This window comes from Pipistrellus hanaki (assembly GCF_964339955.1).
Source record: "Pipistrellus hanaki genome assembly, chromosome: X".
Classification (NCBI taxonomy): Eukaryota; Metazoa; Chordata; class Mammalia; order Chiroptera; family Vespertilionidae; genus Pipistrellus; species Pipistrellus hanaki.
Window position 1 is genome coordinate 68525786 of NC_140524.1, and position 71670 is coordinate 68597455.

The 71670-nt window shown below is 46.9% G+C and overlaps 1 protein-coding gene across 1 annotated transcript; it reads left to right on the forward strand.

The window, feature by feature from the left end:
• Positions 1-23014: 23014 nt before the first annotated feature.
• Positions 23015-35920, forward strand: EFNB1 (ephrin B1). The gene is made up of 5 exons (XM_084870324.1): positions 23015-23907; positions 32438-32715; positions 33428-33520; positions 33727-33855; positions 34013-35920. Exons 1-5 carry the CDS (start codon positions 23780-23782, stop codon positions 34423-34425), a joined length of 1041 nt encoding a protein of 346 aa, XP_084726450.1. The 5' UTR covers positions 23015-23779; the 3' UTR covers positions 34426-35920.
• Positions 35921-71670: the final 35750 nt, after the last annotated feature.

Genomic DNA, 71670 nt, shown 5'->3' on the forward strand with positions numbered 1-71670 from the left:
TCCACTGAGCCAAACCAGCTAGGGCACTCTTATTTTTTATTTGCACATTAAGTATGGTTTAAAGAGATATATATGGGTACTGAGTTGGAAAAGGGTGGACTTATGATAGCTAATTTGTGATAGCACATTAGCTATCACAAATTGGATGGGCCATAGGGTGCCTGGATACTTGGTTAAATATTATTCTGGGAGTATCTATGTGGGTGTTTTTCAATGAGATTAATATTTAAATTGGTAGACTGAGTAAAGCATATTTCCCTCCATAATGTAAGCAGGCCTCATTCAATCAATTTAAGTCAAAGTAGAATAAAAGGCTTATCCTCCAATCTTACCTGATATTAACCCAAGTAAGAGAGAAATTTCTTTCCTGACAGCCTTCAAACTAGAACATCAGTTATTCTTGCCTTAAGTCCTATCAACTGGGACATCGGCTTTTCCTGGTTCTACAGCAACCTCCCAACCTCCAGACTTGAACAGGAATATCGTCTCTGTAGACTTTTGACTTTCCAGCCCCAAGATTGCATAGGCCAAAAAGCTAATTCATATGTATACTATTGGTTCTGTTTTTCTGGAGAGCCCTGACTAATACAAGGAGGGAATACTTTTCAACTTTATGGAGTAAATATTACTATGATACCAAAACTAGACAAAGACATCATAAGAAAAGAAAACTAAAAATCAAACCATATCTAGTAACATATGAATAAAAAGGATTAAGCATTATGAACAAGTGGGGTTTATCCCTGGAATATGAGGCTTGTTTAACATCCAATGAAGAACAAAAGATACATGATCTTTTCAATAGATTCAAAAGAAGAATTTGATAAAATCTACCATCCTTTAATGACAAATAATCCCCCAAACTCAACAAAGGAGGATGAGAAAGAAATTTCCTCAATCAGATAAAAAGCATCTATTGAACCCCCCACAGCTAATATCTTACTTAATGATGAAAGAGTGAGGTTTTTGTTCTCTAAGTTCAGGAACAAGACAAGAATGTCTGCACTTACCCCCTCTATTCAGCATTTTACTGGAGGCTCTAGCCAGAGCAACAAGGCAAGAAAAAGAAATAAAAGGCATACATATAACAAAAGAAGAAGTAAATATATCTACTTGTAGATGATATAATCTTATGTATGGAGAAGCCTGATAAATATGCTAAAAACCTATTAAAAGTAACAAACAAATTAAGAAAAATTTTGAGATATAAGATCAATGTACAAAAAGCATATTTCTATACTAGCAGTGAGCAATTTAAAATGAAATTAAGGGAGAAGATCCAAGATGGCAGTGTAGGTAAATGTACTCACCACCTCCCACGACCACATCAAAATTACAACTAAAATACAGAATAAACATCAATAAGAACCACATGAAATATGGCTGAATGAAAGTCCCACAACTAGAAAAGTAAAGAAGAAAGCACATTGAGACTGGTAGGAGGGGTAGAGGTGCAAAATGTGTTGGTTTGACACACTCACATGTGCCATTTTTTAAATTGGGAGGGAGTTTGTCTCTGCAGAGGTCACCCATGAGGAGCAGGGGGTCCCAGCCTCATACCAGCCCCCCAGCCCAGGGTTTCAGAGCTGGGAAGAGAAGACCATGAACTATGGATTGTAAAAATAGCAGGGATTGTGGCTGAGTAGCACAGAGGCTTCTGGAGACCCAAGTGTTCCATTTAGAGGACCGGCCCATGATCTTATTCCAACTTCCAGCACTAGCCAGCTTTGAGGGAAACAGACATACATGGGGAGAAACTGGATTGTCCTGAGTGGTTTTCTTCTAGATGGGGGTGCTGGCAGGGGTCATTGTTCCTGTGCTGGGACCTCTCCTGTTGCAAGGATGACACACCATATCTGAGTCTCCATCATCCTGGAGCACACTGTTTGCTCCACCCTGGGGAATTTACTGATACCTCACCCCATCCAATTTGCAGCCCTACCCAAGCTGTTTGCAACAGCTTTTCCATATGAATGGACTGTCCTGGCTCAGGTTTCAGACTTTGTTAAAATCTCTAAAATAAGTTTCAGGTGGAGACAACATGCCCCAAACCCATTAATAAAAGACTCAAGACCTGGCACTAGCACTAGCCCTCTTTGCTTCACACTGAGGCTCAGATGAGCACCTCCAAGCCCAATACAAATAGCAAACAGAAATCTGAAGACCTGTAGTGCCTGTTGTGTGGCCCTAGACAGTGGCTGACTTAGCACCTGCTTAGAGACCTCAGAGCCAGTGCACCTGGTGGACAGTTTCAGACCTTAACAGATTATAACCCTACACATCCATAAGCAACACACTCAAGAGACAGACTCAGTGAGCACCAAAGCCCCACTGAAGCAAGTCTTGCTCCATAGGGGCATCTCTTGCAGAGCAGCTCTCCTACTGTAGTTTCACCTGGTCCTTAAAGCTAATTGGCCTGGAGGTCAACTTCTCCAGTGATCCCAACAGCAATCAAGACTCAACTACAAGAGAAGAAGGAAGATGGCTGCCAATGGGAAGGCAGACTGCAAGATAGTGTGTAAGTGAAAGAACAAGGAAGAGTGTGTGTTAGCACTGGGAGTGTTTGTGAGTTGAGGGACAGCTATACTCCAGGGGACAACAGAGGATTGCCAGACAGGGTTCCCCTGACCAGGCAGCCTCCATTGCTACTGGGATCCCTCCCAGAGCTACCAGCTCTGACATGGAGACTGTGCCATCTTGAAGGGAAGAGTGGGTGTTATCAGAAGCCTGAAAATCCCAGGAATTTGCAACAACTGCACCCAGAGAACAGCTGTGAACCCAGGAACACAGGTTCCCCAAGAGGCGCGAGCATGCAGATTCGGAGGAGCTCTGCACCTCTCACAGAAAGGTCAGATTTCGCCTGGGATAAGGTGAGGTCTGTGGTCCAGGCAAGAGGGAGAAACATGCACGTGGGAGCTGGAGGATCCGGGGAAGTGTCTGCCCAGAATAGTCCATGGCCTTTGGGGCTGGCATGATCCACAAATGTGGAAGGGGATCCACAGGACTGTTGACAGAAGGTAACTCTAAAAAGTGAGCCATAGCTTAACTGGGTGCAAAAGGGCAGCCTAAAAAATTTAAGAGTGTGCGGCTTCTTAGACCCAAGAGGAAAAAAGACTGCACAGACTTGCACCGTAGTGCCAGAATTCACACACGTATTCTGGGTCTTTTTTCTTTCACTCTTTTCTTTTTTCCTCTTTAAATCCTTGTTTTTGATCACTAAGCCCAATACATATGATCACCAAATTGGGGACACTCTAAGACACTGGAGGGGAAAGTTGTTTTGTGGAACCTGGGGATCAGAGGGGGAAATAACGATCAGAGAACCAGCTCTGAAGTAGCCCATTCCCCCAAATGGGTATTAAGAGCCACAGGGAAAACAAAATCTAACAACTAGCTAGAGAGGACCGATAGACCAGGAGGTCAATCCAGAAACACTACCACCCAAGGGTTAAATCGCAAATTGATACAGATAACAAAGGAGAAAACACAAATAAAGGAGTATAAGAAACAACTAAATACTGCCTGCTTGAAAATCAGGACTGTGGCCTACAGCACCAAGGAGCAGTGGAATGCAGGGATCTTCAATACTGTCCTGACTAGGAAATAGGTGTACCAAACAGAACAGTAGAGGAAATGAATGATGTTAACTACTGCACATTTTTATTTTATTTTTCATCTTTTACTTAAGAAACTATTTTTTTTCTTTTTTCCTCACTTGATTTTACCTTTTTTAATTATTACCTTTTTTAATTTTTATTTTTTAATTTAATTTTATTTTTTAAATAAATCTTTATTGTTCATATTATTACAAATGTTCCTCTTCCCCCTCCCCCCCGCCAATTGCTCCCCTCCACCAGGTTCCCACCCCACCCTCTGCCCTTTCCCCACCCCCCATTGTTCTCATCCATAGATGCACAGTTTTTGTTCAGGCTCTTCCCGCACCCCCCACTCCCCTTTTCCCCAAGAATAGTCAGTACACTCCCTTTCCATACCTCTGATTCTATTATATTCACCAGTTAACATTGTTCATCAGATTTTTTAATTCCCTTGGTTTTTAGATTCACTTGTTGATAGTTACGTATTTGTTGTTCATAATTTTAATTTTTATTTTCTTCCTCTTCCTAAAGAACCCCCTTCAGCAATTCATGTAATTCTGGTTTGGCAGTGATGAACTCATTTAACTTTCTTTTATTTGTGAAGCTCTTTATCTGGCCTTCGATTCTGAGTGATAGCTTTGCTGGGTAGAGTATTTTTGGCTGTAGGTTCTTGCTATTTATCACCTTGAATATTTCTTGCCATTCCCGTCTGGCCTGCATGGTTTCTGTTGAAAAATCAGCTGACAATCATATGGGTGCTTCTTTATAGGTAACTACCTGCTTTGCTCTTGCTGCTTTTAATATTCTCTCTTTGTCTTTCGCTCTTGGCATTTTAATTATGATGTGTCTTGGTGTGGTCCTCTTTGGATTCCTTTTGTTTGGGGTTCTGTGCGCTTCCTGGACTTGTAAGTATATTTCTTTCCCCAGGTGGGGGAAGTTTTCTGTCACTATTTCTTCCAGTATTCTTTCGGTATCTTGCTCTCTCTCTTCTTCTGGGACCCCCATAATTCTGATGTTGGTTCGTTTGAAATTGTCCCAGAGGTTTCTTACATTATCTTCAACTTTCTGGATTCTCTTATCTTCTTGCTTCTGCAGAGGAGTGTCCTCTGACTCTTTGTGTTCCAGATCTTTGACTTGATTCTTGTGATCTTCCATTCTGTTATTAGAACTCTGTATAATATTTTTTATTTCAGACAATGTATTCTTTATTTCTAGTTGATTCCTTTTCATATCCTCATAGGTCCATTTATTTTATCTGCCTTTTTCTAGGAAATTCTTGAAAAACCTTATAAGCGTGGTTTTGAACTCTATATCCAGTCACTTCTTGTCCTCCATTTCTTTTGTTTGTAGTCTGTTTCCTTGTCTCGGCATTTTCACAGCTTCTCTGAGTTGGTAGGGTGTCTTTGTGTGCTAAGGTGTCCTATATGGTTACCTGAGGTGGACAGTCTTGGTGTAGCCCTTTGTGGGCTGTGTGTGCAGTCTTGTTGTTAAGCCTTGCTTGTTGTTGGTATCACTGGGAAGCGTTGCTCTCCAAGCCAGTTGGCTATGAGGATCATAAGTGTTTCATCTAGGAGGGTATCTGTATTCTGCTTGGATGGGGCGGAGTCTGGGGTGGCACAGACAAGCTTTAGTGAATCCCGCAAGATTGGTTGCAGGCACGCGCACCTCTTTGGTATAGGGGCAGACAAGCTTTGGATTCCTGTCTGTCCCTCCCTAGGAGAGTCCTATTTGTGGTGAATGAGAAAGCTAGCCACTGGAAGGGCTTCTGTGCTCCGCTTGGATGGGGCAGAGTCTTGGGGTGGTGCAGACAAGCTTTGGTCATCCCCTCCCTACTAGGGTCTGGTTTGTTTTTTTCTTTTAATATTTTTTTATTGATTTTTTTTACAGGGAGGAAGAGAGAGGGATAGAGAGTTAGAAACATCGATGAGAGAGAATCTCGATCAGCTGCCTCTTGCACACCTGCTACTGGGGATGTGCCCACAGCCAAGGTACATGCCCTTGACCAGAATCGAACCTGGGACCTTTCAGTTCTCAGGCCGACGCTCTATCCACTGTGCCAAACTGGTTTTGGCAAGGGTCTGGTTTCTGAGTCCTGCAGTAATGGCCGCTGGCTTCACATACCTCCGAGAGATCTCAGCCCACTACCCGACAGTCTGGCCTCTCCCTGTCTGGGGCCGTCTATCAGAGCAATAGGGTAGTTCTGTTTTCCTCCTGAACAAGAAAGCCAGCTGCGCATTAGCTGTCAGCCCTCTCCTTGCACAGGGAATAAGCCAGTAGGGAATTCGGCCTGCCCTCTCCATGCCCCTGGAGTAAGCCAGCAGCGAAGTCAGCTGGCCTCCTTTTCGCGCGCGCAGTTCACCGCACCTTCACAGTTCCTGAGGTTCAGCATGACTTCTCTCTCCTTCCCAGATGGTAGAGCCTCCTCTCAGCTAGCCGTCCGGCGCTTCAGGGCAATGTTTCCCCTGTTTCCCAGTTCCAAATTCAAATTTGTTGTGGTAGGCTGCATTCAGGTGTCTATCCTATGCTGCCATCTTGGTTTCTCCCCCATTATTTTTATTTTTAATCAGTATTATTACTACTTGCTATCAAGACTACATTATTTTACCTTTTTTAAGTGTCATTTTATTTTCTCTTTCTTTTATTTTGCAATAAGTGTTCTACATTCTATTTTCATCTTTCCTTTAGCATCATTTTAATCTATCTCAAATTTAACTTTATGCCAGCACTCTCTTCTACACGTTTCCCCTTTTGTTGTCCTGTTTCTTTCCCTCTATCCCTGTTTTAGATTTTCCTTATTCCTTCTTTTCACCCCCTGTTAAAATTTCACCCTACGTATATACTTAATTTCCAATCCCCTGCTCTGAGTCCATACTCACCTTTCTCTTCTCCTTCTTCGTTATCCAAAATTTTTCTCTCTGTGTCCTTTTATTGTTGTTTGCTTGATTGTTGATTATATTGGTTTTTATATGCTTATGTGTGAGATTGATTTGCATTTTCTTTGTGTTTTTTTGCTTCTGTTTTCCCTCGCCTTACTTGATATTAGTTGTTTGTAGTTTGCATTCATCTTTAGGTAATTGTTGCTGGCAATGGTTGGGATTAGCAGCTGTTCTATTGGAGTTTTCTCCCCAAAGAAATATTTCCCCCCTCTTTTATTCTCTTTCACTTCTCTTATTTTTTTCCCCCCAATTTCTTTTTTGTGCTCTTTTTTCCCCCTTATTCTTTCTTTCTTATCCCCTAATTCTCTTTTCTCTGATGGTCAACTTTATTTGGGATTATTAGTATCATGAACACATTTGTGTTCAATGTGTTGTATGTTTGTCTTGTTGTGTTGTATTTTGTGCCTTTAAATCAATGCAGGACAGAGAGAACTACATAATCAGACACTAGGAGTAGAGAGATCATGGGAAGACAAAGAAACAACCCACATATGAAAGAAAAGCAGGCATCACCAGAAAATGAAGTAAATGAAATGGGGGCAAGCAACCTGTCAGAGAAAGAATTCAGAGAAAGGGTCATAAGGTAGCTGAAAATAATGGAAGACAAATTCAACAATATGTGTAATAACCAAGAGGAAATGAAGAAGAACCAAGAAGAAATGAAAAAATGACATCGCTGCTGTAAAAAACTCAATGGAAAGCATCAACAGTAGACTAGAAGAAGCAGAAGACCACATCAATGAGCTAGAAGACAAGGTAGGCAAAAATATCCAATCAGAGCAACTTCTAAAAATAAATAAATAAATAAATAAATAAATAAATAAATAAATAAATAAAAACTTAAAAAGCAGGAGGAGAGCCTAAGAGAACTTTGGGAGAACACAAAAAAGAAACATCCACATAATAAGGATACCAGAAGGAGAGGATTTTGAGAAAGGAATAGAAAACCTATTTGAAGAAATAATGACAGGAAACTTCCCTGATATAGGGAAGAAAAAACTCACACATATCCAAGAAGCTCACAGATTCACAAGCAAAATGAACCCTGAAAGACCAACACCAAGGCACATTATAATTATATTGGCAAACATCAATGACAAAGTAAGAATCTTTTTAAAAAATATATATTTTATTGATTTTTTACAGAGAGGAAGGGAGAGAGATAGAGAGCTAGAAACGTCGATGAGAAACATTGACCACCTGCTTCTTGCACACCCCGGTAGGGATGTGCCTGCAACCAACATACATGCCCATGACCAGAATCGAACCTGGGATCTTTCGGTCTGCAGACTGATGCTCTATCGCTGAGCCAAACTGGTTTCGGCATAAAGTAAGAATCTAAAAAGCAGCCAGAGAGAGACAGAAAGTTACCTACAAAGGATTCCCCATCAACTAGCGATTGATCTCTCAACAGAAACATATCAGGCCAGAAGGGAATGGAATGAAATATACAAAGTCATGCAAATGAAGGGTCTAAATCTAAGAATACTGTACCCAGAAAGGCTATCAATCAAAATTGAGGGTGAATTCAGAAGCTTCACAGAAAAAAGGGACTAAGGAAGTTTATTACCACCAAACCAGCAATGCAAGAAATGCTAAAGGGACTTCTGTAAAAAGAAGAAATATGAAGAGAAGAAGGAACACAGGAGTAAAGAATAAAAATGGTGACAAACAAGTACCAATCCATAATAACTTTAAATGTAAATGGTTTAAATGCCCCAATCAAAATACATAGGTAACTGAATGGGTAAGAAAACATGACCCATATATCTGCTGTCTACAGGAAACCCACCTCAGAGAAAAAGACACACACAGACTGATGATGAAGGAATGGATAAATGTCTTTCAGGCAAATGGGAATGAAAAAGTAATCTGGGGTAGCAAGACTTATATCTGACAAATTAGATCTCAAAGTGAAGGACATAAGGAAGGCAACTTCATAATTCTAAAGGGAGCAATACTACAAGAAGAAATAACTCTGATAAACATATACACACCCAATACAGGAGCACCCAAATACATAAAAAACTTCTGGAGGATATCAAGGGAGAGATTGACATCAATACAATCATAGTAGGGGACTTTAATACCCCACTATCACCATTGGACAAATCCTCTAAACAAAAAATTAGCAAAGAGACATCAATCCTAAATTACTCACTAGATCAGATGGAATAAATTGACATCTTCAGAAGATTTCACCCCAAAGCCACAGAAAAAATATTCTTCTCAAGTGCACATGGGTCATTTTCAAAATAGATCATATATTGGGTCACAGGCAAAGTCTATTCAAATTCCAGAAGATAGAAATCATATCAAGCATCTTCCCAGATCACAATGGCATAAAACTGGAAATCAACAACAATAAAAACAATCCAAAAAAATCAAACACATGGAGACTAAACACATGGAGACTGGGTCATTAGAGAAATCAAAGAAGAAATAAAAACATTATGGTAACAAATGACAATGAAAACACAACAATCCAAAACCTATGGGACACAGTGAAAGCAGTGTTGAGAGGGAAGTTCAAAGCTCTACAAGCCTACTGCAATAAACAAGAAACAATGGTAATAAATTACCTAACCCTAAAACTCAAAGAGAGAGAGAGCAACAAGAAAAGCCCACTGTAAGCAGAAAGAAGTAAGTAATAAATCTCAGAGCAGAATTAAATGAAATAGAGACAAAAAACACACAAAAACACAAAAAACAATACAAAGATAAACAAAACTAAGAGCTGGTTCTTTGAAAGAATAAGCAAGATTGATGAACCTTTAGCCAGGCTCACCAAGAAGCAAAGAGAGAGGACCTAAATAAACAAAATCAGAAATGAAAGGAGAAAAATAACAAAAGAACTCACAAAAATACAAAGAAAAAATTCCATATATGAGTGTAAGCATATGCTACTTGTCTTTCTCTAACTGGCTTATTTCACTTAGCATAATGTTCTCCAGGTTCATCCATATTTTAGCAAAGGTTAACATTTTCTTCTTTAGATTTTTTGTTTTGTTTTTTGTTTTTTGTCAACAAAGGTGTTAGAATACCTGGATATCCACATGCAAAATAATCAACTAACTAACTAACTAACTAACTAACTAAATAAATAAATAAATAAATAAGTAAAGTTGGTTGCCTACCACATAACATACCACACTAAAATTAACTCTAAATGGATCAAAGATATAAATGTAACAGCTAAAACTATAACCTTCTTAGAAGGAATATAGGAGTACATCTTTGAGGCCTTGCGTTAGGCAGTGGTTTCTTAGATGTAACATCAAAAGTATGAGTAAGAAAAGAAAAAAATATATACGTAAGACTTCATCAAAATACAGAATAATCTGTGCTTTGAAGAACACTATCTAAAAAGTAAAATTAGGGGATCAGGTCTCACTTGTGCTAAAGGGTCCAAATGGGTCTGCTGCCAAATCATCTGGCTGTAACTTCTAGCCAGATTGGGTGCTAAATGGATGGTACAGGGGGACCCCAGATGTCAGGAAATAGACTCAGTGCCTTTTGAGGATGTGACTGTAAACTTCACCCTCGTGGAGTGAACTTTATTGGGTCCTTTTCAGAAGAAATTGCAAAGATGTGATGTGAGAAAACTTTAAGAACATAGCCTCAATAGAATTCACATGGTGGAGAGACTGCATGAAAGGGAAAAGGATAGTTAATGTGCAGTAAGTGTTAGTCTTATTCCAAATGTCAATGTGAGAAGAAGAAAAAAAAACCCTTCTTGCAGTAAAGCCATGGGAATAGAGTGTGTGAAAAAAAATTTTTATATCCATCATTCATCCCATAATAAGAACACCAGCTGTCTGAGTTTCAGAAATATGGAGAGAAGCCATCCTATAGAATGAAAACTTAATAAGCTAAGTGTCCAACTGTTAACCATTTGACCAGTTGCTATGATGTACACTAATCACTAGGGGCAGATGCTCCAATAGATATGTTAGCTTGCTGCTGGGTTCCAGCTGATCGGGACTGGGCAAGACTAGCCGGATATATTCTGGACCCTTCCCGCAGTTGTGCCTGGCCTGCGCCTCTCACAATCTGGGACCCCTCTAGTATAAATATAATTATTGTGGGAGAGCCTTCAGTTTATTTTCAGTGATTTGACAAACATGAAGGAAATAACAATGGAGAGAAAATCTGTAAATATGAGAAATGTGGGGAAATCTGCATGTGACTCCCAAACCTTCAGAGAGATGATAATGCATAGTGTAGGTCTTTATAAATGTAATGTGTGTGGGAAAACCTTTAGTTATTCAAACTCTCTTCAAATATGTGAAATAATCCACACAGGAGAGAAGGCCTATCAATGTGAAAAATGCAGCAAAGCATTCAGGTATCTCAGTAGTCTTTAAAGACATGAAAGGACTCACAATACTGAAACACACCCTATGAATATAAACAATGTAAGATAGTTACTTATAAATACAAGAAAGAACTAACACTGGAGAAAAAGCCAGTGTGAGGAACATAGAAAAGTCTTCCTTTGTAACCATTTTTTTTAAATCACAAAATGTGAGTACATACTATAGAGAGGCTATGTAAATGTGAAGAAAGTGGGAAAACTTTCAGTCATTCATATTTCTTGCTAAGATATTAAAGGTCTCACTAGATCAAACCTCTTGAATGTAAATAGTGTGAGAAAGACTTTAATTGACCTGTGTCTTTACATGTAAAATTCCCACCAAAAGGAAATAAAAATGTAAATAACATATAACATTTCAGAAAACTTTCAACATTAAAAAGTTATTAAAACTATAAATAAGTTATGTTTAAGAAGCTTTTCTTATTTTAATTATTTTTAAAATATATATTTTATTGATTTCAGAGAGGTAGGGAGAGGAAAAGAGAGAAACTTCAACAATGAGAGAGAATCATTGATCAGCTTCCTCCTGCACACCCCACACTGAGGATCAAGCCTGTAACCTGGGCATGTGCCCTGACCGGGAATTGAACCATGCCCTCTTGGTTCATATGTTGGTGCTCAACCACTGAGCCACAATGGCTGGGCCAAGCCTCTTTCTTTAAATGCCTCATTGGACACTAGATTTCTACTATAGTAGACTTTAAATGTGGTGGACAGATTATTCCAGCTTTATCCAGTTCCAAACAGAGATTGTTCCCCATATATCTACTCAGAGATTGTCTGATTCACCTTTCCCCTGTGCGCACGTGTGCCAGTTCCCAGAACAGGCCCTTGCTCTTCCATATCTTGAGTGTGTCATGCCTCAGTACCCCTATCCATCCTGCCACACTATCCTATATAATAAAAGCCCAGCAGCTGAAATGGTGGAATGATCAGAACAACCAGAGTCCAGAGCGACTGTGGCTCCTTGCCAGCCTGGCCCCACCTGCCTGATCAGGAGCAGGGTTGGCTTTTGAACCACCCATGACCTCTCACCCCAGCTTGCTCTGCCCCCCAACTGGGACCCCCCACCCTGATCATGGGCTGAACCTTTAAATGTAACACCTGGGTTGCCAGCAGCCTCTGTGTTACTCAGCCACAATCCCCACTGCAAACCGTCCATAGCCTCTCGCCCCAGCTAGCCCCACCACCACTGGGGACCCCCACCCAGATCCAGGGCCCCCATTAGGCAGGCCGGCCAGCTCCCACCCAGGCATCAGGCCTCTTTCCTATATAATAAAATGATAATATGCAAATTGACCCTAATGATGGAATGGGAAGAACAACTACTCAACCAGTCACTGTGAGGTGCACTGACTAGCTCTTGGTTCCTTTCCCAGGCTGGCAGGCTCTGATCGCCTGATGGTGAATGGGGAACTGGGAGTGGGTGGTAGGGGATTCGGGTGGCACCAGGCCAAGGCTGCCACCCCATCAATCACCTCACGCACAGAGGGAAACCTGTGGTGGGGACAGGGCTGGCAAGCAGATGGGAATGGCTGACCTCTTGGTTCCTCTTCCTGTCTGGCAGGCTCTGATCACATGATGCAAGTAGGAAACTGGGGATGGGGAGTGGTAAGGGGCGGGGTCAGCTGTGGGCAATGGGGAAGATGGCCCTGATCACAGGCCAGACCTAGGGGCTGTACCCATGCATGAATTTCATGCATTGGGCCTCTAGTCCTATATAATAAAAGCCTAATATGCTAAGTGTCTTGTTGTCCAATCTCTCGTTCAACCAATCAAAATGTAATATGCTAATGATATGCTAAGGATGTTCAATGCTTGCTATGACGTGCACTAACCACCAGGGGACAGATGCTCTGACCAATGGGTTAGCTGGCTGCTGGGGTCTGGCCAATCAGGACTGAGCAAGACAGGCCAGACATGCCCTGGAGCCCTCCTGCAGTCCCTCTCTGACTGACCAACCTCCAGCATCTCTACCCTGCTCAATCATGCACCAGTGGGGTCCTTTGGCCTGCCCTGTGCTCTCTCACAATCTGGGACCCATCAGGGAATGTTGGAGAGTCAGTTTCAGCCTGATCCTGCAGGACAGACTGAGGGACCCCACTGGTTCACGAATTCATGCACTGGGTTTTTAGCATTCTATATGTCTTTAGCACCTGCCAACTGTCACACAAAATACACTCTGTTAATTGCCAAAACAGAAAGTAAAATTATAACCCAAGGGAGAAAATATTTGCAAATCATGCACCTGGTAAGGGATGTAAATCCGTAACATATAAAATATACTTAGAACTCAATGATAAAAAGAAAAATGACCAATTAAATATGAATAAAGTATATGAATAGATATTTCTCCAACTAAGATGTACAAATGACCAATAAGTACAGGAAGTTCTCAACCTCACTACTTATCTGTGAAATGCACATCAAAACTATAATAAAGCCGAAACCGGTTTGGCTCAGTGGATAGAGCATCGGCCTGCGGACTGAAGGGTCACAGGTTCGATTCCAGTCAAGGGCATGTGCCTTGGTTGAGGGGAACGTCCCCAATAGGGGTGTCCAAGAGGCAGCTGATTGATGATTTTCTCACATCGATGTTTCTAATTCTATCCCTCTCTCTTCCTCTCTGTAAAAAAATCAATAAAATATTTTTTAAAAACTATAATAAAATATCATTTTACACCCACTAGGAAAACTATAATAAAAAGAAAGAAAATAAGTGTTGAGGAGGATGTAGAGAAACTGAAATTCTCATACATTGCTGGTGAGAATGTAAACTGGCACAACACTTTGGAAAACAATACGGAAGTTCCTTAAGAAGTTAAACATAGACTTACCATTTGACCCAGCAACTCTACTCATAGGTATGTGTAACCAAGAGAAATGTAAACATATGCCCTCACAAAAATTTCTACATGTTCATAGCAGAATTATTCATAATATCCAAAAAGTGGAAACAACCCAAAGGCCCATCACTAATGAACATAAAAATATTCTGGCCGAAGCCGGTTTGGCTCAGTGGTAGAGCGTCGGTCTGCTGACTGAAAGGTCCCAGGTTCGATTCCGGTCAAGGGCATGTACATTGGTTGCGGGCACACCCCCCTGGTAGGGGGTGTGCGGGAGGCAGCTGGTCGATGTTTCTCTCTCATCGACATTTCTAGCTCTCTATCTCTCTTCCTTCCTCTCTGTAAAATATCAATAAAATATATTTTAAAAAATATTCTGTGCTATACCCATGAAATGGCATATTATGTGGCAATAAAAAGGAACAAACTACTCACATAGTTGCAACATGGATGCACTCCAAAACATTACGCCAAGTGAGAGAAGCCAGTCATAACAGACCACATACTGAATGATACCATTTATAGGAAATGTCCAAAAGGCAAATCCACTGAGAAAGAGATTAGTAGTTTTCAGAGCTTGGGGGAGAGAGAAATAATGAATGGGGGTGGTTGCTAGAGAATATGGCATTTTGGGGGTGATAAAATTTTCTGAAATGAAATAATTTGCATAAATATATTAAATATATTAAAATTTACTGATTTGTTTACTTTAAGTGGGTGAATTATACAGCATATAAATTGTATATCAATAAAGCTGTTATATGTTAAACAGTTCCTTATGTGTACATGTCAGCAATGACATTTCAGTTCTGGATGGTGAGCAAATGGTGGTAATGCAGGTCTAATCCTCTCTGGTTTGGTCCTGGGCAACCTGCAGTGATACAAGGGAGGGTGGGGATAAAAGAGAGATATCAACCAAAGGACTTATGTGCACACATATGAGCCTAAGCAGTGGTCAAGGACAATAGGAGGGTGGGGGCATGAATGAGGTGGGGTGGGGGATTGGAATGGAGGGTTGAGGACAAATATGTGATACCTTAATCAATAAAGAAATTAATTATAAAAAATAAAGCTGTTATAAGGAGTTATCTGAAAAGCAATAGCATAATACAAATAATTTGGGCTCCAAATCCAAGACAGAACTAATATTGTTAATAGATCATTTGTTCTTACATGTTTATGAGAAAAAAACACACAAAGGTAAAGGAGATGAATATGCAAAGCCAAGAAGGCATACAGATTGGCTAATGAATATTTAAAGAAGGAAAAAACATACTCCAGCTTATAAGGGCTAACACATACATGGCACATGCTATATAAGTGCTTCATGTGTATTAACTCATTGAATCCTGGAAACCACCCTATGAAGTAGGCTCCCAGTCCTACACAGTGAATGCCATGGACTACGCAGGACTGTGTAACACCTCCATCCCATTCATGGTTGTCTTCTGACTTGTATGGGGTATGAGCACCACTCACCCTAGTGGCCTGACTTCAACTCAGGGACCACTGAAAGTGTCAGGAGAGCTTTCTACTGGAGTCATTATTTCTGGAAGTACAAGTTTGCTATGTGCTATGTAGCAATAGGTGAGCCCAGCTACCCTAATAAGCCCCTGGAGTGCCAATATTCTGTGTGGTGGGCACATGCACATCCATCAGCCTTAGCAATCAGCTAGGCTTTGAGTGAGGCTGTCAGTTGCTGATGAAAGGCGGGTTTCCAACAAAGACACACATGCCCAATAGAGGAAGACTACTGTGCTTTGGCCCAGCAGTGTGCCCTGGGAGGGCCAAGATTTCCTGCAGGAAACAGTTATGTTATGCACCAATATGAGGGAAAATGAGTAATCAGAGTCACAGAAGCCTGTGACTTATTGCCTGGCCCTGGTTATTTCAGTCTGGACATTTTTTAAAAGCAGGTGTTACCAATCATCCACTTCAGCCATAAAAATCCTTTAAAAATGCCCATGGAAAATCTGGTCTGAAACCTGTAAGCTCTGCTCCTGGAAGAATGTGCCTGGGAAACTGAATAGGCTGTCTGCTTTCCATGACAGTCAACTCCAAGCCAGGGCCTTGTTAGACCCCTAGTGGTGGGAGCAGGTAAGGGAAACTTTGAAACCCCCTGGACTTTCACAAGGAGCTTTTCCTTTCCTTTCGCACAAAGGGCTGCAAAGAACAGAGTGACTGAATCTCAGGTGAGTGGCTTACTTGGGGGGAGGAAAGAGGGCAAAAGTGAGATGCCTGTTTTCTCAAAGGTGAATAGTCTGGAGAAAGGCAAAATGGCTCAGGGAAACCACAGACAAGAGTAAGGCTCAGGTGGATGGGCCCTCTACTCATTAGTGCTTGCTGGCCAGGGACTGTTTACTAATGGAGCATGACATGGAGTGAAGGGAACTAACTCAGGCATCTCTCATCTCTCTGAATTTCATATTCCTGCACCTGCCAGGATCCCAGTGGAGGCCCAGTAGTGTTTATGAATTGAATTGACCCATGTTGTTTTCTGGGAGACTCTGGGAATTCTAGTGGTATCAGTCTCTAATGGACTCTCCCTCTGTGGTCCTGGACTCTTGAATTTTCAGGTGCCCATTGTCCATAAGAGTTACCTAGTGGACCATAGCCTCCTTGTGTGATGGGACCTGGGGGCCTGAACATCTGGACTAGGCAATCTGTCCTTCTGTCAAATGAGCAAACAAGGGGGGAATTATTCTGAGATGAGGAGGAAAGATGCAGAGCTAGTCCCTCTACACTTCATGGAGCACATGCTCTTTTGTGTCACCCACACCATGCCATGTTGTCAGGGACTGAGTCATAATTATCCTTGTATCCCTTCCAGGGGTAAAGGCTGTATCTTACACACAATACATGAGGGTGCTTGTACCTTGTAGCCGCAGAGACCTGTCTCAAACCTTGGACTTACTTAGGACATTTGACTTCTGACAATGCCAGTCATCTGTATGTAAAATAACTTTTGAGTGAGAGAATGTATACAAAGTGCCTGGAATGTAGAACATGCTCAATAGATGGTAGCTGTCACCCAATCACCATCATCATTATATTCATTATCGCCATCATCATTAGCATTTATTTTGCACACCCCTGTATGTCCATCCCTATGCTTGGCCTTGATTTGAAAGATAAAGGAGAATCAGTCAGTGGTGTCTGCCCCAGATGAGTATGTAATAGGAAATCTAAGATGTACACAAATAATGAAAATCCAAATGATAATCCTGAGTAGTACTGTCAGTATATGAAGCTCAGAGGAGGGAACAGGCCAATGGCCAGGGCCTTCTAGAAAGGCTGCTCAGAGGAGGCAGGTATTAAGGTAGGCCTGGATATATTGGATTTCTAATACTTGGAGGGAGAGTAGAGAGGATAAGGGAGGATGTTCCTGATTTAGCTCAGCTCAGGCCAGCACTTAAAGCTGGCATTATCCCCCATGTCCCATTGGATTGTTGGGGGCCAGGCTCAATGCTGGGTTGGCTTTTGGAATGCAAATACCAAGCTGGCCACTGGGGGTCGACAGAGATTAAGGAATAGGGAGGCTAAGAGGGCTAGAAGATTCATTGAGGACTCTATACCCCTTTGATTCATCAACCTACAGAATGCCTCATTTATTCACCTCTAAAATCCTACCTCCATCCTGCTCTGTCTTTAGAGCCTTAATCCCCTAATTCAAAAGCCCCTGGAGCTTTCTGCCTTTCCCACGAACCAATCTAAGGAGGAAAATTCCCTCCCTCTCCACACCTCTTCCCCCCACCCCTCATGGCTGAAGCTGGGGCTGCCAGAGGCTCTGCTTTGTGTCCTGGAGAGGGCATGTGAGGGAAAAACAAGCCAGACCAGGAAGAGTTCTGTTCTTCTAAGGGGGTTGGCTTCCTCTTGAGGAAGATGCGGGGGTGGGGGATTGTCAATTGAGGGACCCCAACCCTGACTTGGGCAGCCATGGAGAGATTGAGATATGGTGGGGGTAGGGTGTGGAAGTTTGGTGGGAAGACTAAAAGAAAGCCTTAGAAAGAAACTGGACCCTCATTAGGAGGTACACCAAGTTCACGCACTGGGGGTTTCCTTACCACAGGTAAGAAGGAGTCTCTAAACCAAGCTGGACTAAGTTGTAATTGGTGAGGGGAGGTTTCTATGTCAGAGATCCTGGCTGGGATAGTTCAGGGGCAGCTTGAGGTGGGCCTGAGTGCCATATATGTGCCATAGTTATCTGGCCAGCTGGATCCAGTCCCCAGTAGGCCCGGGTTTATCAGTGGAGAAAGCCAAGAGCCTGGTTCTTTAGCTTTCCTGGTAGGGTAGCAGGTAGGAAGCTAACTCATATGCTAGTGAGGGTCAGAGCTAGCAGGGATGGAAAGAAGAGGAAGCAACTGCCCTTTCCCTCAACTCATTGGGTTGTCCAAAGGTTTGCCATGCTTGGGGTGTTTCTCCAGGGGAACTTTATTCCTTGTGTTTATGGGGCCTGACATATCCAGAATGTTCACTAAGGAGCCAGGAGCAGGACTAGGCAAAGAAGCAATTTCTCTAGCCAGTATCATCCTTCCCTAGGCCTACTGACCCTGTGAGATAGGGCACTAGGATGGGGTCAGTGACAGGTGGGCACAGCTGCTGCTCTCCTCCCCTGAATTCCTGAGCCCCTGACAGTGATGGATGGCCCAGCCCCTATTTGCACAGTCCCCAGGTAACTGGAGTGTGGAGACAACAGGTGGGCTGTGCTGGAGTGCTGCAAGATTTCCCCCAGCAGGCTGCCCTATGCTGGGCTAGAGAACAGAGGACAGGAGGAACTGTTATAGGAAGCTAAGCCCAGACAAGTGACATTCAGGAGGGTATGGATCTTAAAGATAAGGCTTCTAAGGAGCCCAAGGTCCCAGCTATGGTTCAGAGCCTGTGCCAACTACTATGCCTCACTGAGCCATGCTCTGGCTCTCAGATGCCCTGTCCCAGACTTGTTTTAGGGGCATAGGGCAGGCCATTTGCCTGTATGGGGCCCAGAGGATTGGGACAGATTTTGTTGAGTCCAGAGTAGGGTAAAGTAATATAAGGAGGGGATAAAAATAGAGGAAGGGAGGGGCAAGCCCATCTCAGAAAGAGAGGCACTCCTCCTATTCCTGGTCTCTTTCTGCCAACAGCCTGAGCAGAGACAGGCTGACACCTGGAAGAGCAAAATGATTTCAGTGCAAATACCCACAAACCAGGCATGAAGCTGGGGCAGGGACCAGAGAGGGCCTAGGGGTTGAGTGTCCAGGTGAGTTTTAAGCCTTTGGGATGACTCCTTGCTCCTTCAGCCATTAGGACTTGTCCTGGATGCAATAAAACTAGACTTGCAGGGAAAACTCACCTGGAGATGGATTTGACCTAGCCCTGGGGTGTGGCACAGCTACTATATGGCAGAAGGAAGAGTGGGAGGGCCTGGGCCTGACCCAGGGAGATAGTGACTTGGGAAAAGCAAGTTACTTGTAGGGGAGAGAGTGACAACCTAAGTCAACAAAGACTCCAGCTGGTCTCAGCTACGGGGAGGTGAGTGCATGGGTAAGAACAGGAGAGAATGAGGTGTTAGAAATAAGCAGCTGGGCAAAGGTGGGCTTTACAGGCTGAGGCTGGCAGTGTAGAGGATGCAGCTAGATTGAGTCTGGAACCTGTTTCTCATCTCTAAAATAGGCCTATTAATACCGACCTCAGGGATAGTGTGAGAATTAAATAGAGTGCACCAAAGATATAGCATCCAACTACAATGCCTAGCACACAGTAGGTGTTCAAGTAATGAAACCTTCGCTTTATCCATGGATTGGTGTGTGTACCAGTGAGGAGGGTGCAGGCAGAGGTGATGGTTCTTTGAGGGGACAGACAGGAGGCCTAGGGTAGGGCAGAGATGAATGTAGCTAGGAGAGAGGACTGCTAGCTTTTCAGTTTGTGCTTTCTGTTCTCTGACCCTTTGGAGTGCCAGGCCCACCCCTTGGTGCACACATCTTTCCAAGGCCTTGGGAATATCAGCATAGAATCGTGAGTAGAAGCTCGTGTTCTGTAGCCAAATGGCCCAGGTTTGAATCCTGAATTTCCCACTTCCTGGCCGTGTAGTCTTAGGTGAGTTAGTTCACTTTTCTTGTCAGAGTGCAAGGTAGGCAAGGAGAGGTCAAGAACAAGGACCCCAGAAATCCAGGGTGTGTGTATGTTCATGCATGTGTGTGTGTGACCATGAGATGATAAAATGTGGGGGCTAGACTCTACATTCCATGATGGCAGGAACCAGGTCATGAGTGGGTAGGAGAGAAAGAATAAGAATTCATGTATGAATATGTATGTATGTGAGAACACCAAAGAGCTGAAAAATGTGTGTATGGCACATAAAGCAGGTGTGAGTGGGTGAGAACATGTGTGACCGGGAATGAGGATGTCTCTGTGGGAGGCTCTGTGGAGGAATAATAGTTTCCATTTAGTAAGTGCTTTGGTGGGCCAGGCATGATGCTATGCCTTTTATATGCATTATCTCATTCACCCCTCACCTCTGTGAAGGAGGCATGATCTCCAGATTACAAGCGAGTTAACTGAAGCACACAGAGATGAAGTGACTTGCTCAAGGAGACAGAGCTGATAAGCAGTGAAATCTGTGGCTCAGAAGTTTATACCCCCTGCCATTCATGGGGCTGGGAATCTGAGTTCATAATGTTATGCCTGAGGCCTTCTGAATCCCTGGGCTCAAGAGGTCCCCACATACTGATTTTAGTCTGCTTGGAGCTTCTCCAAGGCAAGGCTCAGCAGGGTTCTTCTGTTGGTCGCTGGGGTAGACCTAGCTCAAAGTCTAGCATAGAATCGGTGCTCAGGAAACTTGAAACTTGAGGGGGTGTGGATTTGGATAAGAGAGGGCCCACCTCATCCACATCCTGACTTCCTCTCAGGCTCCCTTGGGGAGTAATTTTTCCTTACCTCAGGGGCCTGAATCACTACTTCTGAGGCCCTGCTGGGGTGGGACAGAAGGTGGGGGCCCAGAGTCACCAGCCTCGGCTGAGATAGGGAGTAATCCCGGCCCTGCTCCTGAGAAGGAAATTGTGTGCTATGACTAAGAGTGAGTAGCGTGTGGAGTGCTCCTCGATATAAAGATGTCTCTCCTCTTTCCTCTACTGTCTTCCCCACCCAGGATTAGGTGTTGGCACACTCAGGAATTGCTTCTTAATTCCCAGGTTTTCACAGCATAACAGAGAAGCCTCATCTCCGTCATCCCACACCTGATCTTGGGTTTGCCTCCCTCCCAAGGGGCACTCAGAAGGTGGAAAGTGGAATCCAATACTTGTTCTGGGTTTAGTTGGGCCTTTGGAGATGGGACACTTCCTAAGCCTAGTAACCTCTTGGAAGACTGTGAGTGAAGATTAGGGTTCTGGCCATCCTGAAGGCTGCTGCTTTCCAGGCATGAACCAGCTTTTAACTGTGAACGAATTAAGCAAAAATGTAAGCCGGAGGGGGCTGAAAATGTGTCAAATCACATTAAAGGGAAATGAACATGGGCTTTGGAGATAGATAACTCTCTGGTCAAATCCTGCTTATACTACTGAGTAGCTAGGTGACCTCAGATGAGTCACTTCTCCTCCCTGAGCCTTAGTTTCCCATTTATGTAAAATGGGGATAATGAAACTCATTTAAAATGATTACAAAAGGAAATGCATCTACCACAGTTATTGGCACAGAATAGGTACCCAGTACATCCTCAGGTTTTGATGTTCTGCCATGCACTTGGGGGGATCTTTGTCTCCAAGCTTGAATTTGGGGTACCTTTGCATCTTGTTCTCATCTCTCCTTGCTCACACCCCAATAAGGGGCCAAGCTGGGCTCTGAGAGACTTTAGATAGTTCCGTCTCCTCTCTGTCTACCCAGATCCCCCTCATTCCCTGAGAGCAGGTGGGGTCCCGCTTCTTTTTATTCCCCCCTCAAATAGAGGCCCGCTTTTCAGCCAAAGAGATAATAAGAGAATCCAGTGAGAAACTCCATAGTTCAGCCTCCTACTTACATGAGATAAAGGCATGAAACTCTATAAATGGTAGAGAACTTTTGGTGCCTCAAATGGTTCCTCCATAAAGAAACAGCAAGGGGACTTCATATCCTTGGCAATCCCAAATCCACATATTTTTACTCTGCTTTCTCTTATACCTTACACTGGGTCATGGTTTTTGACAAGGTAACGACATCTGTTCCAGGTCTGTGTTTAAGCGCTTGTGCCAAGCTTGTGTGTGCCACGCTCCAGTTCAGCGAGAGCATGTTTCAGGTGCCCGCAGTACTATGAAAGACCAGTAGGGGGAGATATTAGCACGTGGGTGTGTCTGTTGGGATCGGACCAGGGCCAGCGGGTTGGACCGGGAGGGCCAAGCTGTGGGATGGAGCCAAAGTTATAAGCTAGGAAGCGAGGAGGGGCGGGGAGAATGGGGTAGGGCTGGAGACAAAGACTCAGATGGTCAGGCCAGGAGAGGCTGGAGTCGGTGTCTGCGAGTTCTGAACAACGCTTTTGCTTTTTGAAAAGGGGCCTGCCGCATGCCTTTCCTCTTTGCCTTAGAGGTATCTTTCTTTAGGAAGGTGCCCTCCTGTCCCTGCTGGCCTATTCTGCCCCTTCTGACAGAACCGAATTCTAAATCTGTGCTCTTGTCGCTCTCCTCCAAAATCTGAAATTTCAAAGGCCTAGTACCTAATGGTGAAAAACTCACCCCCACCCCGGGAATCCCGTACTTAACCCGTCTGAATCTCCACTACCCACCGCTATCCGTTTGTATGTTCAGGTCTCCGGGTCAATGTGCAAGCAGACACTTCATTGAAAGGGTGGAAGGAGGAATGGCCACCAGAGTTATACGGGATGCTGGTCCTGGAGCAAACAGGCTATCCTTACCACAGAGCAGGACTTCGGGGCTCCTGTGTGTATGTAAAAGAGAATGAAAGTACTTTCTTGGGGTGCTTGTGACAGAGCCTGTGTGGTTCAGGACAGTGGGTCGGAGTGTTGACCAGGTACGCAGGGAGGAGAGGAAGCCGACAGCTATAGAGGAGCGCCAACTTCCCACGGGTAAGCGCTCTGGGAACTGGACTAGGCGGGACCCACCCTTAACCGCAGGAGCCACACACTCAGATTGGTGCCATGGAAAGCGCGGCGTCCTTAAGAGCTCCCTGAAGCCCCGCCCCTTCCTGTTCGGGGGCGTGGTGAGGGGGCAAGGACCCTGAAATGGAGCTTACTATTGGCTAAGAGCAGTAGGGTTGGCCTTGCTTTCGTGGGAGCAAGGGAGTAGACAGTTTAGCAGCAGAGGAGGGAGTCTATGTGCGCTGGATCGCAGTGCGAGGTGTGTGAGGCTCACATTGGCCGAAGACCCTCGGGCGCAATCGCAGGGGAGCTAGGACTCGCGACTTGGCTGCCGGGCCTTCCTGCGAGGCTTCAGAGGCACAAACTGAAGGGACTAGCTCGTTCAGCCGCATCTCACCTCTCTTTTAAGTGCACCGAGCGGGGCCCGCGTTGAAGCAGAAGCTGTCGGGGGGGGCGCGGAGCCCGGAGTCCCAGTGTGGCCTGGCGGAACGGAACTTGTGTCAGGGCGAGCCAGGTGGGAACTCCCGGACCGCGCTTGGGTATTAAGGAGAAGCCCACATCTTCTGAGGGGTGCCGATACCGAGATAATCAAGGAGTCGGGGCGGCCACTGAATCCCCAGAGGGGAGACCCTGTTGGGGAAAGGGTACGCAGTCCCAAACAATCTCGGAAAGCAGAGCGGAATCAGGCGGGTACACCCGGGGGCGCAGAGCCCCCGTCGCTTCTGGTGCAGCAGAGAGGTGAGGGAAAGGAGCCCTTGGAGGCCCCAGCCTGTGCTCAGGTTGGGGGCGGCTGCCCAGTGAGTTCTCCTGGCTCTCCAGGAGAAGAACGGCACCAAAGCCTGCGGGAAGGGAGCATTTCAAGGCCCGTGGACCATGAGGATGGGAGCCTGAGCGCTTCAGAGCACAGCGCAGCACGGCGGCAAGACGAGGCGAGCTTTGCTGAGGAGGCGCCAGGGGATCCGGAACTGCAGCCTGCCCCCGGGAAGATGGCCCGGCCAGGGCAGCGTTGGCTTGGCAAGTGGCTTGTGGCGATGGTCTTGTTGGCGCTGTGCCGGCTTGCCACGCCACTGGCCAAGAACCTGGAGCCCGTGTCCTGGAGTTCCCTCAACCCCAAGTGAGTAACTTAATCTGCTCTAGTCCCTGGGGGTGGGAGGCACTCCCTGGGGGTGAGGCCGAGCGCCCCTAAGTGCAAGTGGGGAAGTGTTTGGGAGAAGATCTGCGCCCCATTTTGTCTCTGGCTTTTTCGAGTGTGTTTTCCTGCGGACGGGCGGGGCAGGGTGCAGCGAATTGAGGTGGGGGCACTTGTCTGGGTTGTGACCCTGAAGCTTATGGGCCCTCTCCTCCATACCCCCCAGATCAAGTCGAGGTGGTCACTCCAGGGGGATCTGGGAGTGCAGGCGCTCAGCGGCGCACTACAGAACTGGGTGGTGGGGGGAGAAGTCAGCCCTTTCTGGGGCCCCTGAGAACGTGGCGGTTTTCGTCCAGAGCCTGGGGGTGGGGGCGACTTTGACCTGGGCCAGGGATGAGGCCGAAACATTGGTTCCTCGTTTGTTTAGCTGTGAAGGGACCTAGGCGCGGGACTCCCGCTTGGGGTGGTTGGCAGCGCCCATATACCAATTACAGCTTCTCCCATTTTCATTTCTCTTTCTTCCCTGGTTTGCCTCCCTAGCTTTATGCTTTGCTGTTTCTTCTAGCCCCCCTTTTCTCCCTGCCGGGGCCTTGGAAGGGCGGGCGCTGCTTCCAGGCGCACAAAGGCGGCGGGTGGAGAGGGGCGGAGTGGAAGAGCCGTTTAGGGGAGGGGGGGTTTCAACCGAGCGCCCGTGTGTGGGGGGTTCCCACTGGATCCTGTGGCAGAGATTCGAGGACACCCAGGAGAAGGGGGGGTCAGCCTGGGAGGGAAGTGGGTGGGGAGTTAAGGATTTGAAAGATTCCTGCCCAGGCAGTCCCTTGGCCTCCACCCTATGTCCCTCAGACTGGGAAGCTGTGCTCAGCTTTCCCCCAAGGGGTTGGGGAGGCAGCTATGTAGAGGAGATCCTTTCTTCCCCCCCCTCCTCCTTTCCCTTTATAACCCCCCACCGCCACACACACACACACACACCCTGCCCAGCAACACACACCTTTCAGGGCGGTGGCTCACTGGTTTCTGGGCTGTTAATAGGGAGTGAATGGGGCTGTGTGGTGACCTCTGGACCTTTTTCTCCTTTGGCATCTAGGACTCAGGTTGGAACCTAGGGTCAAAATTGCTCTTCCTTCATGTTTTCTTGAGGTCTCACATTGTGCAGACCCCCCCCCACACACACACACACACTTAGTGGTAAAGTGGGGCGGGGGCTTGGACTTGGTGGTAAAGTGGGGGGCCTTGGCCTACCCTGTCAGTGCTTTTCCATTTCTATATCTGAAATCTTTTCCTACCCATTCTCCTGGGCTCCCAGCTAACTTCCTGGGCTCCTGCCTCCCTCAGACTCTTAGGTCCCAGGGCCATCTGAGTCCTGGAATGGGAGAAGACAGCTTCTTTAGTTTTCTTCTCCTTGGGTTAAGGTAGGGTCCTATTTACTGTTCAATGGAGTAGCTAAACCAGGGTCAGGATAGAGGGCTCTGTCTTGGTCCTGGAAAGAGAGTAGCAAGAATTTCTCCCATACCCAAAGCCAAATCGGGCACAGTGCTCTACTAACCGTAGGAACTCAAAATGGTCTGGGGGCCCTGGGCTGCAGAGCCTAGAAGGAAAGGTTGTAAAGCGCCCAGGTCTCTCTCTTAAGGGTAGAGGCTGGAAATGCTCCTTTCTTGAGACAGGAGAGCTGAAAGCCACCTGGGGTAGCCCATCATAGGGGCTCATGGGAGTGACCTAATTGCTCTCTCAGGTCTCTAACCAGAGATAGCATGCAGCTCCACAGCTGGAAGCGAGCCCTCCCGCAGAGTTGAGGCAGTGAGCTGGGAGAAATAGGATTTCTCTGAGTTTCTCCCTTTTATGTGTTTTGAGTTTTTAGTGCTCTGGACTGGTTTGTAGGTTTTTGAGGTCTGACACCCCTACATCCACTCAGGCACTCTGGGAGGTGGGGGTGATGATTGAGGATTCAGTAGGACCTACATGAATTATATCTTATAATTGAGCAGGTTTTGGTAATGGTTGGGGCCTGGCTCTAGTACCCCTGTGTGCCCCTGCCCCCCTTCCTTCTCGTCTCAGGACCATGGGGGTGGGTAAGAATACAGGAGGGAGGCACTACCCTCAGCTCCACTGGAGCTCTGGAGTCTGCCTTTGCCTCCGCACCCAACTTCAGGCTGCCAAAGCCTTTCAAATGAACACTCTCCCTCTGTCCGTCTCCCTCTTGGCTTCTGGTTCTCCCTCTCAGGTCCCTGTTGGTTGGCCTTCTCTGATCTGCACTCACCTCCTCTCTCTAGCCAGGCTTCTCAGCTCTCCCTCTTTTTCACACTCCCTCTCACTCTTAGTCACTCTCTGCCTCTTTTTCTCAAGTCCTTTTGTTTCTCGCACATGCCCGTGCTCCCTCACAGGCTCATTTTCTCTCTTCCCTCCCCTCTTCCTCCAGGCTTTTGGTCTGTCTCCTCAGCCCTGTCAGGAGCTGGCAACACCCCCCCTCCCCGCCATCTCCCAGCACTTATAAACCCTGCTTAATTGCTTCCTCCTTGGGAAAAATATCAAAATAAAGAAGTGGTGGGGCCAGGGGTATGTTTGCAGGTTCCAGGGCGTACCCCAGCCCTGAGCGTGAGAGGGGAGCTGGAAGGGCCAGTTCAAGACTCCCAGCCTCTTTCCCAAATTGGCTTCTCAGTGTGGTAGACCCTGGGTGGCAAGAGCTTCTGTCTCCTTGGCCCCTCTTGTCCGCTTTGTCTGAGGCATGCAGGGTGGGGAGGGGGGTTTGATCCCACTAGAGGCTGGGAGGAACCAGAGTGTGCGCATGCATTTGGCTGGGGGTTGTGATGGAAGGTCCTAGGGTGGCCCCCTCCCCCAGCCTCCTTTCCAGAGAGCTTGGGGCAGCCGGCAAACCTCACATTTGAGTCTTCAGCCAAGTCCAGCTGCTGCAGTTCAGTCTCTCAGTCCCGTTCTGACCCCTTCTTGCCCCCCACTCAGGTTCCCCCACCTCCAGGGAGTGGGAATGTGTCTAAGATCACATTACACCTTCCCTACAAAGGGGTGGGGGTTCAGCTTGGCATCCGGGACCCTTTGACTCCATTTGTATGGGTGGGGGCAGCTGCAGACCCCAACCCAGGCTTGCCTGCTACAAGCCAAAGTATTGTCCCCAGGCCCCTCACAGCTGTTCCAGCTCACAGACCTGGGGAGGCCAGCTTATGGGGCCCCTCTCCAGGGCGGCTAGGGACCTGACCTCCTCTACTCTGTGGCTGATTGGCTACAGGTGGGGGCCTGGGAGTGATGGGAACCCAGCAGCTCATTGAGTTCCCTGTTCCTCTCCCTCTCCACCCCCACCCCATGCAGCCAGGCCGGGGCTAGAAGGGCCTGTGAGGCTAGGGTGGGGGCTGAATCAAGGGTTCCCTTTCTCCCTTCAGGCTCTCCATTGCTTCACCAGCTCAGTGGCTGATGATGGGCAGGCCTAGGATACTAATGTGCATCATGGTTTTCTGGGGTTGGGACTACAGAAAGGGTGGCCAGCCAGGAGGCTGCTGGTTGCCATGGGAACACCAGGTTTGTGGGAGGTTCACCCTGTAATAGGGGAACTGAATTGGGGAAATGCTCGCCAGCCACATTTGGGGTTCCTTGCCCTGTGCCCACAGAAGCTCCTCCTGGGTGTGTTGGTCTGGTACTCAATTTGGGTGGGGGTGCTAGCAGCTTCTTACTTCTAAATAGCACTGTTTTTGATATGCTAACTAATAGGCAGCACCTTGCTACTCACAAGTGTCATATGTGAACTCATTGGATGTTCCCAACAGCCCTAGGAAGTTGGAACAATAACCATTTCCAAGATGAGGAGTCGTACGCCTAGAAAAGGGAAGTGACTTGTCTACAGTCAGCCAGCCTGTAAAGATAGAGCTGTGCTGTGTGCCATTCTGTCCACACCATTCTCCTGCTGTGTACTCTATGAGATATGGGAATTCAAGGTGGAGTTTGGGAAGAGGCACTGGCTCCCTGCCTCTCTAGGTTCCTCTCTCACCTCACAGGTATGAACGCATTTGTCCTTGTGATTCAGGCCCTGCCTGTGTGGGATGAGCAGTGCTCTGACTTTCTCATTTGACTTTGCTGGGCCTACCTCTGAGGGCAGCCTGGTCAGTTGATCTGAACTAGAGACAGTAACTCATTACCTGAGACTCTCCCTCCTAAGCTCTGAACTGCACCGTTGCTTCCTGTCTAGTCCAGAAATCTTCCTTTCAGAAAGTAGACAATGAGGAAGGGAAAGTTAAGCCTCCAGTGGACCCTAGCATTGGCCAGGTGGGGCAGATAGGAGGTCATAGTCCAGTGTGGGTGTGGAGAGTGACCTCCTCTGGGACTCTCCTGGCTTCCCTGTCTCCGACAGTGCTGTGCGTGTGCCAGGACCCAGCTTCTGTTCCTGCCCACCCACGCCTGGGCGGGCACTGCTGGGACATGCCAGGCCTGCTCCTGCCGCCTCAGGGGCTGGGTGGAGCTGGGGGAGTGAAAGAGGAGTCTTTAATTTGGGGGCTCCCCACCCTTGCTGGGATGAGAGCAGACTTGAGCTCTGGCTTGGGTTCTGTCTTCCACTGGTCCTACCACCCTGGGGGGTGCAGGCGTGGTGGTGCTGGGGTCACACAATCAAGGCTGTGGCTAGTCTTTTCTACTAAACTTGGACTAGCATGGCCTGGGACCAGGCTCTCCCTCTGGCCACTCTCTGACCACAAGTTCCTAGAGCCTGAGGTAATGATGAGGAGAAAGGAAGTATAGATCTGGTCAAACATGGGCAAGCTTTCTGGGCATAATCCCACACTGCAAACTCTCCCCCCTGGACATTGTATGTGTATGGGTGGAGAGGGGCTTAGCTGGACAAAAGAAACAAGGGCCAGTTAGCTTCTGGCCAGTCCAGGACCTTGGAGGCTACTACCTAAATCCTTCGGGCTTCTCCTATTCCAGAGTTCTTTCTTGCTATCATAGGTGGGAAGGCTGTGGGAGAGACATGGACTAGGGTGCAGGGGAAAAGGCAGATCCCAAGGCAGGAGCTGGACTGCTCAGGCTGTGTTCCCCAAGTCTTTTTACTCCCTGGGGTGGCTCCATGGGATCCAGGGGCTATCAGATGCTAAGGAGGGAAGATCTCAGGGGTTACCATGACGACCTGTTTCAGGCTTCCTGCTGGGCCATGTCAATCCCCTTAGTTTCCAGAAAAGGGCTTTGTCTGGGGGTAGCCCCAGGCAGGAAAGCTTCACTTGATACTGGGGGCAGTAGTACTTTTTGAAAAGCAGAGGATAAAGACTTTAACTTGGGGACAATCTCTTCTACCTCCTCTCTTGCCCCTATTCCTAACCTGGTGAGTATGAGACAAGACTTTCAGGGTTGCTCTGTACAATGTGACTAGTGTTGTACATGTCTTCATGACCTCACCCTCTCACTGGCTACATACCCAATCCTTGTGGCCCCTTGCCACTTTCTTGGGCCTCTCATAGACCAAGAAGCAGTTTTTCCAGTGGGGGGGGGGGCACTCAGAGTCAGGGAAGACAGGTCTCCTCAGGCTCCTCTCCCTTCTGCACTTTAGAGGAAGGTACCTTTCCCTTTGCCAGCTGCTATGCAAATGAACTTATGAATATTTATGAACATGTTCACTGAGGTTGAATTGAGTCTGAGGGATATTGGGGGCAATAGTCCTCTCTTCTTCTCCCACACCTACCCACTATGTAGACATTTGTTTCCTCCGTGTTTTTGGGTTCCAGTTAGCTGGAAGCCTTGTGTTTTAATTCCATGGCTTCAGGTCCTGAGTGGCAATGGAAGACTGTGCTCAGGGCAGATAGGACACCTTGGTGAGTAAGCCAGGGCCAGGTGATTAGAAAGCTGAACTGGTCTGTACCCCCTTGCATGCCCTCAGTGTACCTGCTGTCACCTACATGTAGGTTCTTGTTGAGGTGCAGATGTACAGGGTTTTCTTAGAGGCTCTAGGGGCTAATGTCCTGGGTGAGTTTAGGCTCCTCCGGTTGGCTCTGAGTACCTCCCTTCAATGGAAATGTTCATCTGATCATAGCTTCACATTGCAAGCCTGGGCTCAGTGGGTCTAAGCTTCCTTGTGGCTCTAAGGTGTTAGAAGTTGTCTAATCCTGCTGTCTGGATGGAATCAGTGTGAGGATTGGAAAGTGAAAAGTATCTTGGGAAATATAGAAGCTTTGGTGAAACTTCTTTGCTTTTTATGGAACATGGGGTGGGGGCATTCACTTTTAAATGTTTATGTGTGCTCCCATCCCATGCCTGCTCCCTTTTTGGCCCTCTGGAGTACAATAAAGTTAGGTACCAAGGGGGAGACCTCGTGGATTTTACAATCCTGCACAGCAAGATCACAGGTCCCAGCTTGGTGGAGCGTCACTGGACATGAAGAGAGGGCTGCCTTTCTTCATGTCCTTCATCTATTTGAACTAGTTCTCATACTCGCCTCCTTGGCTGTCATTTTCCTTTCTGGGGTTAGGTCACAGAGCTCCCAGATAGCCCTCATACCTCATACCTTGTAGTCCCCACTGTGAAATGTATCCTCACAAAGTAGAACCATGCTCTTCCACTGTCAGCTTCATTCTTTTGAAGTACTGCCTTCAGCCCTTCATTGTCTTTCTGCTAGAAGGTCTGTCCCCAGTGAGGTGAAATCCACAGTGCAGGTTGTGATCCTCAAAGCTTTTCAGTCTGACCCCAGCTAAGCTTTTCCACCTCTTCCTCTACCAATGTCATTCACTGACCTGACTTTTGTGTCCCAGCCACTGCTGTTTACTCTTTTTAAATTAAATTAAAATTTTTATTATTTTTAATTTTATTGACTTTATAGGGATGACATTGGTTAATAAAATTATATAGGTTTCAGGTGTACAATTCTATAATATATCATCTGTCCATTGTATTGTGTGTTCACTACCCCAAGTTGATGCTGTTCACTCTTGCTGTGTGTTATCTTCTTATTTGTCACCCAAGACCCACTTTCTTCCCATCCTTTCTGTTGAATCATCTCTGATCATCCTATCACATGAGTTGTGCTTCCACTCACTGCCTCCAGCCCTTACTGTTTGAACTACCCCCTCACACATAACTATAGATAGCCTGGTGCTGTCTATTGCTAAAACATGGACCATTTACTTTTCTGATCCCTACCAGACAGTAAAGTCTTTGATGATGGGGCCACATCTTTTCTTCCTATCCACCCATTCAGGAAACAAGGCTGGGCTCATAGGTACTTGGTGTCAGTATTTGTCTGCCTGCTCTGCATATGCCATTGCATCCAAGGCAGCACAGGCCTGACACCTAAGGAGGAGGGCTCTTTCCACCTCCCAATTTATGAGGGAGGAAACAGAAGCTCAGGAAGAACAGGTAGCATGTCCAAGGCTACAGAACTAATAAAGGCCCTATCTGTCTAATTTCACAGACTGTCTTCTTTCTCCTACATAGTACTGTCTAGCTCCCAGCTCCAGCCTGCCCAGGCTTAGATGTGGCCAAGAGAACACCATTTTTTTTTTCTTGATGTTTAGGCAAGGATAGAGTGATGAGAATAGATGGCCCTGGGCGGCTGCCCTCCCCCTGCTATTCCCAAGTGTCCAGCCTTCTAGAGTAGAAGACCTACCCGGCTCAGATGGCAATTGTCCATCTCCTCTCAGAATCTGGAGCAGAGGCAGTGTGGATGTGGGGGAATTAGAACACAGATGAAGGAAGTTCCAAGGGCCCTATATTATATGATCTATTTTCTCTGCTTCGGTCCCCTCTCCTCTCTCTGTTCTTAGGAGTGAGACTGGTCAAGTTTGGGGATTCAGACTCTTGCATGATGGGGATGATATATGTTCAGGTAGGACACTGGGCCGTGTGAGTGGGGAGTGGGGAGATCTGTGTGGAGCTACACCTGGCTGGAGACTGTGCCCAGTATCCCTGGGCTCCAGGAGATGCCTGTTCCTATCTCCCCATCATATCATGCCCAAGATTAGCAAGGATGGGAGAGATGGTATGTATCCCAGGCAGGTTGAGTTCCCCCAGCCATTGGCTGGGAGTTTCGAGGGGTAGTGGATAAGACATGTGTAGGTGTGTGTGTGTGTGTGTGTGTGTGTGTGTGTGTATGCATGTGCATGCACATATGCGCATGTGTGCAGAGGAGGTGAAAGCAGTAGCTATAAAGGAATGTGAGTGTGGTGGTGATGGGAGGAGGACTGGACTGCCACTTCCAAGGCAACACAGACCTGACACCTTGGTACCCAGCCCATCAGCCACGTCAACCCACTGCGGAAATGCCACATTAAGACAAAGGGTTCCCCCAGCTAAGCAGTGCCCCACCCTGCCGAGCAGTCAAAACCTGGCAGCCTTGCCCATGGGCCACCCCTTCCACACTCTGCTGGCAATGTGGTTCTCTATCCTCACCTCCTGCCCTACGATGGAGGAAAGACAGAATTCCTGTTCTTGCCATCCCCACTCAGGAGGCCCAGCCAACCCTCATTGTTTGCTCTCCTGGCTTGGGAGATAGCCTGAAAACCCCAACCCTGAGGCTGACCTTTTATTTTCTTCTGAGCAGGTTCCTGAGTGGGAAGGGCCTGGTGATCTACCCAAATATTGGAGACAAGCTGGACATCATCTGTCCCCGAGCAGAAGCAGGGCGGCCCTACGAGTACTACAAGCTGTATCTGGTTCGGCCTGAACAGGCAGCTGCCTGCAGCACCGTGCTCGACCCCAATGTGCTGGTCACCTGCAATCGGCCAGAGCAGGAAATCCGCTTCACCATCAAATTCCAGGAGTTCAGCCCCAACTACATGGGCCTGGAGTTCAAGAAGCACCATGATTATTACATTACCTGTGAGTCCTGCCCATCATGTGGGTCTCTCCTACTCTATAGCAATGGCAGCCTCTAAGTAGTAGTGAAACCACTCACAGTTAAGGCTCTGCCTGATATGGTCCTCTTTGAAGACTGGCATGCCCTCCTCCCAGCCTGTTCTTTGAAATCTGCCCCTAATATTCACCAAGGGCCCACTGCTGGCTCTCCTTGGCTTGAGTGGGAGAGCTCCAATTTGTGGTGTTCTCACTCTTATTTTCTTTGCCCACCTAAGATCCAATCTTGGGAATGGCAGAGTTGGCAAAGCCATTTGGGATCAACTACCTGTTTGGCTTTTCTCTTTATGGGAGATGCCACCCCAAGAGGGGGTATGACTTCTTGCTTGAGGTCACACAGGGAGTTAGGGATGTGATTGGGACTCAGTTTGTGTAGAAGCCTCCCTCAAAATGCCAGTCCGATTGCTTTGTTGCTGAGCAACATTGCCCAATGAGAAGACATATCTTAGTGTCCCCTGAGAAAGAAGGGCCAGGGCCTGGTCATGAGCAGTACCCTTGGGGAGGGGTAGGAATTGCTATTCTGTCCCTGTGGGAGGGAAAGGAGTTGAAAGAATCACAGGTAGGTGGAGGCTCCTTACTACTCTCCACCTCACAGTTCTGTCCTAAAGCAGCACTAGGGTTTCTGGGTAAGGTGGACAGGCCTGACTCTCCCCCTGATGTCACTGGCATCTTGCTGCAGCTACATCCAATGGGAGCCTGGAGGGACTGGAAAACCGGGAGGGAGGTGTGTGCCGCACACGCACCATGAAGATCATCATGAAGGTCGAGCAAGGTGAGTACCCAGTTTGAGGGCCCCCAGTTAGGCCTTTGCAACAGATGTCTCTGACTGAATGTGAGTTTGTTGGGAGTAGGGGAGGGGGCAGTATAGTTAACGTAGCTGAGGTCTGGTATATAGCCCATACTTGTCCCACCCTAGATGAATGAGTCCCTCATATTGGTGGGGTCCCTTCCCCTCACCTGTCCTCTCTTCACCCACAGACCCCAATGCTGTGACACCTGAGCAGTTGACTACTAGCCGACCCAGCAAGGAGGCTGACAACACTATCAAGATGGCCACGCAGGCCCCCGGTAGTCGGGGCTCCCTGGGTGACTCTGATGGCAAGCATGGTAATACATGGGTGTCTCCCAGACTCTGGGACCCAGAGGGCAGAAGCCATTGCCACTGCCTTTTCAGGCCTTTTCTCTGAAGAAAGGCAGGATGGGACCCAGCCTTATATCTGCCATGTGTCCCTAACTGTTCCTCCCCTCCCTTCCCCTTCCTCAGAGACTGTGAACCAGGAAGAAAAGAGTGGCCCAGGTGGGAGCGGAGGCAGCAGCGGGGACTCTGACAGCTTCTTCAACTCCAAGGTGGCATTGTTTGCGGCTGTCGGCGCTGGCTGCCTCATCTTCCTGCTCATCATCATCTTCCTGACGGTTCTTCTACTAAAGCTGCGCAAGCGACACCGCAAGCACACGCAGCAGCGGGCACCTGCCCTCTCACTCAGTACCCTGGCCAGTCCCAAGGGGGGCAGTGGCACGGCGGGCACCGAGCCCAGCGACATCATCATCCCCTTACGGACTACAGAAAACAACTATTGCCCCCACTATGAGAAGGTGAGTGGGGACTACGGGCACCCCGTCTACATCGTCCAGGAGATGCCACCCCAGAGCCCAGCGAACATCTACTACAAGGTCTGAGAGCCCAGAGCGGCCTCAGGCCCTGAGGGACCGTCGGAGGGGACTGCACCTCTCCTTTCTCTCCACGCCCTTCCCCTTGCCAGCTGTGCCCACCTTTGTAATTAGTTTTGTAGTTTCTTGGCTTTTATAATCCCCCTTTGCCCTCCCCCTAGGCTTTGGAGGGGGTACTCATGCCCCCAGCCCCCATGCTCTTGTGCCTTCCCCCTCTGGCCAGGCCTCTGGGCTCTGTGGGGGTGCTCCTTTGAGGAGGGCAGGGTTGGACACTAATGGACAGTAAGCAGGGAGATGACCCCGCCCCCCTGGCCCTGCCCTCCTCACTCCCTTTTCCCCTTCCCAAGACTGTTTGTCTGCTATGATCACTGTTTTTAATGTTTTTGTGTTCATTTTTTAGCTGAAACTCCTTTTCATATGCTTTTTTTTTTTTTTTTGAAGAAAAATGGAAAAGTCAGCCCCTCTGAGCCCAGCTCAGCCTAATATAAGGGGTCAGGGCCAGGGCCAGGATGTGGCCAGCTTGAAAGCATAGGATGGCCTATCTGTTATTTGGGGGTCAGGGAGGTCAGGACTGTTCTTGCCCATGAGGAAAGATGACAGTGCCTTTGGGCAAAGTGTCTCACCCTCCCCTCCTGACCCTTCTGCCACAAAGCTGATCTTGGCAATGGGGTAGTGGCTGTCACCCTTTCACACACACACACACACACACACACACACACACACACACACACACACCTTCCTTGTGGGATTCTTGGGCATCTCCTGCCTCCCTCACTCTCACGGTAATTAACGTCTTAATTGGCTGTTGCCTGGGGAACAGGAGAGCAGTTGCAGGCAGATGACCTCATGGGGGGTGGAGGGAGGTGAGGTGCCCAGGTGGCTATTTGCCCTGTAGAGCTGGGAGTTCTCCCTTCTCCCCCCTCCCCTTCCTGTTCTCTCCTTACCTTTGGCCCCCTAGGCCTGGTGGGAGATAGAGGCCCAGGGCAGAGACCTAAGCAGGTATAAGGCCAGGTGGCCTGCTCCTTTTCTGGGCTCTAGCACAGGTGGATGTTCCTAAAGCCAGCTCTCATTGGCCTCCTACTCTTGGACTGGGGCCTGGAAAGAGGAAGAAGCTGCCCAGGGTTGGGCCAGCACGCCGTGCACTTTGACCCTGGCTCCTTGCCAGCACGGCTGCTAACAGACTGCCACTTGAGTGTGCCTTGCAGGCGCTCCCAGAGTGGCCATGGAAGGAACTGGGCCTTACACCATCCACCTTCATACTGCCTCCTGGCCAGTTGCCTACCTTAGTGCCAGGTGGGAGAGAGAGAGTGGAAAACCCAGCCTCTTCCAGGTGGCAGTCGGAAGGCAATTTGTTTTTGTTTCTGTTGTCATTTGTGTAAATACTAGTCTTTTTTTGGAAAAAAAATAATGTAAAGATGTTTTGTATAAACTCTGAATTATTTTCTTGTTGCTTTTTTTCTTAGAAAAAATAAGAACTAAAAAAAAAAAAAATTAACCACATGGAGATGGGTGTAAAATGGTGTCATGATGTTGGAGAATGAAGTGTGAATGTATGAGTGAGTATGAGAGAGAGAGAGAGAGAGAGAGAGAGAGAGAGAGAGAGAGAGAGAGAGAGAGAGGTATTTCTTGTGCTCAAAACATGGTGGGTGATCTGGGCAAGTATGGGAAGAGGGTGGCTGTCCTAATGGAGCAAGGTGTCTCAAGCCTTCTGCCCCTTCTGCTATCCTGCCCAGTTTCTTTATCCTTTTTTTCTGTTGGAGCCTTCAACCATTTCCTCATCTGTGTCCTGTCACCTCTGTGGCATTAGCCATGGGCATCTGCCTACTATGGCACTATGCTCAACTAGAGAGGGTAGATGGAGGAGGGTTTGTTCCCATGGAGATCTGGGTGTGTCCAGAAGTACTGCCACCACCTGGCTGGGGCTAGATCTGGGACCTGCTGGCAGGCCCAGCCCTGCCCTGCCTCAGGATGCCTGGGGGTGGATAGAAATAACTTCCCAAGAGCTGGCTCTCAGCTGTAGCTCACTGGGTCCTAGGGTTGCTTCAGGCTTCCCAGTTCACTTCTTAGCCAGAAAATCTACCCGTCTTCAGAGCTGGGCCACTCCAGTGTATGCCCTCACCTTGGCATACTTGGGAGCTTCTGGCCGGCAGCTGAAGCCCCCTAGCTAGAGCAGCCCTGAGCATGCAGTCTACCTCCCACAGGCTGGGGGTTGGAGGGTGTGGTGAGGTCCATAAAGAGGGTTTGGCCTCAGTCCTAAGGCGGAAACCCCATCTGGCAGTGCCAGGGCCTTTCCACTCCAGCCTGGAGCAGCCTGCAGGTCTTGGGGGGGGGGGTCATTCCCTGTGGAGATGGCTAAGACAGATGTCAGGAGAGGCGCACAAGTGAGATCCCAGCAGCTAAATATGGGTAAGAAGGCACTAGAGGAAAGTAGGAGGAGGAAGGAAGGGGAGGGTTAGTTCGTGATCCAGAGCAGGAAGCCCCAAGTGAACCAGCCAAGGAACAGGCTGGGCTGTGAGGGAAGTGGGAAGCGCATGGAGAAGAAAGGCAGAGAAGAGCCCACAGAGCCACAGGACCTGCAGGGGGGAAGGAAGGGAGACTGGGCTGGAGCAGGGCTGGGCCTGACTGGGGTGCTCCGGGAGCCAGCTGGGGCAGAGGCTGTTTATTTGGTTTCTCATTAACCAAAGGAAGTGCCTGGATCAGATGGGGCCTCTGTTGCTTGACTGCCTGCCCAGAGTGGGGCCCGGCCTGGGCCCAGGGTCTCCAACCAAAGCTGGTTCAGGCCAGATTGATGATTGTAACTGAGGCAGAGCCTGACTTGGGCTGGGTGAGCCCTTCCTACACTTCTCTAACTGAGTATCCTTGGGTGGTCCCAGCCCAGCTCAGGATACTGGCTGCCCTCATCTTACTGATGGGTGGAGAATGGAAATCCTGGGCTCCCTGGAGAGTAGCTATGGGAGTGTGAAGTAAAATCTGTGGGAGAGGGCAAAGGAAGCATGGAGAAGTCTTTTCAATGGCTCAGAGGTTTGTAACTGGTTGTTCCCACTTGCCCTGGCCAAGGTGCCATGGCTGGCACTGGTTTGAGCTCAGTGCCTGTGTAGTGCTGGCCATAGTGGTGCTCAGTCACCTTTTGTGTCAGACTTTCCTTCACCTAGACAGTGCCTGCCACTTAATAAAAAATACATTTACACACATTATCTCATTGAGTTTCTTAAACTGCCCGATAAGGGTGGAAGGGGTAGAATTATTTGCCTCATATTTGAGACAAGGAAGCTGAGACCCTACAAGGGACAGTAACTTGCCCCAAAATACCCATCAAGTGAATGGGAACACTAGGGTTCAAGGCCAGGCCTTTTACTACACCCTTAATGAATAGAAGTTCCTTGAGGGTGGGTCTTCACCCCACTCCTCTGTTCTTTGCCTCTTGTTGGGTAAGACTGAGCAAGAGTACTTCCTTGGGGATCTTGGAGAATAAAAGCTCTCCTCCCATTCCTTTTCCATCTGTGTGGGGCAGGGAGGGACTAAGCTTAGCTAGCTGGAGGCAGGAGCTAAGCCTCCTATGGTAGGGCCCCAGACCAGCCCCACCCTCTGCTCTCTTTCCTGTCCCAGCTGAGCCCAAGCACCAGGTGAGTCAGGGATAGAGGATGTTTCCCAGGTGAGGGTGGAGCTGCCTGGCTTCCTTCACAGGCTGAGCCCAGGTCACCAATAAAACCAAGCTGGGCAGGTGCTAATCAGACCTCAGTTTTCTGTAGGAATAGGCCTTGTGAAGCTGGAAGGCTAGGACTCGTACAACTTATTGCACTGGCCCATTTGTGCTTCTAGAAGGCCTCCCTGAATCATGAGGGATGTGGATGGCCTGGAAGCCTCTAGGCAGGGGCATGAAGGTGGGTTGAAGAACCAAAGGAGAAACCCAGTCCCAACTGGGCCATCGTAGTTTGGGCCCTTTGACCACCTGGCATCAATCACTCGGAAATCCGGCCCGCCTGCCTGCCTGCCTTGCAGGCTACTTGTCCTGCCCGGGCATGTCACAGTCCCACTGACACCCCAGCTAAGTCAGCCTCAGCGTGTCTAGGGACCCTCCTCGCCCATCTGCTGCTGGCCTCCTGTACAGCTGGCCATTGGATCTGGGGGGCTGGGGTCCCAGCTGGTGCTTTTAGGTTGGCTCCCCCTTTGGGAGGCTGCTGAGGTGGGGAGACTAGCCCCCACCCAAGACAGCGGTCACAGAGCCCAAACTGAAAGCAATTTAAGGGCATGGGGGAGACAGTAATTATAGGTTCTGTTTCCAATGGTTAATTATCCAGCTGGCAAAGAGAAAGTAAAGAGGAAAGCTGGAGGTGGGGGTGGGAGGCGAGGAATGTGTGAAGGGATATAGGAGGGTGGGAGAGTTTGCCAGGGGCCCTTTGATACAAGGGAAAGAGCCCCAGGCTGCTGTGCTGGGAGGCTAGGGGCTGAGGACCTGTCCCAGTTCTAACATGATTCTTTTTGACTAGGGGCAGACAGGTCTCTGCCTCTTTGGGCCTCAGTTTCCCTGTCTGGGTAATGAGGAGTGAGACTAGATGTCATTTATTCAGAAAACATTTATTGAGTACCTGCTATATGCCAGTCAAAGCTCTGGCCACTGGGGTATAGTGATGAACAAGATAGACAAGTTTTCTGCTCCCAGGGACCTTATGTTCTATAAAAAGCCTTTAAGTGCCCAATTGGTTCTTAAGGGTGTGTATTGATGTTAATTGGAATGTTAGAGGCAGAATGGAGGATACACAGATGAAAAACTTGGGTTCTAAAGTTAGTCTTTCACTCATTCATTCATTCATTCATTCATCAACTTTTTAAAAACAAATTTCGAATGCCTGGCATTTAATAAGCACCAATAAATGGTAGCTTTCCCTCTTGAGGTGGTGTGGGCAATTTGGCTCCATGACTGGGCTTCTTGGGCACCCTTCTTGCTTTGAGAGTAGATATAAGGCTCATCACAGACCAAAGCTAGCCTTTTGCAAAATTCCTTAATCATCTTCATCAGAAGTTATGCTGAGGCTTCAATCCCAGCCTGCCTCCCCAGGCGCCAGCCCAGGTACCTAAACTGAGTTGGGTGATGTGCCCATGATAACTACTTCCCAAAGCCAAAGCCAAAGAGGTGTGTGCCCTCAGTACTTGCCTACAGCTGGGGCCCCATGGTCTAGTCTCTTCCAGCCTCTCTAGAGACCATGGGTGAGGAGCTGATTCCTGAGAGAGGAACTTCCATCCTTTTCTGGCCAAGGCTCATTGGAGAGGCTCTAGGGGGCTCTCTTGGTTCCAGGGTCCCAGGAGAAACCAGGGATATTCTGGAATTCACCCTGCAGCAGGGACCCCATGCTGGCTGGATTCTGTGGGGCAGAACCATTGTTGTCAAGGGACTGGCTAGTGGCTTTCCTAGCTACTTTCAAGCCTGCTCAGTAGAACCAGAGAGGTTACAGGCCAGGAAAGAGTAGAGCTACAACTTTCTTGAGAGCTTTTTTTCCAGACCAAATCCCCATGGGGAAACTGAGGCCCAAACATAGAAGGGACTTACTCAAGGACACACGGAGTGCAGGTAGAGCCAGACCTCAGAGCCAGCTCCCTTGCCTCACAGGCCACAGCTGTGTGCCCTTCTTGTATACTGTTGCTTTTTTCTCCCAGAATCCCCAGGAGTTTGTGTTTGTGACCTATTTATACACAGTATTTATATTGATAAACTCTGTAAGTTTACATAAGGCAATTATAAAAAACTATACATTATAACCCTGACAAAAACATGGTCCTGTGAGGTTTAGGCCTGGTGGGAGCATGCATGGAAAATGCACTAACAGTTCACTCCCCTCCCTGGGGTCCCCTCTCCTGTGGCATTTCATACAGCTCTGAAGTCACTTACTGGCACAATAGCTTCAAGATTTCTGTTAGAGCCAGATGCGCTGATTAGAGTACCAGACCCACAATTGGGCATCTCAAGGCTGAGCAGGGCATTAATTGTAGTGTGTGGTTCCACCTTCCCTTAGAGCCAGTGATGCAGCTTCCTGTGCACACCTTCAGGGCTGCCTCCCTCCCCCATCCAGGCAGCCAGGCCTTTCTGGCCAGCCTGACAGTTAGATGCCCTTGCTCTGTCTTCAGCTCCCCTGCACACACTAATAGCCATGGCACTAACATGCTTTCACATGCAAATTGCTATGGAATTCTCAGCCCTTGCTGGTGCCCCAGCCCCCAAGGCTTCCCCCTGGGCAGATTCAGAGAAGAGAATGGAATCTTTCAAGCTGTTAGGATGTTTTGAGACCTTCTAGTCCAGCCCCCTTATTGGATGGATGGGAAAACTGAGGCCCAGAGAAGGGAAGAAGAAACTGCCTACAGTCACATAGAAAGTTCACTGGGACTGGCCCTCACCCAGGTTTTCTGACTTCCAGCCCATTGCCTCTTCAAGCCACCACAGCGTCCCAATTTTCCTGCCCTTCCCCCTATCGCAGGTTGTTTACTATGGACTCTGGGATCCCTCCCTCTGGCACAGACACTCATTCCAGGCACCCCTCAGTGGGGCCTGGGAGTGTGGAATCCAGAGAAGAAAAGGCCAGAGGTGCCTATGCCTTAGGGGCATTGCTGAGGATATTTTCCTTTGAAACAGGCAGGATTTGTTCACTTCTCTCTGTGTATCCCCTCCCAAATCCTCCCCCTTCCTGGCCAAATCACTCTGAGCCCCCTGCAGCAGGCCTGCCAAGCCTTCTCCTGGGTCCCACCAGATCTTTCCAGCTTTATGGATTGCCACTCGGCTGGAGTTGCCACCAGCAAAGCTTGGGCTCTGGGAGGCTCCAGGAACCAAGAACCCAGCTGGAGCATGAAAAAAAAAAAAAAGACTTGCTTCCCTTCAGCTGAAACAAGATTGGAATTTTCTGAAATGAACTTAACAAGGAAACAAAAATAAACACTGAAGCACAGGTGTCTGCTCCCAGCTCAGCGAAGGTCCTGCTACAGATGGGCCCAAGGTAGACACTTGTGGTTTACCTTTGAGTTCTGCTTCTGAAACAGTTCTTCACTCTGCCCATTTATGACAACCCCCAACACCACACACTGGTTCAAACTGCTTTCATCTCCTGCCTGCATTTTGGCAATAGCCTCCTAACCTGCCTGCCCACCCCCCTTCCATCCTGTTCCCCTCTTTTACAAAACAGCAGCTAAAACAATATCTCCTAAACTCAATTCTGATCTTATCAATCTCTGTGTTCCTTTAAAGTTTGTCAATCATCCCTCAACTTTTCAGCATGGCCCTGTGTGATCTGACCCCTTCCCATCTCTTAAGCTTTGCACCTCTACCCCTCCACACCACATTTATACCCCTACAACACAGTCCTACCCACTGGTCCCTGACCAGTACAGACACCCTTAAGTCTCTGAATCTTTCCTTATGCACTTCCATCAGCCAGAAATGCCTATTCCCTTCAGAACTACTCTTGATCCTTCATGGACCCTTCTGACCCCCAAATCCAGGGAAAGTTGGTTTTCTCAGCTTTCACAGTGCTTCTCACAGTATATGGCATGTGCCTGTTTTCCACACTAGACTGTGAGCTTCTGGAAGATAAGAACTATGTCTAATTTATCTCTGTGCCTCACCTAACAGAGCTTAGCACAGAAGCAATATCAACAAACCTTTGAAACATTTGTTGAAATGAATGGGCTTAGCTGGGATGGGGCAGTCATTCCAAGGGTTCCATCCCTGCTCTTCACCTGCTCACATTACTACCCAGCCAATCTGGAGAGTTAACATCTTATCACATTGCCCTACAATAACAGCAAACTTTTATTGAGTATTTATTATGGGTCCAACACTATGCTTAGTGCTTCACATGCTTACTCTATTGACATCTCATGACTCAGTGTGGTCTCAGAGAGGTCCTTATCTGAGGTATGACCATGGTCAGCCCTGTTTTATAGATGAGGAGATGGAAGAGCAGGGAGGGAAAGTGCCTTGTTCACGGGCACATGGCTGGGAAGTTGTGAGCAGGGATTTGAACATCAGAATCCTGAATTCAGAGTCCAAATGCTTAGATATTTTGCTACACTTGTGAAGCCAGGTGGTGGTGTCAGTATGGAGAGACAGTGAGGGTGGGCCTGGCCCCTGCTCCCTTGATGTCAGCCATGTGGCTTCAGAAGCCTTCTAGTGTGGTAGTTAAGAACCCAGACTCTGGAGTCAGGCTGCCAGGATTTACATCCCAGCTTTACCACATTCTAGCTATGGATTCTTGAGCAGGTTACTTAACCCCCTCTATGCTTCTATTTTTGCCCTCCATAAGATAGGCCTGAGAGTAACAGCTATCTCTGGAGACTTCAGCGAGGATTAAGTGAATGCACACCTGACAAGCCCTGTAAACAGTATTTATTAGACTTTGAGCTCTGAGGCAGCCTTTGATTCCTATCACCCACCTGTAGGAAGCCACGTCCACCCCAGATTGGTCTGAGCCATTTGGATCAGAGGCTCAGCAGCCAGAGATTAGGTGGACTCAGCTTTAGTCTGGGTTGCTATGGCCCCAAGAGAAGCCAGCAGTGGTGGGCTGCAAGCTCCTCCAAGGCTCCAGCCTGAAGGCCCAATGGAAGGAACATCCAGTATACTGTGCCCCCACAGAAGCTTGGAGTCAGGGTTGGGAGACCTGCATTTGAGGCCTGGCTCTGCCACTAATACTTGAATAAGTCATCTCTTCTCTCAAGGTTGGGGTTTCATCTTCATCTTTTAGGAATGAATGATGTAAGCAAAACTGCTTTGTAAAAAGCAGCAAGTCTAAGGTAATACATTTCAATACACCACTTCTTATCAGAATGCGTGTTCCTTCAGGGCAGTGGACCTGGCGCTTAGTAAAGAGTGGATGAATGTGTAAGTAAGTGAGTGTCTCTTCCACTCAGAATCTCTATCTGTCCCCAGCCAAGTTGCAGCAATCAGATGTCCAGTTCCAAAGGAGGGGCCCTCACCTTGGTAGTGAGTGGTCTTGAGAGCTTCTGGGAGTCAAGAAACTGGCGATGCTTTGTTCAGGAGAAGCCTTTAGCTAAAACCTGAGATCCAGAGACTATTTTGTTCACATTCTCAGTAGGGTCACCAAAGCTTCCAGGTACTGTTGGAAAGAAAGATGCTATACTAAATGGCTCCTTTCTACTTGTTAGATTGGTGAAGTTTAAGCTAGCCTAGCTTTTCCATGGGCCACTTAAATAATGATATAAATCAAAAGCCCAAAAAGGTACAGACCTTCTGACTTAGCAAGGTCCTATACTGAGAAGTTAAGGAATATGGCGTGGGTTAAGTAGCAAAGCTGGCCTGGAGATCAGAGTTGGACCTGGGGGTGGGTGTGGGGTGCAGGGATAGGTGGCTATGAATGGAAATAGAGATTGGGCATTTTGTGTAAGGGATTTTTTAATCACAATTGTTATTAAAAATTGCAGAAATCTCAAAAGACACTTTCTTTGGGAAGTTTTCACAATGTACACACACACACACCGCTCTAGTGATAGTAAAAATGTGTTGAGATAGAGTATATTAACTCTCCTCTTCTTTGAGAAATTTTCCCAGTTCTCCATCTGAGCTCTGCATGTGTCTCTAGACTCTAGTATGATGGATGGCAATGACCTTCACCTCTCAGTAACTCAGTTTCTTCATCTGTAAAATGGGGCTGCTGATACTCCCAATGGTGTTGAGTTATTGAGAAGAGGCCATGAGGTAATACATATTGAGCTCTTTGCATAAGACCTGGCACATCATAACCACTCAATCAATGTTAGTCCTAGTGGGAGACAGTTGCATGACTGCCTCTGCCATTAGACCATGATCTCTTCAAGGGTAAGAACTATGCTATATATTTTTTCTCACTGAGTCTCTAGGGCCCAGCACAGATCTTGGAACATAGTAGGTGCTGAGTGTATTTGCTGAAAGACAAGGTTAGCCCAATGCTCTTAACGCGGAGAAGAAACAGCTGAGGCCCAGGAGAGGTTAAGTCAAGAGCTGGGCTTAGAACGCCAGTCTTCTGTCCTCAAATTGTGGCCCTTGGGGACTTGGGGGTAAGGATAGGGGTTGTGGGCAGCCTTCTAGATTCCTTGAGCTGACCCACCTGGGCTCTTTCCTTGCTTTGAGTCTGGGATCCCAGGGCTCAGGCAGTGGTGCTGACCCTCCTCTCCCCCCATTCTTTCCCTTGTTCTCTCCATCTTGGGCTCTAGCCTGGCCCAGTAAAACAGGAAGATTCATTAACTGTCTAAATATACAGAGCCTAGGGGCCATGTGCAGCCTGCAACAGAGCTGGGGTCCCAGCAGGGCCAGAGCCTGAGGCAGTGGTGCTGAAGAGAGTTGGCTGGGAGGGGGCCTGGTGACGGGAAAGCCCCAGGAACAGCTCATGTGATGATTGATGGGGAGGTGAGTGAAGCCAGGCCAGTGCCAGGTCCTCAGAACCCCCAGTCTCTACCCCCATTCATAGCCATCTATTCCTGCACCCCACCCCCACCCCTAGGTCTAATACTGGTCCCCAGGCCAGCTTTGCTACCCCCACCCATCATCCACACTCCTCAACCTCTCAGTATAGAGCCCTGAGCCTCAGAAGTATGGAGCCTAAGAGGTGGGTGACCAGTAGTGGGAATGGGTTTCCCCAGGCTCCTACCTGCTTATTATTGTAAGGGCTATTTCTCTAATCAAAACTCCCCAATTACCCTAGGGCCCCTCTGATTAATATTGCATGATAACAGGAACAGGTCACATCTGGCTGCAGGAGCTGGAATTCGACACTCCAGGAGCCCCATGATTGGTCTGCAGGAAGAATAATAAACTTCCTTTCTCTTGCCCCTCTTTCCTTTCCTTCCCATTCAGAGGCTCCCCTTTTCTTCCACCTCCCTTTTTCCAGCCCCTGACTGTCCCTCCCCACCCCCACCCAAGTTCCCTGCTTTGCCCTCTGCCCTCCATGGAGATGGAAGCCACTTCTTCAGTTTTGGTTAGCCCTCTGACCATCACTGACTCCTGCTTTGCTAGGCTGGCTCTTCTGCCAGGAAGCATTTTACATGGAGTGCAGCAGGCTGAGCAGGGTAGGCAATCTCAGAGAGATTGTGGGTGCTCTGAAAGAAACATCTCATCAAATCCTCATTACTATCCTCAGATGAGGGCCTGGTCTTATCCTTGTTTATTGATAGGGACACACATGTGCGTGGATGCCAACACACACACACACACACACACACACACACACACACACACACACGATGCTTCTGAGAAGCCTTGGGACTTACAGAAGCCATAGGCTTACAGAGCTGGAATTTCAATATCAGAGATTTTTGTTTCCAAGGCTCCTTCCTCCCGCCTCCTTGTACTCTACCCTGTTCTAATGAGGATGGTTTCCCTGCCTGAATGCTCAGATCAAGAGGAGACCCACTGATATGGCAGAGTTCTGACACCAGACTTCTGAGCTTCCATTGAATTAGAGATGGGTTTTTAGGCAAGAGTGAACAAAGACCTTTTGTTGAATCCCACATGCCAGGAAAGAGAAAAGATTTGTCCACACTCACGCAGGAAGGTTGTGGTAAATATGGGACTCAGATGGAAACCCCTTTCACTTGTCAGCCTGTTGATGGCTCTAAGTGAGAGAGCTTTCCCATCACTCCTGCATGCCCAAAACTGCTAGGTGCCACCCTCCTGTGACCTGACCCACGACACCCCAGATAGGATACAGCTGCTTGTGCTATGTCAGTCTTCACCAGAGAGCCTCAACAGAAAGGGGTCTCTGCTTGGAGTGTGTGTGTGGGCAGCAAGGGAAGGGATTGTAGTCAATGCTGGTGGCCAAGAAGGATTTGCCTTCAGCCAGTCCTCCCATAGGGTGCACGACCTTCTGGAAGATGTTCCCTCCTTTCCCACCATGCTTCTCAGTAGCCAGAAAGAGGGGCAGGCACTTGGGTGTCAGGAGCACAATCCTCCCCTCTACTCCCTTCCCACTGCTCCTATTGCCCTGGACCCACAGCCTCTCCTCAAACCCTGCTTCTGCCTTCCCCTGTCACAATCTACCTTCAGGTTGCCCCTTAATTAATTTCCTATATGCTGAAGCTAGTCTGGCCTTCTTAACTCCAGATCCAGGTGAGATCCAGGTGGGTACTATGCCTCAGCTTCTTCCTCTGTAAAGTGGGGATAAAATCAGACCCATTCATGGGGTTGTGAAGATGAGCTGAAAGCATGAGGTAAAGCACTTGGAACCATGCCTGGAGTAGAAGGAGCTCATCTGCTAATAATGAAAGAGACTGACACCAGGTGGGTGGTTACTCTGCACCAGGAACTGTTCTAACACTTCCTATGTGACAGTTGATTTAATCACCACAACAGTTTTATGGTAAGTTTTACTACTATCATTCCAATTTCCCAGGTGAACATACTGAGGCACAGAGATATTATGCAACTTTTCAAAGTTCACAATGCTAGTAATCTGCTGAGCAAACATTTGAACCCACATAGTTTGACTCCTGAGTTTAACTTTTTAACCACTCAGCCATTTTGTCTCCCTAGAAACAGTCAAAGACACCCTCATATCTATAGGATAAGTTTCAATTCCTTGAGCTGCCACTCAAGTATCTCCCAACCCCCTCCTCCTCACACTACAAATCACCTGGACAACTGAATGACTGCTTCCAGAACACCAAGGGTACTTACCTGCTTCTAAGCCCTGTCTTATGCAGTTTTCTCCACTTAGAATGGCAGTTTCTCCTCACCCCCCCCCAAAAAAAAATATTCCTGCACATATATACACAAACTCTACCTCTCCAGGTATATATTTTTATTTTTTAAAATATGTTTTTAGAGATTTTGAGAGAGAGAAAGGAAGGGAAAGGGATAAAGAGCTAGAAACATCTCTGAGAAACATCATCAATTCACTGCCTCCTGCATGCTCCCCTACTGGGGATTGAGCCCGCAACCCAGGCATATGCCCTGACCGGGAATCAAATGGTGAACTCTTGGTTCCTGGGTCGAAGCTCAAACACTGAGCAACATCAGCTGGGCTCCAGATGTTTATTTTTAAACAATTTCAAAAGCCAATGGGTTCAAAGTAAGCACCTGAAGAAGTGGTGTGTGTGTGTGTTTGTGTGTGTGTGTGTGTGTGTGTGTGTGTGTGTGTGTGTGTGTGTGTGAGAGAGAGAGAGAGAGAGAGAGAGAGAGAGAGAGAGAGAGAGAGAATGGTTTAGAGAGACACTTCAGGTGTGACCACCATAATGAAGCTTAATGGGGCCTGAGAGGTGCCCTGGCCAGTGATCCTTAACCATTTCAGCACCTATGGTTATCTATTTCAACTCTTCCCCGCCCTCAACACCAAGGCTTTGGAAAAACCTTGTCTATCAAACACTCTTCATTTAAGATATATAAAGACAGGGTTAACAGGGAAGGATGGTATAATGGGAAATCAGATACCACATTTGACAGGTATGTGGATTTTTCCCTTCTCTTCTATCTCATTTCTTCAGAATTGGAGTTCAATGACTTCATATGACTTCTAGGTAAACTTGATGACCAGACTGGAACCCCTGCAAATAAGTTTTTTTGTTTTTTTTTTAGAAAGATCAGTATTTTTCTCTCTAATGTTGATAGGATTTTATTGCCATGCTCTAGGACTGACTGTAACAGACAATTGATCCTCCTCAATTATTGTCAGAAAGCAGGCCTTAAGATCAACTACCCGAAAACCCAGATCATCAGTGTTGGCAGACAGCCTCCAGCATTCAATTGGTTTCTCTCCAACAATTTAATACAGCAGATCAAATCATTCAGTTACCTGGGGGTGCAATTTGCAACTAATTCATCTTGGAGGATTCACGAGGAAGCTATATTGCCTAAATTAGATGTTCTGGGGTTGTTTTATTGAGAGTTTTTAAATGGCCACAGTGGCAATTGGTAATGCCTGCTTTGAAAGCATTCCAGACAAATGGTTGCAGGCCTGGCTCCATGGTGGAGAACCTTGCATATTGGAGGGGATTCTGGATTATTTTTAGGGGAACATTGCCCTATCCCTCTGGGCCTCCCTGTGAGAATTGCCCCTAGGCCCTCTTGACCTATCTAAGCCATTTCTCTCTGCCTAGCTCTTGGGCCAAGTGTGGGTCTCTGTCATGCATTAGCGACCCACAACTGGGACACTCTGGCATCTTCTTCCAGATAATGTGGCCTTGAAGCCACTGATATCACAGACTTATCAGTAGCTCAGTTGCAAAAACTAATATTTATGGCAGACCATATGCAGAACAGACTGTTCAGCCTATCTCCTGGAGTCTTATATTATTCTTAGCTTAAGGCAGCTCATCAGAGACCGTGGTAATTGGAGTGCAGCACTGTAGCCTTTCCAGAGGCAGGAGAGCACAGTGGTTATGAATCTGGTTTTGATAACAGACAGACCTGGGTTTGCAGCCTACCACTTTCTGACTGTGTGTCCTTGGGCTAGTGATTTCAACTGACTCAGTTTCCTCATCTATAAAGTGGGATAATAGCAGTCCACACTTCTTGGGTTTATTTGGGGGGATTCAATGCCTGGTACATAGTAAATGGTGATTATTACAATTTATTGTTATTCTTGGAAAATTCCCTTGAGTTTTGGTAGCAGGAAATCATGAGAAAGTCAGCCTGCTACTCGCTGGCTGCAGGTATATTGTAGAGGACACCTAATGGTGGTTTGTCTCAGGGTTCTCTTTGTGAAGGGACAAAGGAAGGATGTGATTTCTATTCTGACTAGGGAAAGTCATGCTTCTCTGCATACTTGGTTTATTTTTATGTTACAGATGCCAGGAAGCTTATAATTGATTATAAGCTTTTCCTCTTTTATGTGGCTACCAGGGCAGCTGACAAACGCAGGCTCCTGGAACTAACTGTATAGAACTTTGGAGATGGCTTTTATTTGTGTGTCAGTCTTACTTCTGGCTTTATTATTTTCCCAATCTTAATTTTCTTTATCTTGATTTTCTCAAGTACATATTTTATCATTTGATATTTTAAAGCATTTGTTCAGTTATCTCAAATCCTTAGATGAATAACCTGTGATATAAATGACTGGTTTAAAAGAGCCACCATCATTTAGTGAATGCTTGTTGTTTTCAGTGCTTACCAAGAATTCGCTTATTTATTCTCACAACAATTCTATGAGAAAGGGACCATTTTTATCATCTCTCTTTACACAGATAAAAATAAGGTTCAGAAAGGTAAGTTACTCATGCCAGATCACACAGCTTGGTAGATCTGGGAGGAAACCTGTGTTGCCTGAGTCCAGAGCTGTCTCCTCACTTTGCCGTGTGCCTCTTACAGATAAATAAAAGTAGATATGCAGGCAGGTATGTAGAGGATATGTATATAGATGTGTATATAGAAGATAGCTTAGAAAAATTAATATAAGCAGATATGATAAGCATAGATGGCAGACTGACAGTGAGATGAAAGATGGTTTTTCCCAAGATAACTAGGGTTCCCTTATCGAGGTGATATAATTCTAGCCCAAGGCAAAGAGAACTTGATACCTTAGCCTGAACAATCCTACCATAAGGAAATGTTCATTCTCCATTTGGGCTTCTGAAAATCAAGATACTCAGGCTTTTTATTAATGCCTTTGTTGATCCTTATTCATTTGTGCATCCATCCATTGTGTAAATACTATTTGGCTGGGCACAAGGACACAGAGATAACTAGGAATGATGGGTCTTCACCTCCAAGGGCTCCTGACTCAGTGAGAGGGACATACATGAAGACTAGGGATCCTGACACAGATGCTGGAACCCAGGCATCTCCACGGTGTTTGGGAAGCACAGAGGAAGTCAAGGTGGGGAGCAGGAGGTCAGTGAGAGTCAGAAATGCTTCAATTCATCACCTCATTGAGAAATGCTTCCAAGATGAGGAGTTGAGCAAAGAGTAGAGGATAATTAAGAGTTTGCTAGGTCGCCCTAACTGGTTTGGTTCAGTGGATAGAGAGTCGGCCTGCAGACTGAAAGGTCTCATGTTTGATTCTGGTGAAGGGCATGTACCTTGGTTGCCGGCACACCCCCAGTAGGAGGTGTGCAGGAGGCAGCTGATCTAAGTTTCTCTCCCATCGATATTTCTAACTCTCTATCTCTCTCCCTTCCTCTCTGTAAAAAAAAAAAATCAATAAAATACATAAAAAATAGTTTGCTAGGGGGCTGGTATTCTGGAGGGCAGACAGAATTATGTGGGCAAAGGCAGAGAAGATCAGGGCACTTTGGAGAAGCTGCAAATAATCTGTTCTGGTCAGAGGGCAGGGGGTGTGTTGGATGGTCTAAGACAGTGGTTCTTAACCTTTCTAATGCCTCGACCCTTTAATACAGTTCCTAATGTTGTGGTGACCCCCAACCATAAAATTATTTTTGTTGCTACTTCATAACTGTGATTTTGTTACTGTTATGAATTGTAATGTAAATATCTGTGTTTTCCGATGGTCTTAGGCTCTACAGCAGCGGTTCTCAACCTATGGGTCACAAACAGCTAGCAGGGTCGCCTATCACAGGTTCAAGGCATTAGAAAGGTTGAGAACCACTGGCTAAGAGATGGAGTTGGAGGGGTAAGGGAGCCACATCAGAAAGAGCCAAGGTGTTTGGTGTTTATTACATGGCTGATGGGGAATCCTGGAGGAATTAGAGACAGGGGAGGAACCTGGTCAGGTTGGCATTTTGGAAAATCATCCATTTAGAGCAGTGTGGTGGGCAGAGGCAAGGAGACCAACTAAATGTATTTTCCACTGCCGTTCTGAGCTCCTTGCGAACATTTTACTCCTTCACCGCATACCTGTTGAGCACTAGACACTATTGTAGGCACTGGAGATATCACAATATACAGCTTGGACAAAGATTCCAGTCCTCAGAGACACGCTATAAACAATAAGGCAAATATATTTTATGTTGAAGCGCTTGTACACACACAAATTGGTGAAAATCCATAAAGGATTATTTATGATAAGATGTTCAGAAAAAGAGAAAATAGAGCACAACATGAAAAATTGGGATTTTGAGGTAGGACTGGCTTGAGAATTTATGGAGAAAATGATCGTTTAAGCAAAAACTCGAAGACAGAAAACAGAAGTAATACGGGGACTTTTCTCGTGTCTTATTCCTTCAAGCTTTCATAGCTCAGGCCACTGGACTTGGAATCTGATAGTCTGGGGTTCACATCCTTGTACGTTGGGCAGGAAGCCACCTCTGGGAGCCTCCATTTTCTTTTGTGTTCCCTGCCTCTCACCCCCAGCTGTTGTGAGTAGGTGGACACAACTGGCGATTTCTAGTCTGATGGGCAGGGCCCAGAGGTAAAGGGGTTATCATGAATCTTCTCTCTGGTATTCCTTACTGGACCTCTGGTGGCCCCAGGGCTCTTTGCACCTAAGCAGTGAGTAGAGGAGTTAGCCATGGGAGTGTTGCTGACAGTCAGGGAGGGTAGCAGTTTCTCTGAGCTTTAGTAAGAACAAAACTGGGCCATGGGCTGTTGCCTCTGTCATGCACCACTAGGCACAAACCCACCATGTGGCAGAGCTGGAAGAAAGATGTGACCAACAATCAACTCTGCCCTTATGGGACAAATGGGGATGCTGATGCCCAGGGAGGGCAAAGGACTCACCCCAAGACACACAGAAAGTAAGTCAGAAACACCTGGCACTGGAGTCCAGGTCTCCTGCCTCCCAAGGGAGTCATGGTCAAGCCCTGAGGCTATTTTGATCCAAAGGAAATTGTTAATAGTTATGGTCTGCCCTGAGTTTCCAACCCTCACCACCCATTGAGCTTCCTTTAGGGGCCTGAAGCCCACTACTAAAAATTGTACTAATAGTTAGCATTTAACATTCTTCCAAGAGATCTCCATTCATTATCTCATTGAGTCTCTCAACTGCCCTATGGAGTGTTATTACCCCTATTTTTGTTGGTGAGGAAACGGAAGCACTAAGATATGAAGTGACTTATCCAAGGTCATACTTTAAGAAGTGGGGGAGCTGGCCCATTTGGGCAGTTTTGTTCATGAGTCTGTATTTAGCCACAAGGTTATACAGGTGTGAGATGAGTGTGTGTACATGATGATTGTGTGTGAGTGTGATGGTTGTATCTGTGAATATGGCTGAATGTGTGTTAGGAGAACCTGACCTGTTCTCTTATGCTCTGCATACAGGCTACATGGCAGACAGGGCAAGGCCTCTACGAGATACCTTTGGCAGGACCCTATGGGAACTGGGAATGACTGTGGCTCAGAGTAGCTATGACCTAGAGCATCACACATAGCAAGAACATGCACAGATACCATGGTAGATGTGAAACCCTTTGCATGTGCTTCTCCAACTGTGGTCTTAGAACTAGCAGCATCAATATCACTTGGGAACTCTTTAGCAATGCAAATTCCTGGGCCCTACCGTAGTCTGACTGAATCAGAGATTGAGATGTGGTCCAGCAATCTGTGTTTTAACAAGCCCTCCAGGTAATTCTGATGCCTACTCAAGTGCAAGTATTAGTTACAAATGGGAAGGGTCCAAAGTGTGCTGTGGTGCATGCTTCTATGTACATATACACAAGTGCTCAGGGCATAGTGCTTTACAGTTTCCAAAGGGCCTTATCACCCACAACCTCCTCCAATCCTATCAACAATGGGGACCCCCCCCCCAATTTCTAGATAAGTAAACTGATATTCAGGGAGGTGTGGTCATAAGGCAGCAAGTCCCTGACAGATGCCAGGCATTTTGGTCTCTCCAGTATCCAGTGCCTATCTTAGATGCTCCCCCCCCCCCTGCCCCCTGGGCTGGCCAGGGCTCTCCTTGCATACTGCAGCCTCTCAGAGAAAAGAGAGAAATAGATAGGATGGCCATACTGAGTTTCAGATCCACCCCTCTATCCCATCCCCCCGTCTCAATTCATCAGCACCTGTAGAACAAGTTTCCTCTTCCTCAGGTGAGTTCACCTGACAAGGAAGAAGGGTGATGTCCATGGAAGCAGAAGTGGCTCTAGGGAGCCAAAGGCTGTATTCTAGGATATACATAGAGGTGGATCTAGGTGCAGCAGAAGGTTCAGGTTAGAGGCCCCTCTCCATTTCCTCCACTGGATATGATGGCTCCACTGGAGTTGGCCCAGGAGATAGGATCCTACCCTAATGGAGGGTAAAAGGTGGGGCCTCAAGCTGACATCTGACCATATACCTGCTCTGGAGGCCTTGGCGTGGAAGTGAGGGGCCTATCAAGTCTGCTAGAGGTGCTGAAAGCTACAGGAAGGGACAGGGAGAGGGGGATGGGATGTCTGGGTCCCTAGAAGTAAGTATGTACTAGTACACAATCAAGAGACCAAAAAAGTAGGCCTAGGCACAGAGTATGTTGGCAAACATCTGCTCCAGTCATTCTCAGCCTGGGATTTGTGCAATTAGGGGAGGGGATCTGCTGATATATTCTCAAAGATCTGGAGTTCTTTGAGAATTGAACTTTTATGTTCTTATTTTGATAATAATCTGAACACAGCTTTCCTTACAGTTTTAAAAGCAGCTATAATTCACAATTGGAAGATGTTTTAATAGCCTATCTTCAATTCTGAAAATGGAGGACATGCAGATCTGGGGTTGGGATTTGCAGTTTGTCCAAAGATATCTTCTTAGGGACTGATTATACTGGAATTTTTGTTCTAGAAAGGGAATATCTGTGTATTTCACCCCAAGGTTGAGAAGCACTGATCTAGTCCAGCTCCATGTTTCAGTTGAGGACACTGAGGCCCAGAGAGGACCAGGCCCTTGCTCGAAGTCTGCTAGAAAGTCAAAAGCAAACCTGAGACTGCTGGCCTGGAGGCTAACACAGACTGGCCCTGAGTTGTTCCTATCACTCTCTGCAGGGATTGTAGCTCAGGCTGGGGCTGGGGTATTTGAGGTCACAGAAGTATGTGACTTATGGACTTGTCTGTTCATTTCTCTTGTTTGGGACTGCCTGGACTCCTTTAGATCTTTCTAAGATATCCAGCCACACAGAGGGTGAATTGGGCCAGGAAATGGGGGCATTCAAAACTTCCTGCAATGGTGATTATTATCTGTTTCTATTGTGTGAAAGATACACAGATGGGCGAGGTCCAGCCCTAGCCTCTCCCCTGCTCCTGCACTCACTGGGAGGCAGGTGTTAAAATAATGGCAATGCCTTACAAGTCTTCAAAGCAAAATTGTATATCCATAGTGACAGTGGACATTTACTGAACATTTACTATATGCCATGCACTTTAAATGTAGGATGTCAAGATGCCATTGAGGAAGGTGTGGTCTCATTTTGTAGATAGGAAAAATGATATATGGAAAGGTTAAGTAAACTGCTTCTAGGTGGCAGAGTCAGGCAGACAGATTCCTGAGCACACTTTCTTGACAACCCTGTCTCACAGATCTTTGCAATAGTCATGGAAATAAGCCTGGATGGGTCATTTCTCCCATTTCACAAGAGAGGAAACTAGCTCAGAGCCTGGGTGGGCAGCAGCTGGATCACAGAGTATAAAGCTAGAAAGTATTCTGTCTGCTTACCTATGTAGTGTTTGCTCATTAGCCTTCCACTGCCCCATTGAAGACCTGGGACTGTGAGATCTTGAAGGATTTGGAAGTATATCAGAAACAAACTTGTCAAAAATTGGTGAAAACTGCAAATTAGTTGAAATTATAAATTGGTTGAAAATAAATATTTCCAGTCAATGGTTTTCCATGTAATAGTAATTTCCAGATAGTATGGGGAAGTTGTTGTTTTTTGCAACTTTGAGCATGCTTGCTTGTTTTCTGGATTTTTTTCCCCATTTTTATTTTGGGGGAGAATAATTTGGGAATTCATTTTCAACCCCTTCTTCCTGGCTCTGATTGTTCAGCAATATTTTCATAGACTTTAAAATCTTACTTCTGGTTCTAAGTAAATTACCCTCAAAAGCAAATAAGTTGAAACTGGGATGTTTTCATCTGCTGTTCCAGCTTCCACAACTTCGTGCTACCTAGGATGAATATATAACCTTTAAATACAATACAATGTGCTTTAAAGTGCTTTGCCTTTACATTTTTCAAAACAATGTTTTTGCCAATGCAGCTAACTTGTTTTAGCCCATGTTATCACCAATTTCAGTGTGTACCCCTTTCGATGTAAGCAGCTTTTGCTTGGCACCTTTTCAACTGTGCCATGCTAGTCACTTGCTCCCATTGGGAATGCTATTTGCTGTTAGAATTTAAGTGTGGTGTGGTTTCCAGGACAGAGACAGGTTTAGATGGAGCTCTGTTGGTATAATGGCAAGGAAAGAATTGAAAGAATTGGCAAGGAAAATGCCAGTAGGCATGATGTCTACACATACAGCACAGCAGGTAGGGTGTGAGGTGAGGAAGACATCTGGAGTCATTGGGAAGAATCAAGTCAAATGGTTCATCGAAGCCTCAGTGTTGGCTACATTGCCTTGGTGCTTACAACACTGGCTCTCCCTCAAAAACTGGTTTAGGCCCAAGCTGGTTTGGCACAGTGGATAGAGCATTGGCCAGTGAACTGAAGGGTCCTGGGTTTGATTCTGATCAAGGGTACATGCCCAGGCTGTGGTCTTGATCCCTAGTCGGGCCATGCAAGAGGCAGCTGTTCAATGTTTCTCTCTCATTGTTGATGTTTGTGTTTCTCTCTGAAATCAATAAAAATATATTTAAAAAAAAAACTGGTTTGGGCCCCTCTCTTGGGTGGCTGTGGTGTGGATTCCAGGCCCAGAGTAATTACTCTACTGGCCCTGCATACATCACCCTTCCACCAAAAGAAAAGGATTTCCTCGATGCAACTTACCAGGAAGAAGAGGAGTTTAAATGAGTTAGAGATAACAATCCACAAGTAAAAAACAAACTCCTCCCCTCAACATAAAAAATGTTTAAAGCTGTTGAAAATTTTGCTAAAATATCTCATGGTACATCAAAATAACCAATACCTGGAAAACCAATGACTAGGATGTGAATTTTTCTCTAGTTTGTCATTTAAAAGCAGCTTTAAAAAATTATTTATCTATTCATTTATTCATTCAGTAAATATTTATTTATTTTAAATATATTTTATTGAGTTTTTACAGAGAGGAAGGGAGAGGGAGAGAGAGTCAGAAACATCGATGAGAGAGAAACATCAATCAGCTGCCTCCTGCACACCCCCTACTGGGGATGTGCCCAAAACCAAGGTACGTGCCCTTGACCAGAATAGAATCCAGGACCCTTGAGTCTGCAGGCCGACGCTCTATCCACTGAGCCAAACCAGTTAGGACAAGAAGCAACTTTTTTCGTTTGTTTGTTTATCATTTCACTTGGGCCCAGGCCAGATGTGTTGGAACAAAGACCTTCATCACTTTCTACATAAAGGTGCCTAGAGCACCACTGGGTCCATGGTTGGCTTGAATACAGCTGAGCTTCCTACCTCCTTTTCCACACACCTACACCACAATATCCTCCTTGAACTAGACACTTTGGCTTTAGAATTCTGAAAAGAGATGCATATGGGCCAATCGAGGTCAAATTAACCCTATAGCCATTGTGGAGTCAAAGTAGATTTCTCCTTCTTTTGTTGGCTTTTTCTGTATTTTACAAATTTACTACAGTTACTTTATATAACTATTGTAATTAGCAAACACAAATCCCACAATGAAAGCACATAATATAAATGGAAAACCAAACCATATATCCATCACTGTGGTGGGCACTTTAAGGCTGGGACTGTGGGTCCCTATCCTGGGCATTCTGTTCCTATAAAGAGCTTACTCTCTCAGCTAATGACTGGACCCTTCCTGCCCCTTCTCATTTTCACACTGCTTGCATTCATACCAAGAGAGCCAGGGAAGGAGGTGGAGGGCTCAATCTTTATCACTGAGGAATGAAGTGATTAGTCTAAAGGGATGGATAGTAAATTGAGACTAGGTTAGGATAAAACAGCAGCAACATTTAAGACAGCATATTTTCTGAATTCCAGTCTTGTGCCAGCTATGGGGGATACTTAAGAAGCCAGAATTCTACCATTTGAGGGCAGAATTTGATGTCATGAGTCAGTGAGACATCTATATATCAAATGGCTAGCCTGGCACACAGTAGATATTCAGCACAAGCTGATTCACTTCCCTTGAAGATCTCCCAATCTAAGATGGACAGAAGAGGGAAAATGGAGGGACTGTGTCCTGCCCAGAAAAGGAATTTCTACCTTCAAGATGAAGGACTCTTTTGGCAAGTATCTGTTCTCTTCCTTCCTTGACACTCAGGCAGGCCTACAGTGCCCCTCCCCTTGCCCAACTTGGGAAACTGCTTAGTTGTAGAGGAGGATCCCCCAGGCCAGAGGCCATCTATTGCTCACCTTCCTTTTCGAGAGTATAACCCAGATCCTCTGAGGTCTTCCCTAAAGAGAAGACTGGAGGTTCCCTCAAGAGAAAACCATACTTCCCAGTGTCAACAGGCCCAGTGTGGATCCGGCAAAGAGGAAGTGAGAAAAGAAGAGGGCATTTGGGGCCATCAGAGCTGTGGGAAAGGGATAGGCAGACCTTTTCCCTGCCCCCTCCCCCCAGCCCAGGACAGACCTCTTCCGCCCCCTTCCTACCGTCTATCTTGTCTAGTCTGTCTCCACCATCCTGGCAAAACATTAAAAATTGAAAGCTCCTTTGAAGAGAAAACAGTTTAATAAAAGCTCCATCCATTTTTCATGAGAGTAGAATGATGAAGAGAAAAGAAGCAGGATGCGGGGGAGGGGGAGGGGGAGACAAGCAGGGGTGGATGGGCAGTAAGGGGCTTGAGAGATCACTAGTGGGGTCTCAGCAGAGCAGGGGCCAGGAAGCACTACCTAACCCAGATCTGGGTTGCACTCCCTGAGAGAAGGAGATCACTATATTACTTCTGACCTGGGGGGGAGTCTTCTTCCACAACTAAGCAGCTTCCCAGGTTGGGCAAGAGGAGGCATGTCATTTGAGCCCTGGCCACATGCTTGGCACCCAGAGAACGAGGCTGGTCACTGGGCAGGGGCTGAGTTTTGGGAAGAAGTCCAACAGAGAATTTGGGGCATGGGGGGCTTAGGGCAAAGGTACAGACCCTTGCTTGTGTTCTTTGTTTTTGGTTTGTTTGTTTGTTTTAAATATATTTTTATTGTTGATAGTATTAGAGCTATCTCCCATTTACCTTTACCTTTACCTCCCTCCTCCCAGCCCCTAACTCCCCAGGTCTTCACTACCCTATTGCCCATGCCAATGGGCTATGCATATAAGTATATAATTTCTTTCGTTTATCTCTTCTCATCCCCCAACCACACATCCAGGTATGTCAGAGTGTTCCATGCCTCACTGCTTCAGGTCTTATTTTGTTGTTCAATTCATTTTTTCCCCCCATTAGATTCCACAAATAAGTGAAACCATGTGATATTTGTCTTTCTCAATTTGGCTTATTTCACTTAGCATATTTTTCAGGTCCATCCAGGCTGTCCCAATGGGTAAGAGGTCTCTCTCTCTCTCTCTCTCTCTCTCTCTCTCTCTTTTTCCAGCTGCATAGTATTCCATAGTGTAAATGTCCCATCTGGCTTGTGTTCTTTTGAACCAAAACTTTTTTCCAACCACAAAAGACACAATTATAGCCACTGTTGAGCCCAGCACCTAACTTTGTTTATTAATCCCACCCTAAAAAAAACCAAGTCTGATTAGGAAAAAGACCTTACACACTGGCTGTGCAGGAGAGATGTATACCTGGATTTTTCTACCTATGGCACTAATCTGTGCATGTGCATGGGTGTCTATATATGCCAATGTATGTGTGGTGGCATATGCATGAGTGTGAATGACCAGGGCTATATGAGTGCATCTGTGCACATGTGTGTGAGTAAGGATGTGGACTGGTGCCATGTATGAGAGTACAGCTGGCCCATGAATAATGTTTCATTCAATGAAGTTTCATTATGTTGAGGAGATGTTGTAGGAACTTAACTCTTGTTTGTATCAATTAACCCATGGTACAACTGGTTTCATTATACATCATTTTGCTTAAAGGTGTAGAACCTATCAATGATGTCAACTGATAGCTTACTGTACTTGTTCGTACTGCCCCCACTTCTGAACAGAAATGAGCTCCCCTCAACACATGCTAAGGAGCAGATAGGATGGCTATGGTGGGTGAGAAGATAATTGGAAGAGTGGAAAGGAGGGAAGGCCCTGGGGACTGAAAGACAGGCAGGCCCGATGTGCCATCATAGCCCAAAGCTGGTCCCTTTGGGACCTGGGAAAGTGAGAAGGGTTTGCTTCATTTTTGTCGCAAACTGAGGAGGGCAGGGAGGTGTGTGTGTGTGTGTGTGTGTGTGTGTGTGTGTGTGTGTGAGAGAGAGAGAGAGAGAGAGAGAGAGAGAGAGAGAGAGAGGGAATTTAACTTCATTGGCAAGATCAAGAGGGGCTTTGGGGGACATTCCTGGAGTGACAGTTGGGGAGGAGACTGAGAAACTCATTGATGGTGCTTCTGGTTTGAGAACTCAACTTGCTATTAAAGCCCCAGGCCAATATTGGCAGAGCATCCTCCCCATCCTTCTCTGGACCAAGGAGAGTGTGGTCCCCAGGGTCCAGCCTACAGGTAGTTAGGGTATGAGTGAAGTCCTGGTTCCAGGCGAGGATTTGGGACCACTGTGGAGTATCCTGGCTGGGCCTTCTTCTGGCTTTGCTCCAAACATGTATCCATCTAGCTGTTCTGCCATCCATCCATCTACCCAGCATATATTTACTGAGCCTGACTCTTGCATCGTGCATTTTATCAGGATATTGAACAGGCAGATATGTCCCTGACCTCTATGACCACTGAATCTGGTGCATTCTTGGCCATGATTTCACATATCCTGCTTCCTCCATGGTCCTGTTGGGCAGGTGGTGACCCTGGTGCTGGCAATTCACCATGGCAGCTAGACAGGCCAGTTAATCAGGAGACACAGATACAGACTTCTATTCACTGCGTGATCTGGGCCAAGTCACTCCCTGCCAGGTTTTCAATTTGTTCATTTGTACCAGGACTGGTTGCCCTAAGATGAAATCCTGCTTCAGTGACTGTTGAGGCCTCAGAATACATACTAAAATCTAGGACTGACAATTTTTTGTGGACTTTTTCCTTTGGTCCGTGACTGGGGAGGGGGGGGAGAGCTCAAGCAATTGATGGCATCTCTTTAACCTGTTTCTTCAACTTGTAAGGAGGGCATAATAAAATTGCCTTGTTCATAAGATCTTTGGGAGCATGAACTATGGGTGCTCATCTAGACAAAGTACTGGCACATAGACTGTGGGCCTAGAGTAGCATGAGGCTAATGAGTTAGGGCTGGTGGTAGCATCCTTGACAATTGCCTAGTCCCAGGTCTAGGCTTAGCTCCCCTGCACACTGAGGTATGGGTGTGAATTAAGGTAGTAGGCATTGAGATTGGTGGTTGAGGGTGGTGGTCTAGGCTTTGAAGAAATCTGGCAAAGGAGACAGGAAGAAAAGCTATACCAGACATGGGTTCCACTTGTCTTGGTCATCTGAGCCCAGCATGAGGAGGTTCCATAGGCCCTAAGACAGAGCAGAGGGGTGGTTAGAGCTTCCCACTACATTGCCTCCTTCCCAGTCATCCTTCATGTGAATACCAGAGCTGGTGAACAGCTGCCGGCACTGACATTGGTGGATAAAACATGGAAGGACAGGGAAATAAAGAGATACAGCAGGAGGCCCATGGACACAGAATCAAACGCCTTTCCCTGCTTTCCCCTTCTTTATGGTCCTCCTCCCACACAACACACACACACCCTCCTCAGAAGAAGGAATGGCCCTCTTCCCCTGAAGTTCAACCAGCCCAGCCTTCATGGACCACACCCCAATAATTTTTCCCCTTCTGCTGGCTCCCTGCTATCAGCCTGCAAATACATTCTACAATAGCTTTTCCATCTGAAAAATCCTCTCCTCCATGCTGTCACCCCTTTGAGCTCCTGCCCTCTTGCTCACTTCCCCTTTCACAGTGCAGTGTCTATGCTCACCATCTTTTGGCCTGGCTTCCCTCCCTCTCTTCTCTCACTGCACAAACCAGTCATGTCTGTATTAAAGGTTGTATCTTCCCTGCTTGGGCCTTGACCACACCCACTTGGCATTTTTTACATGGTTCCCCAGCATCTCCTTGTAGTGTGCCTTCCTGAGTTTCTTCATTATGGTGCTCTCCTGGTCCTTCCTTCTCTCTTCAGGTCTTTCTTGGTCTACACAACACCTTCCCTTGGATCTCCTCTCCTTTTAATATCTCATCTTGGCAAACTCATCTATTCCTGTGGCCTCAGCTCTCTCTCCAAGTGGAGAAGAGGGCATGTGGGGCTGGATCGTAAGGGGCTGAGGCCAAAGGCTATGGCTTTGATCAGTTGCATATCTCAGTTTCCAGTGTTCTGTCTCTCTCTCATCCACTCCCTGCCCATGCCACTTTCCTTCTTTTTTTATCCACCAACTAACATCTGAGTACTTATCAATTCTAAGACCTTGGTTGTGTGGAGGGCTCAGCAAAGAGCAGATCAGTGGGATTGGAGGTGAGCTAGAAAGGGGGAGCATGGCAAGGGCTGGGTGGGAGAGGCAAGGAATGCCAGAGCAGGCAGGGCACTGTGTGCCATGGGGGTTGGGTATTCTAAACCAGATGTGGGGTTGTAAGCAAAAGAGTGACTTGATCTGATTTGCGTTTTTCAAAGACTCACTCTGGTGTCTGTGTTGAACATAGGCTGGGGGTGAGGAGAGGTCAGTTAGAGTAAGAGAGGGGAGTGGGCCCTTGCTGGTTTGGCTCAGTGGATAGAGAGTCAGCCTGCAGACTGAAGGATCCCAGGTTTGATTCCAGTCAAGGGCACATGCCCAGGTTACGTTTCAGGCTCGATCCACAGTAGAGGGCATGCAAGAAGCAGCCAATCAATGATTCTTTCTCATCATTGATGTTTCTATCTCCCTCTCCCTCTCCCTTCCTCTCTGAAATCAATAAAAATATATTTAAAAGGGGAGGGGGTGAGCTAAGCTAGTGAACGGATGGGTGCTGAGAAGAGGATGGACTTGGATATATTTTTTTGGTAGAGTAGCTGGATTTGCTGACGGATTGGATGTAGAAAATGAGAAAAAGAAAAGATTCCAAGGTAACTCTCAGGATTAGGGCTGGAGCAACTGGGTAGGTAATGACAGAATTTACTGAGCTGGGGACCACTGAAGGAAGGAAGGATTGGGGAATTTAAGAACTTGGTTTCGGTCATATTAACTTTAAGACCCTACTAGACATCCAAGTGGAGGTGTCAAGTAGGCAGTTGTCTAAAGTTCAGTGAAACAATCAGGGCATAGTAAATGTGGGAGAGATTAGTTTTTACTTCAGGCCCTGAACTTGCTCTCACTTCTGCCCAATACTCTGCCATCATTTAGGTTTCAGTTCAAACATCCTCTCACTCTAAAGTCATCTCCCACCTCCGACTATAGGCATGCTCTATCCAATGCTCCTAAGGCATTTACTTCCAAGCATTCATTACTAGCTGAAGTGGTCTTGTTCACCTACTTATTTTTACATGCTTCTCCACTATGCTAGCCTGTAAGTTCCATGGAGGCACAGGTTGTTTGATTTTGTTCATTGCTGTATCCCTAGGGTCTATATCAGTATCTGGCACATAGTAGATGCTCACTAAATACTTGTGGACAGAATTAATAAACACCTTAAAAGGCATCCACTCCCCTCATCCTAATGACAACTTCATGACAATGGGAGTTGTGGCCCCAGTTTTCCGAGTAGGAAACTGAGGTTTAGGAAGCTTGCTTAGTGCTTACTACACAGTTCAAGGCCAACACATGAGGAGGTCTATTTGGCTCCAAAGCTCATGTTCAACCATTCCTTCATGCCAGAAAGTGCCTTTGAGAGAAGACTCAGGTTGAAGTCCATCCCTGCCACATCTTTGTTCTGAGATCTTGGGCAAGTTTTTAAGCAGTCTTGCCCCTCAATTTCATCCTCTCTAAGTTGGGCCTAATAATCATCTTTCACTTACAGGATTCTTCTGAGGATTATGTGTGGGAACACTTGTTAAAGCACTTTGCCCACTCTATCAGTGCATACATATACAAGGGATTAATAAACTCTTAGGATTGCAGTCTCCTTATCTGAATAATGGGTAGAGGATATAGATGGGACTAGATGATCTTTGAATGTATTTCCAGGACTGACATTCCAAGAATCCTTGGTCTCCCAACATTTGTAGAATTGCATTGAGTTTATATGGTCCAACTATGAGCATTGTGAATACAGAGACCTCAACTTTGACCATTGACGCATCAACTCTGTGGATGTGGGCAGCCGCTTTGAAGCTTGAGGGAGGTAAATAGAAGACAAATCAAAGGAAGTCCTTCCTCACCCCAACTTAATGAGCTTATGGCTTTCATTACACACAGGAGTGGGCCAGTCAGGAAAAAGGAATGGCTTTGGATGGAATGATAAATGCCAGAGACATAGATGGTTCTGAGCAGGAGCTGGCAGGGCTGACTTCTAAGGTCAACAGGAGGGAAGTGGCCCCTTAGGGCCCAATCAGAGGCCAGCCTTAAGCTTCTCGAGGAGCAGTTCTGGGTGGTGGGAATAGGGGGTGGGGAGTCACCTGTACTGCCTCCACTGAACTCCCTTAGCTCAGCCCCTGGTTTGTAGTAGGTAGAGAAGAGGCAAGGATTGCAAGAGAGGCTTTAGGATGCAGAGATTCCAGCTCCCAACTTCTACCCACCTTCTCAGGAAGGCTTAGACTGGCTGTGCCAATACTCACCAGCTGCTATAGGGAACGCCTGGCATATGATATCCTTTTCATTCTGCCTCACCCCACCTTCACCTGATGACATCAGCTGGAAAAAAGGACTTCGTCCCTTTCATATACCACAGGGCAGGAGAAGATTGGTAGCTTAGGGAAGCTGGTGAGGTTTGGCTTTGGTGCTCTCCTCTCAACCCAACCAAAACCCTTCTGTTTCTACAATTCCTACCCTCTTTCTTCCAAAAGCCAGTCCTGTAGGGTCTTGCTCTCTGCTGGCTGTCAACTAAGGTGTTAGCTGTCAACTAAGGTGTTAACTGATATCTAAGGTGTTAGCTGATAACTAAGGTGTTAGTTGACAACTAAGGTGTTAGTTGATAAGGCTTAACACCTCCCAAGGGGTATGTGCATTTTAATAGGGAAATGTTAAAAAGGACTGGCTTTCAAGACTCAAATGATATATGCTATATTGGTGGAATGTCAGGCAATGGTGTTGATTATGAGTAAAGGTGTGGGTAGTCCCCTCTAAATGATACCACTTAGGTAATCACTTCATAAGGTCACACACACACACACACACACACACACACACACACACACACGCACGTGTGCGTGAGCACATATACGCACAGACACCTTTATCACTCTTGCAAAAAAGTTCTGAATTGTGTATATGTAGGTATACATTTTTATGATGTGTAATAATAACAACAAATACATATAACACTATGACAAGCACTGTTTTAAGTACTTTACATATATTTAAGTACATTACATAACAATCCGTCTGCACAACAGCTTTATGAGATAGGTACTGTTAATATCCCGATTTTATAATCAGAGGTTCAGAGAAGTGACAGAACTTGCCACCAGGTGACACAGATAGTTGAAGCCAGGCTGTGCAGATAGACAGGGTGGTTCGGTATCCGTGCTCTTCGTGCCCACACACCTACCACTTCTTACCGGAGCATGATGGGTGTGTTGATGATAGTTGAGCATATCCTAGACTGTCAGAGGGTGTGCTTGTGTGCACCCAAAGTATTTATATCCTGAAACATAGAGTTTGGAGAGGCCTCATTGAATGGAGAGAATGTGCACCTACTGTGCCTGAGAGGTTTGTATCAGTTTGGGTCGGCTACTACAGGGACACTGGGCAAGGCTATGTGAATGTATGTATTCTGAGTTCACCAGTCATGTAAGACAGACCAATAGTCTTCTCCACTCCATACCCAGCCCATATTTTGTGAGTCACCCTGTTGCCTTTTAGAATTGCCTCCATTAGGAGGCTGGGCTTTATCAGAGTCTATTCTTGAAGCACAAGAGTGAGTCTCTGGATGGCCAGGCCAGAGATAAACCCAACACCCAAATGAGGGTCGAACGAGAGAAATTGATTGAGGGTGAATGAAGGGCATGTATGTAGGGAAGGTGGCATGGATGAGTCTTGGTAAGACTCCTGCCAGGTAGGGATGGAACAATAAGAGCAAAGCTGGGAAGTGGTGTGTGTTCAAACGTGTGTGGGTGAGCGCGTGGATGCGAACATTCCTCCTCTCAGGGGAGAAGAATCTGGAAAATAAGGTTTTCAAAGGGGTTAAAGGTCCATAGTTCTGTTCTTGTGGGCACTTTGGAACCACTGACTTATTCTTCATGTGGGAGACATGATTGGATGAAACTTTAAATAAAAGTTGCAGTGTGAGCAGGTTGGGATAGAAGGGGCTAGGCCAGAGGCTGCAGTAGCCAAGGCTGGGCGTGCTTGAGGAGAATCTGCGAAAAGCATGGGGTCCATACTCTGGAGGTAACATTGCTATGCCATAGGGGTGGGGGTGAGGGTGGAGCCAGGAGGAGCCTGTATCCAGTGTTTAGGCTCTGGTCTTGGCTGGGGTACCACTAAGAGTGGATTTTGGAATCTGAGCTGGGGATGAAGATTTTAAAAAAATAGTTTACATTTTGCTGCTTTTTTTCTTATTATAAAAGCAATACATGCTTATTAAGGAAAGTATGGCTGATATAGACAAGAAAAAAATACAACAATAATTTGCAATGTCCCTGCCAAATATAACAAGTGTTAATTTTTTATGTATTTCTTCCTTCTGTTCTTTTTCTCCTGTACGTATTTACTGGTTTGGTTTTATAAACTGGCCTTTAAAGTATATTGTAAACATTTTTTGACACTAAATTAAATCTCCAAGTTTTTTTTGTTACAAACCATTAAATACCATGGGTAAACTAGAATTTGTATACTCAATCCCTTATTGTTAGACATTCGAGCTGTATTTTAAAAATCCCTATTATAATGATTGTTGTAATGAATATCTTTGTGGCCAATGAGAGATATGTGGAGGCTGTTAGCTCTAGCCCTTTTGGCATCCTCCCCTCCAGGGCCCTTCAGCTGAGGTAGGGCAATGGTAGTGTTGGCTTGGGTGTTTGGAACCTTGCCAGGGACAGATTGTGGGGTGTTAGGCAAGACCCTTTCTCTCTCTGAGGCCTCAACCTCCCCACCTGTGCAACGGAGGAAATTGGACTTGGTGAAGTTCTTTATTTTCTCTTGGCAATGTAAGCACTGTCCACATGGTATGTTTTCTTGGCTTCCATTTCCTTTAGCATCTTACTGCACATCTCCAACCTTACCGAGGCTCCCTATTTCCCTTTTTAATTTCCTAATTTTTGCCTAGCCCTCCTCTAGCATGCTTCTCCTTGTATGTCCTACTGGTCTAGGCTGTCAGTGAGCTGTGGCCATTTTCTAGCTGGCCAGCTAGCCTAGCCCCTCCATTCCATACTAGCCCTGCCTGGCAGAGGTAGGGAGCTCCAGAAGAGACCTGCTATGGATATCAGGGCTCTTGGGGCAGCTGCCCCAGTGGTACACTGACTGTAGGTTTTCCTGGCACTGCCTGTCAAACAACTGGGAGGGCAGGCAAGACACTCCTGAAATGGAAACTGAAGCTTTGGGAAAGGGCAGAGAAGGTTGAGGAGTTAATGAACTCATCCTGAAGGGGTCATCTTTCCCAAGAGGTGGTAACACCATGTAGGGAAGACCCACTGGATCAGTTTCTGGATCTCTAGACAGCTTTTAGAGGTCTGTAAACCATTTCTCTAAAATGAGTTACAGTGAAGTTCTCATCAAGACACTCAAGAGGCACATGATAAGAAAAAGATTAAGAAGGCCCATCCTGGAGGTTTTCTGTCCCTCCCCTTGTCTTCAGGCAAGATTCATTTCCCATCCCCAACACAGACACACATAAATCCAGACACTTGGGATTTATTCTAGTAATGTCACAGCACTGAGAAGGTGCCATCAGTGTCACTTAGGGTTGTGCTCCTCAAACATTGCTTGCAGAAGTCAGTGTCCTTCTAGCAGCCACCATCCAGTGCCTTCTTTCGCTTCCAAATTTTTATGTGATGATCAGAATTTTCTCAGCCAGGAGGCCAGGCTAGAGGCATGTACATGAGCGGTAGCAAGGGCCGGAGTATCAGCTGCCTCAGGCCTCTGAAAGTGCCTGAGGATGCAAGTGTGTGAAGCAGTGAAGAGTTGGATTGGAGAGGATTAGATAATTGACCTCATAATTGACCTAATTAGTGAGTGGCTGTGTGGAGGGTCCTTGGGGATGCTGGGCCAATAAGTGAATCATATCATAGTGGTTGTGAGAACCAAAGCCTGGACATTTGCCAGCAATGGAGGCAAGGCAATGCGGGGTGAAGGCCAGGACTTGGTGACACCAAGCAGAGAGGGCCAGAGGTAATAGTGGTTACTGAAAGGATAGGGAGAGGGACAGGAGAGACCTTGACAACAGAGGGCTAGCAGCCTGTGAGGGGAAAGATCAAGATCTGTGGACACCAAGGGGAGAGGAGCAGGGAGACCAGTGAAGGGAGGGGGAAAGGCCTGGGGACACAAGAGGAAGGATCAAAGGAGGGACAGGGAAGACTTAAAGAGAAATTTGAGAGGGAAGGTCAGGGCCTGGAAGCTCTCTGGAGGTCAGTGGGCCAGAGGTAAAACCAAACCACCTGACCCAATGCCCACATCTGTGTGTGTGTGTGTGTGTGTGTGCATTGTCTCTCTAATCCCATTTGGGTCTGTGAGAGAAGGGAGAAAGGAGGGTTGGGTAGTATTAAGAATGAAGACTGGAACTCCTAAATCCCAAAGCAAGCTTTGGAAAGAACTTAGCCCTTGGGGCTTTATCTCCAGGATGCATTCTTAAAATAAATGTTTATTGTATACCTAGTAGATACCAGAAAATGTTTTAGGAGCTGGGATACATCAGCAATGAGATCTGAAAAAATTTTCATGGAGCTTATATTCTAGTGAGAGGAGACAGACAAATAATAAACATAATAACTGAGTAAACCATGCAGTGTGTTAGAACATGATAAGTTCTATGGAAAGTAAAAGGAGCAGAGTATGAAGAATAGGAAGTGACAGTGTGGGATGGGCAATGAGCTACAATTTTAAATAGAGTGGTCCTTAGGAGCTAAGTGAAAAGGTGACAAGAAGCACATGAGTGAAAACATAAAGGAGAGGAGTGAACTATGAATATATCTGGGGGAGAGCCCTCCAGGTATAAGGAGTAAGAGATTCAAAGGCCCTGACAGGAGAGTGCCTGGTTGCTAGAGGAACAGTGAGGAGTTTTGTGTGGCTATAGGGCAGAGAGTGAGGGAGAGCATTAGGAGAGGAGGTCAGAGAAGTAATGGCCATGAACAGGACAATTACTTTTACTCTGAGTGAGATGGAAGCTGCTGCAGGGCTTGTGGCAGAGGGATGACAGGATATGACCTAGTTTTAACGGACCACTCTCACTGATATGTGGACATGAGGCTTTGGCAGGGTAATGTGGAAGAAAGCAGAGAGCAATGAGGAAGCCCTGCGACAATCTTGGTGACACAAAGAGGGCATGGAGGATGACAATGGAGAAGCAAATAGAAGGCCCCATCATTGCCAGCCCACCACGCTCGTCTGTGCTGGTTAGGATTGGTCAGGTGCATTGAAGGACCCTGTCAAAGACAAGAATAAGAATCCAGCCTTGGAGTTCCTGCCCATCAGGAATCTGGCACATTCGATGGAGATATAGTACATCTACTGATACTCTGTTGGAAGTTGCTGGTATACAGAGCTTGGTTCTTGGCATTTGGAGGGCACATAATTTTTTTTTAAATGGCATCCCTAGCCCCTGTCCCTGGGGAACTGGCAGTGCGGTTGAGAAGAGCAACAACACACAGAGAGACACACCAGCTAAGGAAGAGCCTGTCCCCAGCCCAGTGGCTGTTAGGGGCAGAATGGCAGTGAGAAAAGGGCTTTTTGGAGATGGCTCAGGAGAATACAAGAAAACTTTCTGGAAGAGGTGGCTTTGGGCACACCTACCCACACATATACACACACAGGAGCACACATTCGATTTGCTTATTGCAAAAGGGTGCAACACTGCATATGACACAAGCTGACATGTGCACTCAGGCCTAAGGGATGTGCACACACAGACACTAATGCATGGCTCTCACTTTTGTATATACATGCAGAGCCTTCACCATGGGCTGCAGCACCCTCCTAGCCTCATCTCCCACCATCCTCTGCCTCTTTCCATCCCCACCCAAATCAGGCTGCCTTTCTCAAACAGGCTACCTCATCCTGCTTCTGCACCTGTTCCCACTGCCTGGAGTGATCCTCCTCTCTTTTCCAACCTCCTTCAACAATTGATGGAACCCTGCCAATGTGGCACAGAGCACATGGAACTGTCAGCACTTGTGCGTTCTTCTCTCTTCTCCCCTATACTGTGGCCCCCTGCTGTCTTGTCTTGTTAGTCTTCTTCACCACTAGACCCCAATATCAGTGCTTGACACATGTTTAAGTGCTCAAGCAATTATTGAATTAATGCAGATCTCTAAGGAGTAAAAAGTCTGAAGTGGGTTGAGGGGAAGACAGATCCAAGGTAGGTGATCAGAGTGCACTGGGGCCATTCTGTGAGAGGCAGCAGTCGTCACAACCAGAGAGCTGCCGTTTCTCCCTCTCCAGGCCTGAAGGAACTTCTTGGGGCTGGGGGCATGGTAAAGGGGATATGATAGCGAGAAGGAGCAGATTAATCTGGGGATTAATTGAATGAATTGGCTGCAAGGCAGCACCCGGCTTGGGGCAGTGGTTTTAATGGCTTAATCAGATTATAGGCCTCAGCACATAGTCTGTTCCAGCACTGCCCAGCTCACCCTCAAAAGCGTTCCCATAACAGGACTCTCCAGGATGGAGCCAACACTTGTGGTTAGGACCCTCTCTGAAGCCCAGCATCTGAAGCCCCCACCGTACAGAGACCCCCCTGTCTGTCCATTTTAACTAGGCCAAGGCCCACTGAATGAGCTGATTGTAAAGACACAGATTTGCAATTGAGACAAAAAGGGATTCAAAGCTAAGCTCCACAATTTCTTAGCTGTGTGACCTCAGGTAAATTATCTAATGTCTCTGAGCCTCAGTGTTCTCTTTTATGAGAGGGGATAGTAATGCCTCTCTTGAAGCACTGATGTGGTGATTAAACCAGATCTTAGTGAAAGCATTTGGCAAGTGTTCCTTATTGCTGGTAGAGTTTGTCAGCCTGTTCTTCCCACTGGGACTGTCCAGCTAAGGACAGGGGTGAAGAATACAGAAAGGGCAAGAATTAAAAATAATAATAATAATAATAATATTACAGCAGCCATCCCAACAACCAACCTGTGGTGGCACTTTAAAGTCAAGGAAGCGCCTTCCTGTCCATGTCCTTACTTAATACCTAAGACAGTCCTAGGAAGAAGCTAATGGGGAATTCACAGTCTCCATGTGAAAGACAAGGAAGAAAGGAATGCCTAAGACAGATGATTTGCCTCAGTCAGTGGCCAGATCTGTGCCCACAGAGGAAATCCTGCCCACACAGATACTGGTAGGATGGCCAAGAACTAAATAAGTTGGGGGACTCCTGCCTGAGCTCCTGGACCTGGGGGTGGGAGCATTCATGCTAGGCAGAGCTGGGCTGAGGCCTTGAGTTCAGTGAAGGTAAGAACCTGTGATCTGGGGGACTCCCATGGTTCTGAGGCCTAGAGAATCTCCAGTCCTAGAGCCAATCCTAGGCTGGTGGGGGTGCTGGAGATGTACTGGCCTTCATAGGGGAATGACTATGGCTATCCCGGGAGTGGCCAGGCCCACTAGGGCACAGACAAAGGTTTTGCTTTGGGTGTGGGCCTGCTTCCAGCCTCTCCTCTTCTCACCCTCAGTAGTTTATAAGGGGCAATTTGTTAAGCTGTTCCAACTTGTCAGCAGTTGCTTCAATGCCTCTGCCTCCTGCTTGCTTGGAGGGTGATGGTGGGGGTGTCCAAAATTGTCAAGAGCTCAGTGGCAGGCTAGAGATGAGGGTAGTCATCTGAGAGTCCAGGCTCCTTTCCACCTGGAAGCCTTACCTCCAATGACACCATATATGAAGGGAAGAGAGATTAGATCGTGAATCCCTTGCTGTCTCACCCCTGTCCCATCCAGCTTTGCTCAAGTCTCAGGGCAAAGAGAGGTGCCCACAGAAAAATTTGGGATGGGGCAGGCAGTCAGGGATAATCTCTGATGGATAGGGGTGGGGA

Coding starts and splice junctions, on each gene's coding strand:
- EFNB1 (XM_084870324.1), top strand. CDS start 23,780: ATGGCCCGGCCAGGGCAGCGTTGGCTTGGCAAGTGGCTTGTGGCGATG. Junction 23,908..32,437: donor TGGAGTTCCCTCAACCCCAA/GTGAGTAACTTA, acceptor TCTTCTGAGCAG/GTTCCTGAGTGGGAAGGGCC. Junction 33,521..33,726: donor CATCATGAAGGTCGAGCAAG/GTGAGTACCCAG, acceptor CTTCACCCACAG/ACCCCAATGCTGTGACACCT.